Genomic DNA, 71,467 nt, shown 5'->3' with positions numbered 1-71,467 from the left:
GACCATTAACATACTTCCTCCGTTTCAATGCTAGTTGACACATTTCATTTAGGCATGTTTGCAAATGCATAATTTTAGATGTAAATATCTTTAAATTAAATACGCATTAGCAAATTATAAAAACTTGATACTCTCTATGTTTATGAATAATTGAAACAATCAAATTTGGCACACATGTCAATGCACTAGTTTGATATATATATATATATATATATATATATATATATATATATATATATATATATATATATACATATAATGAAACTTTATATTAATACCTACTTCTTTCGATTTTTTTTAGTTATCATGTTTCTTTAGTCATGTTTGCCAATGAAATTCAACCATTAATATATTTAAACCATTAATAAGCAAAAATTTAAAAAGTTGATATTTTGAAAATATATATCATGACAAATCTAACAAGATCCTACATGACTATATTTTTTCATTGCACATAAATCACAGAACACGGACAAATGGAAGTGTGTGAATAGTGCTAATGTCAAAACGTTTAAACTAAAAAAGAAAACGAAGGTAGTATTTAACAATATATTTTTTGATAAAATTTGTTTTTTATATGTTACCTAAAAATGATGGCCAAATTTAAGGTTATGTTTCATTCACCTTATTTTTACTTATTTAAAAAAAAAAAAAGTTTAGATCAGGAAAAATAAGTTCTGACACACTTTATTTTTTTATGTGCGGTTTTTTATTACCTAAATATCTATACTTTCGTAATGAAATAAATTATACTCCCTCCGTTCCATAATACATGAGACGTTGAAATTTTTTCACTAATCATGCATTAGCTTTGACCATAAATTTTTACTAACATAATAAAAACATATTTTATCATAAAATATGTTGTTAGATAGGTATTAATATAAAGTTTCATAATATAATTTTTAAAATAATTTTCATTAATATTTAATTATATAAAAATAAAGTCAAACTAGTGCATTGGCATGTGTGCAATGTTGACTGTGTCATGTATTATGGGACAGAAGGAGTAAAAATTACATATTAATAACATACACATTAATTCGAATCTAACAAGACGCCACTGGATTTTTCCTTATAGATTATCGCAATATCGCCCACAAAAAGTCAAAGTTTGGTCAAATCAGATAAGATCATACTAGATCAGATCAGACAAGACAAAATCAGATCGAATCAGACTAGACCACTCCATATCAGAACAAATAAGCAAAAATAAAGTGAATTAAACAATCATATCCCTAAGTATATGAATAGCGAAAAGGTGTCAAACGTGTCAATTATTTAGGAACGGTGGGAGTAATTGGAATATAGGCGTTGAGATGAATATATTGGTTGACTATTATCTAAACACTAAATCCCTACTGTTTCGGGGTTTTTTGATGTCCTGCGGGAGAGTTACAATTCCAAGGCTGACTTCTGGACGCCTGTACCTGCAAAACAACAGAGACTCCAATGGGTGGGAGTTCCGCCTCCGACGATCAAGTTAGAACATGTATGAGGAGTAATGTGATGAAAGTAAAGGGTCTCTCTCGGTTTCCAAGAGAGAATCTATAATGTATAATTGATCAGTTCGAGGTGTCAGATGTCTGACTTTCTCTGATTGTGAGTTAATGTGTATTGAATAATTCTGAATGAATGTTCCTCAGAGGGAAACAACTCCCTTTTATAGGGTGTTGGAAAATGTGCCCAGTACTAGGTTTTAGCAAACCTAGGGCTGACTAGGCCTTGTCTCGGAATTTGGGCCGTAGGAGGCCACTTTCCTAATTGGCAATCCTGCCTGCCACGTGTCGTGACCTGATTGGTCCACGTTGGACCTCTCACGAGGTGACATGTGGCAGGCTCTATGTTGAGTCCCTTAGGTTTTGATTGATAGTTTTGAATGATGACAAACAGCTAAGGGAAACAGGTCTTTGAAAGTGTTCAATACAGTTGGGGGAACCAACTAAAATAGAACACTGTTTTCCTAGATAAGTTATTGATTATATGAGTTATCTATTGAACTAACTTATCTATATACAGGAAACAGTTAGATGATAAATGTGCTATGTACTGGTGGGGAACCAGTATGAACCGTTTCCTTGACTGCTATGCGGAAAAGCAGTCACATACTCTTTATTGTGCATTAACCATGTTACATGTGCAGTAGTTGAGTTGATTCCAAGACTTGGAGCATAGAAGCCTTTCGAAGATATTTCGAAGAAAGATTGTTTGCTCATAATAGAAGTATTCAAGGAAGATTCAAGTCTTGAAGATTACATGAAGAAAAGACGATTTATGCTTTAATATGTTATCTAGGTTTTCATGTAATATGCTCCGTAGTATGCTTGCATGTTTGGGTTATATAAGTGCTTAAAAGTATATTGAAGTATGATATGAAATCTGGTACAAAGTTGGAACAGGTTTCATAACATGTTTCAATTCAGGGAACCAGGTCGGGGAACCAGGTTCACTGTACGAAATATTCGAGCTGCCGTTTTGGAAAAAGATTTTACAAAAAGATTTTTTCGAAAAGATTATTTTGAAAATATTTTGTGCAGCTGGAAATAAGATGAAATATTCTTGGTTACCTAAAAACTAGGAGTATTTATCTTAATTGATTCTATCTTTGTGATTAAATCAAATAAGATAAATACTTTCCTAAAATTACAATATATCTTATTCTCTAAGATTGTGTGATTTAAGGAAACTAGGTTTTAGGAATCTAAGCTTATATAAACTCATCTTATTTCACATATTTCGTGTGCCTCTCCAGAAATTAAAAAGAGCAATTATTTGAGAGCATATACTTAAGCACTAATCCCATTCATCAAGTCATATACAAGAGCATTCTAGTACAAAAACATTTTCTCTTAATTAGCTTCGTAGAAGTGAGATCAAAGGAGAGTTCTTGATTCTTGTATTGAGTCTTTAACAAAGGGGTTAAAGGCTGGGTGAGTGTTTGTGAGTTCAAACACATTGGGCTTACGAGTGTAAGTCGAGAGCACACTCGGAGTAGAGTGTGGGGTAGACTGGTTCCCGGAGTAGGGAAACAGTAGAGTGTTCTTTGTCTTTGTTTTTCGGAGTAGATTAATAAAGGACTTAGGATAGGAGGACGTAGGCCTGAGTTGGCTGAACCTCGTTAAATTTGTTGTGTTCTTTATTGCTTTGTTTTATTCCGCTGCATAACGGAACCAGCACAACTGGTTCCTTACACATAATCCGAAAAGAAGCAAAAATCGCTAACGATTACTTAACACTCAATTCACCCCCCCCCCTCTTGAGTGCCCATTGAACCTTCACTCTAGTTGGTCCACGTGGATGACACGTGGTAGGGCTTCATTGGTCCACGCGGCGGAGAAAAATGCCACAAGGGTGACATGGCATGCCACGTGGCGCCTGTGATAGGTGTCATGCCATGATTGGATAACAGTTTTTACCTTTTTTTTTTTTTTTTTTTTTTACCCTTGAAATTCCCCCTCTATAAATAGGGGGTGTCCAAATCATTTGGACATTCTAGAAACTTTTTAAGGAAAAAACTTTGGACACTTGCTCTGACACTTTTGACGAATGCCGCTTGTTTTCGGACTGCCTGCTTCTTCAGCTGCTCAGTTTATCAAAAGTTCCAAGACTTCTCTACTCAAAGGTAACCGCCTGTTCCCTCTTGCACTTTCTCTTTGTTTTTTTCCTTTTTTTCAAAAATGGTAGCCCAAAAGCACCCGACACGGCCTTGGTTAGTGATCAGCCGGTCACCGGGGACGGTTGAATCTAAAACTAGGAGTGCCGCCTGCCCCATGCTGGACCACCCTTTGCGAACTGCCCAGAGTCCGACTGTCTATGTGTCTGTGCAAGACACCATGGCCAGAATAAAGAGAACGACCAGGATAACAAATTCAGACGGCTCCTCCTTCTACGCGCCCATTAGCGAGATCTCGGACATGCCAACAAGCGTCCCAAGCACCCCAAGTGATTCTATTTTGGTAGAATCAGAGTAAGAGGTTCAGAATGACCCTCATATCATTGACCTATCTGGGCAGGCAACTGCTTTGCCCGAGAGCTCAAGCGACGACTCTAAACCCAGCACCTCCAGTCTGTACGCTGGCGACTCAGAGGAGAAGCATTCTCGGCTCTATACAGCGAGAGAAAGCCATGAGGCTGAGAAAGGGGAGAGATGGGCAGAGCCGGCTGCAACCCAAAGGGAAATGTATACCCCCTACTACTTTTGCCATGTTCCCAAAGGCCGGCGCAAGGCTATGTTTGAAAAGATTGGGAGTTTTAGGGCTGACCATGTAATGGGTCATGGTTACATTCTATCAGTGCCGGATGACGAGGATACAGTAGTCTGGCCAGAGAAGTCCAGCTACAGGGACGAGTGTTTTGGCTGCTATGAGGCGGCCATTAAAGCTAGTTTAATATTTCCTCTACATCCGACTGTAAAAGAGTATTTTGGATGGGTACCAGCTGGGTCTCTAGCAACTGGCCCTAAACTCATGGTTCAACATCTTAGGCTATATTGCCGGCTGCGAGATGTATGGGGTAGAGCCAAGCTTTGAAGCTTTTGCTCATATGAACTACCTCAGTCGGACCCCCAAAACAAGCGGTACCGGCTGGTACCAGTTGTCTAGCCATAAAGGCTACATGATGACCATGGGAAAGGAGAACAAGTTGAAGGATTGGAGGAACACCTTCTACATAGTCTCCCACCCTAATAAGGTCCTGAACAAGAAGTTCAACAGGTGGAACAGGGATCCACCTTACCTTACAGGCGGATCTGACCTGCCGCCTGTTCCTCAACAAGCAAAAGAAGAGATCCTAGACAGAGGGCTCTTCAAAGTTTAGATACAAGCGAACCCCGAGACTAGGGTGAGGGAGTTCATCCCTCAAAACTAAGTCCCAAAGTATAATTGGTTATACGATGGAAAATACCTCGCCGTTTGTGGCCTTAGCGAGGAGATGCTGAGAGGTAGTGGACCGCCTGTTTAGGGTGTCTTGATAGACTTGACTAATTTTGTGTCTAACCATTTGATTCATATTTTGCAGATAAAGTTATGAACAAAATCTCGGCCTCCAAGAAAGTAGCCGCCCAACTCCGCGCAGCCATTCTTGGCAAGAGGTCCACTGAGCAGTTGCCTGCCAAATAGGCACCTAGGGTGAGCTACATTACCTTAGCACAATTTCCTCTCTTTTTTTATCTGTCGCCTGTTTTTGACTCAATGACTTGTTGCAGAGTGACACTGTCAGACCTTCCTCCTCTACCCAGCTTGACCCCAAGGTCAGGAAACAGACGAGTGGGGATGTGTCGACTCCTGGCAACGCTAGGAGACAGACGACCGAGAGGCAAGGAAGGACTCGCCAAAGCTGGGCAAGGACTCCGGCCACCCCTGGGAGCAGTCGGCCTCCATGAGAAAAGGAGGCGGCGAGAGGTATAACTTGCTCAAATCTTCGAAGTTTTATCAAGCAACCGACTCCTCTGATTTCAGGCGGTTGGTTTTCTGTTTTTATAATACGTATTAATCAGTCTACTTTACAGATGCCCCTCAAGAGCCGGACTTGGTTCAGATGGACAAGGCCATGCTGAAGGCCATCCCTGCTCAGGACAGGGAATCTGTTAAGGGAGTCGGCACCCTTAACCTTGAAGCCATCCTGGCTCTCCTTGCCGAGGTATACTTAGTAAAAAAAGTTCTCTCTCTTTTTATTTAAACGTTTGCCTGGTCGCCTGTAACTGATGATTGTTTTTGCCCGGCTGTAGTCTATGTTGTGAGTGTATGGTCTCCGCAAACCCATCACGGAGAAGAACAAAGAGGTAAAAGCTGCGAAGGCCATGGCCGCCTCTGATTCTGATAAAGCTATGTTCCAGATAACTCAAAACGAGATTCTGACCACTGACATACTGTATTACCAGGCGTCCGCCACTTTGCAGGTCAAGGAATTAGAGGCGGCCAGGAAGAAGATCTTGGAGCTGGAGAAGTTTGTAAAGGACCTCAAAGCTCAGATGGCGTCTCTAAAGGAGGCAGACAAGGAGGTCGAGGGACTCCGCGCCCGGGTGAACAAACACAAGGGCCGCCTGCAGAATTAAGAGGCTGACCTCACCCAGAAACTTAACGAGAAAGCTGGCGAGAAGAAGATGGCCCTTGTTTAGGACATGATGGACGACTGCAGCGCCATTATGAAGATGACCTAGGTCCTCTTCCCTGATACCGGCTATGAAAAATGGGAGGGCCAATTTGCCGCCTGTTCTGATCAATACAACAAGCAGATCATGGAGTAGGCAGGCGGCGAGGAGGAGACGGAGGATGAGGCGTCCGACTCCATTTACGGGGAGTCGGACCAGGATGAGGAGGACAAGCAGGAGGCGGATGCTGACGAGGAGTCGCCGCAGGAGGAGGAGGAGGATGTTGATAAAGAACAGCCGCTGATTGATGATCCAAATCAAGCGGCTGCCAACACTGTAGGTCCTCCTCCAGCTGCTTGAATTCCCATTTTTTATGTTATCTTTCTTCGGCCTGTGTGCCGCTTGTTCTGTATCATTACCCGACCAAGGGGTCGGAGATTACTTGACAATTTAAATTTTAATTTTCAATATTTCTGTCGATCTCCTGGCCGACTGTTTATATTAATCATCCGACCGTTTAGGCCGTTTTCTTTAGTTTTTGTCATTTTGAATTTTGCTAAGTGTATGTAGCTTGCTTCTTGTTTTCTTGAATGCTTTATATACCGGCTGTTCTTGCCCCTGGGCAACTGGCGCCTGGTTTTCAAAGGTGAGTTGATTGACTTGGAATTTTTGATACTTTTGAGTATTACTAATTCTAGGTCAATCAATCACTATGGTGATTGCCCCAAACCAGGCGGTCAGTCGGCCATTGCCTAGGCGAACACCTAGCATAATTCGGCTCTTGGCCTCAATATATAGTTCTTGACGAACCTTGGTTTTGTCACTAAGTTTCGTACTTAGTTTATTTTATTGGTCGTAAATAGTCCGTCTGCTTGGTGCTTGTACAGAATAGGTGTCAATCTGGATGTTTTTAATCAAAGTATAATAGGAATAGTGGCCGAATGTCGTCTGTTTGCCAATAAACAGGCGGTCTTATTCGTACCTTTCATATTCCAATTGTAGATTGTTGAGTGACTATGAGTTAACTTTTTTAGGTTAATCAATCTCCGTCACTTGTACTTGAGTAATCAAAAGAAATAGTCGGTTGTGGTCGTATGTTGTGCTTGTAACTTAGAGGAATAGTGGCCGAGTACCGTCTGTTTGCCAAAAAACAGGCGGCTTGGTTCGTACCATTTAGATTCCATATCAAGTTTGCCAGAGTGACTTTGAGTTAACCCTTGGGGTTAATCAATCTCTGTCACTTTTATTTGAGTGAGTAGAAGAAACAGGCGGCTTTGGCCGCATGGTACCCCTTTATTCGCCAAGTTTTGCTTAGCTAGTTACTCAAATTATGTCGACTGTATTGTCCCAAGCAATAACAGGCAGTTTTTAACTTAGATTTTAACTGTTGTCTACCGCGTGTTTACAGTATAACAGTACGTTTATCTTTGTATCAGGTCAAACAACTACGAGGGGTTGTCAAGGAGACACTCGTTAGGGCCCTTTTTTGGGTTTATAGAGAAATGTGCCACCCAAATGGGAGATGCTCTCTGCGATGAATTCACCCAAATGGATGTCGCCGGACGCTTGCTCTTTTATTGGGATAGACGTATTGATTTAATTTCATAAGGATCATCTGGCCACGAGCCTTAGGTTGATCATCCAGCCTGAGGCCTCATTAGGTTGTTCAGAAAGGAACAGATTTCTAAGTTGTCTAGACTTAACCTTTTTACTTAAGTAATTAAAAGAAATAAGGTCGTTTGTGTTTTGCACAGGTGGCTTGCCCCACTGAGGAAACTTGCACAATAGAAATAAATTGCAAACTTTATTGATACGTTTACAAATAATTTACAAATCTCAGAAGTAGTACTTTTTAAGTTGTCTACATTTCAAGTTCTGGCTAGCTGCATGTCGTCTAGTGTTTTCAGGCGGTAGGTGTCGCCTCTAACTTCTTCATAGATTCGGTAGGGACCATCCTAATTAGGAGTCAGCTTCCCCCGCTCGTTTGCCCTACCGACTGCTTCCATTTTTCGTAGCACAAAGTCCCCTACTTTTAGGGGTCGTTTGTGCACTCTTTTATTGTAAGCTCTCGTCATTCTCAGATGGTAGATCTCATGGCGCAAGGCTGAATTGCCCCTGCTTTCTGGCAGTGAATATAATGTTAGCCGCATGGCTTCCCAATTAGCCTCTTCGTCATAAAGCATGACTCGAAGAGTCAGCTCATAGTGCTCAATAGGCAGAACAACCTCTGCCCCATAAACCATGAGAAATGGAGTTTCACCAGTCGCTCCTTTTTCAGTCATCCCGATGGCCCACAGAACATGCAGTAGCTCGTCAGCCCATAGGCCGCCAGCTCTTTTAGTTTTCTTTTTGATGCCATCAGAGATTAACTTATTGAATGCTTCAACCTGGCCGTTTGCTTGAGGGCGGCCGACTGATGCAAAAACGGTGAGAGATCCCTTGGTCTCCTAACCAATTCTTGAGAGCGGGCGTCTCAAATTGAGGTCCATTTTCAAAGACCATAAACATGGGCACCCCATACCGAGTGATGACATTTCTCCAAATGAAGGAGATGACATCTTTGGTTTTAATGCCTTTGATCGCCTCCGCCTCTACCCACTTAGTGAAGTAGTCGACATCAACCAAAATGTATCTCCGCCCGCCTGTAGCAGGCGTATACGAACCCAGAATGTCCATGCCCCATTTGGCGAATGGTACTGGGCTATGGATAGCCATCATGCCAGTGGCCGGATGATGGATGAGTTTGCCAAACCTTTGACACTTGTCACATTTTTTCACCATGTCCATGGCGTCTGCTTCTAGGGGTAGGCCAGAAGTAGCCTTGCCGCCTGGCTCTCTTTGCTAGTGTCTTGCCGCCTATATGGGAGGCACATAATCCTAAATGCAAGTCTTCGAGGACCTCTAGGCCCTTTTCTAGGGTGACACACTTCAAGAGAGGTTGTAGATAGCCTTTCTTGAAAAGTTCCCTTTTGTGAATCTCAAAGTTAGACGCACGCTTTTTCATTATGATCATCTCTGGGTAAGTATCTGGCAGGGTGTCGTCTGTTAAGTATGCCCGGATGCCATCCATCCAGGTTGAGCTTCGATCAAGGACTCCAATAGGCTCGTCCTCAATTCTCCTTTTCTCCATTACTTCCCAAAAAACAGACCTTGGTGTGTCATAGGAGGCGGATGACGCCAATTTGGAGAGGGCATCTGCCTGGTTATTCTCGGACTTGGGCACTTGACTTAGGTGGAATTCTTCAAATGTCCCGACCTCTTCTTTTACCGCCTGTGGATACTTGATCATAGCCGTATGTGTGGCTTCATAGTCACCATGGTATTGGCTAACAATCAGTTGTGAATCTGAACAGGCGTCTACTTTCTTTGCCCCAACCGCTTCACACATGCGTATGCCGGCTAGTAGGGCTTCATATTCTGCCTCATTGTTTGAGGCTTGGAACTTAAAACGCAATGCATATTCAAATTTTTCCCCTTCAGGAGACTGACATATGACGTCTGCACCATAGTCGTTCATTGTGGAGCTCCCATCGACATATACCTTCCAGACTTGGTCAGGATTTTCTAGATCAGCCAGCCTTGTCATTTCAACAATGAAGTCTGCAAGTGCCTGCCCCTTCACTGCTTTCCTTGGCTCAAAAGTAATTTCTAAACATTGCATTTCAATTGCCCATTTAATCATTCGGCCGGATAATTCCATGGTTGTAAATGGCCGCTTGATTGGTTGATCAGTGTAAACCATGACTGGGTGTGCCAAGAAGTAAGGTTCCAGCTTCTTAACTGCCATGAAGAGGGCCAAGCCGAATTTTTCAACCATGGGGTACCGTAACTCAACATTTTTCAAGACATGGCTGATGAAATAGACGGGGAGCTGGCAACCGTCTCTTTCAGCAAGGAGAACGATACTGAGAGCATGATCAGAGACGGCCAAGTACATGTATAACACTTCCTTTGACAGAGGGCTGACTTGCCTTGGCAAAGAGTGCAAGTGTTCTTTCAACTTTTGGAAGGCCGCCTCTGCATCCATCCCCCATTCAAACATAGTCCTCTTTTTTATTGCTTGGAAGAAATAGAGGCACTTGTCGCCTGACCAACTGAGGAATCTTCCCAATGCCACTAGACAACCTGTTAATTTTTTAACTTCCTTTACAGTACGGGGCGACTGCATGTCTATGACCGCTTGTATTTTTTCTGGATTGGCCTCTATCCCCTTTGATCAATCAGAAATCCAAGGAACTTCCCAGACTCAACACCAAAAACACATTTCTTGGGATTCAGCATGACCTAGTGCCGCCTGAGTGTGGCGAACTTTTCTCGGAGATCTGTAAGATGGTCCGTCTGGAGTTTGGATTTAACTATCATATCATCAATGTACGCCTCCATATTCCTTCCAATTTGATTAACGAAGACTGTATTAATCATTCTCTGGAAGGTAGCAAGCGCATTCTTCAAACCAAACGACATCACGGTATAGCAGAATAACCCCTGATCAGTGACGAATGCCGTATTTTCTTGATCTTTCTTCCACAAGATATCTGGTGAAAACCTGAATAGGCGTCCATGAAGCTCATCAAGTCATGGCCGATTGTGGAGTCGACCAGACTGTCGATCTTTAGGAGAGGATAACTATCCTTTGGACATGCCTTGTTCAAGTCTGTGTAATCTATACACATGCGCCAGGTTCCATTCGACTTCTTTACAAGGACAACATTGGCAACCCAATCAAGGAAGTAGCATTGCCGAATGAACTTAGAATCTATCAATTTTTTCACCTCGGCGACTGCTGCCTGGCTTCTTTCTTCACTGTGGTTCCTCTTCTTTTGCCTTACCGGCTTCTTTTTAGGATCCACAGCAAGCTTGTGGACGGCTAGATCCGGGCTGATGCATGGCATTTCGTCCACTTCAAAGGCAAAGATGTCTTTGAATTCTTTTAACAAGTGGTGCAAGTCTGCACCAAGTTCAGCAAAAGCAGTCGTCTAAACCTAAACAGTCCGGTCAGGATGAGAGTCATCTAGGACAATGTCCATGTGCTCACCAGGCGGCTGGGGACGGAGTTCATCCGGCCTTTGACCGGTCAATGATTGCTATTGCCTGTCTTTTTTCTCGGCCACCATTTGGTTGGCCTTTCTCTTCTTGCCGGCTGCTGTTGCAGTAGGCGCAGCTTCCTTGACTTGGTCAAGGTCAGTTGTTTCTCTATTGGGGCCGGCTGCAACCACAGTGGGCTTGACATCAGAGAGGTAACACTCCCTGGCCATCTTCTTGTCTCCCCGTAGGGAGCCGACCGTTCCATCATCCCTTTCAAACTTGAGAAGCATAAGAGACGGAATGATAACAGCCTTGGATTCATTCAGGGTGGGACGCCCCAAAATCATGTTGTAGGCCGTCAGCTCTTCAACAACTAAAAACTGAACCACCATGTGGCGTCCCTTCCCTTTCTCGCCCAGACGAATAAGTAAGTCTATTTGAAATACCGGATGTACCACACCACCCCTAAATCCCACTAAGGGATGAGAGACCTGGTGCGTACTCTCGGGCTTGTACTCGAGTTGGTCAGGCATTTGTAACTGATGAGATCAGACGAACTCCTAGTGTCTATGAGGATCCGTCCGACCTTTTGGTTGGCCACTTTGCATTCGATGACAACATGGTCATCATGCGGCCTGCTGATTTTGCCCTTGTCATCTTCAGTAATAACGATTTCAGGGAAGTAATTCTTGGACGCCTATCCCTCGTCGACTGAGTTAACATCGAGGCGCCTGACATAATCTTTATTGCCCCGGATGGTAGGGTCGCCTCCAGTGAAGCCGCCTACTATTGTATATATCAGTGTTTCATCAGTATCCGAACTATTAGCAGAGTGGGACAGCCGTCCGTTTGTCAATAAGATCCTTTATCTCCCCTTTGAAACTTGTCATGAGAGTCATGAGCTCGTTTATAGTGATGGGGGTGGATCCTTCAGTCACCTGGAGCCGACGAGTCGGCTGGCCGACTGTTTCACAGGGCCGTGCCTGGTCGGTGTTCCGTTCCTTCCTCTCGGTGGGAAGGATACGCCGTGTTCTAAGAGATCCGTCAGGGGCCATGTGGGTGGCGACTTCATAGTCGTCATCGGTATCCTAGTCTGAGTAAACCTGGACATCAACCATAGGCCGTTTCTCATTTAGAGGTGGTACATGTTCTTGTGAAGTTATCTTTGTAGTACTCTCCCCACAGACGGCGCCAAATGTTTCGGGGTTTTTTGATGTCCTGCGGGAGAGTTACAATTCCAAGGCTGACTTCTGGACGCCTGTACCTGCAAAAAAACGGAGACTCCAATGGGTGGGAGTTTCGCCTCCGACGATCAAGTTAGAACATGTATGAGGAGTAATGTGATGAAAGTAAAGGGTCTCTCTCGGTTTCCAAGAGAGAATATGTAATGTATAATTGATCAGTTTGAGGTGTCAAATGTCTGACTTTCTCTGATTGTGAGTTAGTGTGTATTGAATATTTCTGAATGAATGTTCCTCATAGGGAAACAACTCCCTTTTATAGGGTGTTAGAAAACGTGCCTAGTACTAGGTTTTAGCAAACCTAGGGTTGACTGGGCCTTGTCTTAGAATTTGGGCCGTAGGAGGCCACTTTCCTAGTTGGCAATCCTGCCTGCCACGTGTCGTGACTTGATTCGTCCACGTTAGACCTCTCACAAGGTGACACGTGGGGGGCTCTGGTTGGTCCACGTGGATGACACATGGCAGGGCTTCATTGGTCCACGCGGCGGAGAAAAATCCCCTAATCACCTACATTTTAAAGTATGAGAAAACATTTACTTATGAATAGTGTGGGGACAATTATATCTTTAAGATGTTTGTTTACCTACCCTTATTGATATGATGTTAATTGCCTCTAAGATTTTCCTTGTGTGATTTAATGATTTAACTCTTATGAATAGTATTTGAACAATAAATGCATAACATAGCATTTACGTAAATATTTTGAAAGATAGCATTTGTATCATCGAGTTGTGAAGTATAAATGGTTGTAATGGTACTAAAATAACTAAAATGACACACTAATAAATTTTGATATATTAAGGTGACGTAATGTGGTCTCATCACCTTTTTACAATCACATATAGACAAAATCAGATAAATCCTCATTATTTCACCCAATGGCCCCATCCATATGTTGACTTCCTCCTCATTCTCTCTCCATTTACTTTTCTCTCTCCCTTAATTGGTCGTAGCGCAGTTGTCCTAAATTCCTCCTTTATATCCCTCCTTTCTTTCTCCGTTTTTCCCCTTATTTAGCTTAATCGGTTATGTTTTGAAACAACAATAAACACATCATCAGTAATTGGGTTTCTGTAAAAGAAAGAGAGGCAACATTGGTCAGCAACAATCCACCCATATCTCGTAGAAGTTCTTCAAATTCGTCATCTTTTACCCAATTAAGTTTTCTACTTACTTATTTTTAGTTAATTAATGCTTAATCATTGTTGAATTGGTTTGATTGCGTGTTATCTGATTTTTAGGGTTTTTTGGAATCAAATTTGCAGATTTGGGGGTAAATTCATTTTGATTATTAGTATTGTGATCTTATGGATATATTTTCTCACAGATTTTGTTTATTTTTATGATTTGAATTTGTTGATACCTTGATTTTAATATTTGTTATCACGAAACTTGGTATTAAATGCTGTTTGATTTTAATACTATAGTTGAAATTGAAGCATAGACCAATATGGATTGAAAGTTTTGAATAATGGAATTATTCTAGACAATTGAAGAATTAAACCTACCTTTATTATTATTGGAATTTTAATTTTTAAGTTTTCATGTACAATTCATAGAAGCATTTAAGAAAAATAACAATACTAGAGATTAGCTTTCATGTCCAAGAGAATTGAGATAAAGATGGAGAGAGACTGGGACGGGATGAAGTGTGATTTTTTATAGACCATCTAATAGCTTTGTCATGGATAAAATCAAAACTGTAAGGCCATGTTCACTTCACCTTAAAAAAATATTATCTATAAAAAATAGTTTCAATTCATTAAAAATAATTTCTATTCAGTTTTAAAAAATTAAGTCTAGTAAAAAATTAATTTCAATTTAGTAAAAATAAGTTGTAGGCTCGTAAAAATTGAATGAATGTTGTTTTTTCCAATATGTTTTACCAAACACGGTTTGTTCCACTTTTTAAAATATAAATGAAAAACATGTAATAAAAATAGTTTGACACAACCCCTTAATAAATTTGACTTTTTGCTCTAAGTAGCAATTATTTAAATCTAATATGTTGCATATTAATTTGTTTCACTTTTAATTCCAATAATTTAACATTTTTACCAGTTGTTATGAAGAATTATTGTCAAAAATTAAGTTGTCATTTATTTGCTTCCATATCAATAAGTATAATTGTATTAATGATTTTTTTCCATTATTAATTATGTCTATTGTTTGGAATTTTTTTTTTCAAAAATTCTTCTTATTTTTTTGTAAAGAATTGAGATATTGTGAGAACCTAGCTGTATAATGAGAACTAAGAATTTGTACTTTTAAAATTCTTCATCTAATGGCTCATGTTTCACCTGCTTGCATTAATGGCATTTTCGTAATTTTGCAGCTTTTCAAACTTTTTTCTAGTTTATTCACTTTTAAACCATTTTCATTTACTTTTTGACTAATTTCATTTACTTTTACTAATTTTTCATTTACTTTAATATTAAATTAACGAAAATTTATCAAAAATAATTCTATAATCATTGAGATTGAAAATTTTGTTATCAAAGCTGCTACTTGATGATAATAAATATATTTTCTTCATTAAAAGTTAAAATAAGTTATGTAAGGTGGGGGGGGGGGATAATTAGGTATTTACTTGTAAAGTAAAATGATTTACTTTAATAATATATTTTGCTGTATTTTTAACCTCATGCAATGTTTTACAAAAATTAAGTATAGTGTTGAGAATCAAGCAAGGTGTGGATTAGTCATTAAAGTTCTTATCTCTTATCCTATAGATTTGGTGTTCAAATCTTATCAATTGACGATGCTTGGATGTGAATCTTTTCATCTTTTCCTCCATTCACAAGCTTCTAGCTAGCAAACAATGCACCAAGAAACCATGAAGGATGAGGTATGTCAATTTCCTTTTCCTTACTACTAAAAAAATTACGTACAACATTGAGAGAAAATTTCCGTGTCCACATGCTTTTTATGTTGTGTTAATAAATCAAGATGACATAAGTATATAATCTTGCATAAATATATAATTTATATAGATAAATACATATATCAACTAGTTGATTTTGAATCAGGTATCGCCTTACATAGTTGCTAAACTCTCGAATGATGGTATTTGAGATTATATCTATTTATGTTTCATTATAGTTTATTCTAGATTTAAGAAGAAATTAAATAAATTATGGTTCAGATAAATTTTGTTGAGTGCTTTTTTAGCTAATAATAAATAGTGAAAACTACCCCTTGTCTGTGACACAAGATCTAACCAAGTCCTATCTATATAAGAGTACAAGTTGAAAACATGCCATCTAAGTAGTATTACTTTTAACTATTTAGTGAGATCAGGATGATATATTTGTGCATGAACAAATATTCACACAAGCAATAAAATAATGAATATAACCAAATCTATTAACTATTACTAAAATAAGCCTCATTGACATCAAAATTGTACACGTGACAACTTCACACTAAAAACATTTCCCGCGCTCATCTAAATATGATGTCATTAATTTATGTTTTTAATTTTGTAATTCATCTTGGCAAATATTTTTTTTATTTAATAACATTTGTTTTGAATTAGGCTGGAAAAAAAATAAACGAATTTTATTGTTTTTTGTCCCGTAAAAAATCGCTTTGACTACCAAGCAAAATTCTCCCCCCTCCATTATTCATCTCTTATTATCTCATCCCCTACCTTCATTTGTTTATCTTTTCCACTTCTTACCATGGGTTTAAGATGTATCAATTAATTATTGTGGTATGTTGTGTGTTGATAATTCGGTTTCAAAACTGTTAGGAGTATTATAATACTTTCTCCGTTTTGTATTAATAGCAACACTTTCTTTTTACACGCATTTCATATTAATTACAACACTTCTGTATTTGGAAAAGACCCACAATTATTTTATAATTTCTCTCTTCCACTAACCCCACTTTCACAAATATTTTATTATTTCTTTTCCTATCAACCCTACTTATACTATTTTTTTGAAACTTTTTTTATTTTCTTTATTTCTCTCTCATATCAACAATACTTTATATTTTTTTTAAAAAAAAATCTTCTTTTAGGCCCCACCCTATAAATTTTCTTAAACTTTGTAAACCTATTGTTGCGACTAATACGAAACGGAGGGAGTATACAACTTTCGCCAATTTATTTATTATCCGTGAATCGACAAATCTCATATACATCATTGTATGTCTTAATGGATGAAGGTGTCAAATACAGGCTCGATCCAACCCGACCCACCTGAAACAATCCAACTTAGCTCAAAGTGACTCAATCTAGGATTTAACCTACACGAACACAGTAATTTAGCAAGATTTAAATTTGAAATGGCTCCAACTCAGACCTAACCGATGACCCGAATTAACCTTTTAATTCAAGTAAGCTATACAGGAATTGCAGCCATACACAAATTTGTGAGTTTGTCTCACCTTGAAACCAATGCAAGAGGCCAATCCATGAATTGAATGGGCTTTTTTTGGTCAAAGGCCAAGAAAGGAAGAACACCGACCTCTTTCCTTTCACTTCAGAAAAATCTGTCAACTTACACTCCCCCAATTTTTTGCTGACTTTCCTCTCCTATTTCTCTCTCCTCCCTTCTCTCTCTTCTCTTTCTGCTCCAAAAGGGTGTTCAATTACTTCTCCCATGGCTCTTCTTGGCTCCTCTCGATCGCCCATTTGAAGTCAAAAGAGAGAGAATTTGATGCTGCAATTTCTGGATTTCCTCACTTCAAATTAACTCCAACTTTCTGCTCCCTTCAAATTAATGCAAAAAATTCAATCTTTTTCTCTTACCAAGCTCTGGTAAAATCAATTCGTTACTTTTCAGGTTTCGTTATATCTCTTCTTTCAAGATTTCGTGAAAAGAATTTCACTTTTAATTTGTTGAATTAGGTTGTGGGATTATAATTGGTTGTCGAATTTTTTTCTTGAGTTTTGTTGTTTTGAAACTCAATTAATTGGGATTTTTTTTATTTTTTTTATTTTTTATGTTTAGTTGTTTTAATTGTGTTTATCTATCTGGGGTTTTCTTGATTGGTCGTAATTTGGTCTTTATGGGTCATTCTTGATTGATGGGAAAAAATTAGGGTTTGTATCGAATTGTGGTTATCACCTGAATTGGTAGGAGATATGAGATGCTATGTTGTTGAAATTGAGATTTTTGATTGAATTTTGGGTACAATTAGGGAGTTAGAGTAGGGTTTATAATTTTTCCCAATCGGTGTTTGTTTGAGAAGTGATGGCTGATCGAACGGAAGATTTGATGAATTTGGACTTAAATTTAGGGCCTGGGTCTCCCCCTTCACCCGTGATAGGCCGGGAACGGGGCCGTCATCAGGCGAATCGGTGAACGTTGTTGGGTGGGAATCACCTTATGTTAGGGAGGCTCTTAGGCAGAGAAGTAGGCATCGGTGGCGTTGGAGGCAAGGCCAGCTACCGTTGGGGCCGCATTCTCTGCGATTGATGGTCGAGCCGGATGTTAATGGTGGTGATCCTGGTGTTGGCTCAGGTGTTGATGGAGAGGATAATGGTGGGACGATACTAGCTGGTGAAGGGAGTGTTACTGCTGAGCTAAGAAGCCATGAAGTGGTCAAGACTTGTGAGAACAATGTAATTCCTGTAGAGAACGATTCGGTTGCTGAGAAGGAAGATGTTGAAAAGCCTAACTCAGAGGAGGGCAGTTTTTTCGATTGTAATATATGTTTTGATTTGGCCAAAGAACCGGTTGTTACTTGTTGTGGCCATTTGTTTTGTTGGCCCTGTATCTATCGGTGGTTGCAAATTCATTCAGATGCCAAGGAATGCCCTGTCTGTAAAGGAGAAGTCTCAGTTAAGAATGTTACTCCAATTTATGGACGTGGAAACCACATTCATGAGCCAGAGGATGATTTAGGTATTAAAATCCCGGGGAGGCCCTCAGCACGACGAGTTGAGAGCTTGAGGCAAACTATTCAAAGAACAGCCTCATCTTTCCCAATGGAGGAGATGATTCGGCGTCTTGGAGCTCGTTTTGAATTAACCAGGGATTATTTTCAGCTCCCAAATGCTGACGGTGATGCAGAAATGCCTACAAGGGCTTCTATCCTGAATAGGTTTATGACTAGCCGTGCATTGCGTAGGGAGCAAAATCCTCCCATAGCTCCTGATGAAGTGGTTGACTTGACGCAGGACAGACCTGAGATCCTCCCTCGCAGGCTTCCACCTTTAACCTATCGAAGAGGACAGTTGCATAGAAGTGGTGCTGCTCTCTCACCTGCTGCCGCCGCTGCTGCTGCAGATAGGTACGTTGATGCATATCTACATCGATCTCCACCAAGAAGGAGCCAAGATCTGCAGCCACCACCAGTAGATGATCACGACTCTTTCTCAAGCATAGCTGCTGCAATTCATGGAGAGAGCCAAACAATGGATACAGCTGTTGAGATAGATTCCTTGGTGTCCCTCTCTACATCAACTTCAAGACGGAGGCATGACCCTTCTAGAACCTCAGATATGGATAGTGGGGATTCTCGTGCTCCAAGGAGAAGAAGGCTGAACTAGATGAAGAGAAAGATGGGTTCGCATCATTGAATGATTTGAAACCACAATCGCATTTCAATGAACTCACAGTTGCGTTTCGAAATCAACAATACAGTTGACATATAAGTAGTCACTTGTAATTGTATGGTCTTTGTTGTGTTAAACTAGTATGTAATGGACTTCTTATTTCAATAATTAAATCTAGTGATCTGAACTTGAGTTATACAACTTGTTTGGAGAATTCTCTTGCCATTGATTCTTTGACTTTTCAACATGCAAGGCAGTGTAACTGATGTTACCATTAGGCCAACATACCAGCTCCAAAATTGATCTTATTTAATCTTTGAAGCTTGTAACATTTACTGTGTATAATGCATTTTTTATTATAAGGTCCATTTATGGTGACCCACTTTGGTTACTGCAGTCCTTTTTATTGCACTTTAGACTAGTATTTCTGAGCGCTTTCCCTAAATAATGTTGGGAAATTCTCTAATTTCCAAATTACAACTAAACTTTTTTTAATTTACACCGTACTGTCCATGTCAGCGTAGGGAAAAAAACCGGTTTTTTTTTTATCGATCCAGCAACAAACCGCTACTTTATATAAACCGCTACTTCAAGTAGCGGTTTCTATTATATAAACCGCCACTTGAAGTAGCGGTTATTGTTGTAAATTTTTTTTTTTATTTTTATTTTTTTTATAATATACAAGTAAATCAGCCAAAACCTGCAAGTGTACCAGTAAAACCTTAAACCTACTATTTTCAGCCAGCAAAGTCCATATACCATATCTTCAACACAACCACCACAAATAACAAGTTTATGAACTTAAATGATACCAAAATATATAAAGTCTAATACTAATCAAATAATAAAAATATAAACAAAGTCTAATACTAATCATTTGCAAAATAAACATATGATAATGGTACCAAAATATACACCTAGCTCGTACATTGCTTCTTCCCATGAAGTGATGATGAAGGTGATGTAGCTGTCCCCTCCTCTGGAATGTCATACAGGCCAACTCCAACTCCAAGCCAAGGCTCACTATTGCCACGCCGTCGAACTCTATGATACTGGCGTTGCACTAGTGGTGGAAATGTGACGATAGTATGTTGTGGAGGAAGAGGAGGGGGTGAGGGAGGTGGAACTACTGGAGCAAAAGTAATAGCTGGATGTCGAACTGTAAGAGAGGGAGAAGGAGCATGTAAGGGAGAGGGGGAAGGAGCATGCAAGGGAGAGCGAGTGGAACCATGTAATGGAGAGCGAACGGGAGTCGGGGGACGAAAGGCACGTGATGAATGACCACCATGATGAGGTGGTGGTCTGATCGGGCGAGTGCGCACAATAGGAGCAGAAGAAGATAGCGAAGTGGACACTCGAGGCTGCTCAATAAGGTGCGAATGCCCCACCTTAGACAAGGTCTGCCCACAAAATGATGTAAGACTCTGTATCGTCTGTATGGCAAATGGTAGAGCCTTGTCCGATGGCAAATCAGAGATGGTCTCACTAGCTCCCAATAGCTTCGCATGCAAATCAGCAACTGCATGTGCCTACATTGAAGTGTAGTTTTAATGTTAGTACAATGAATTCAAAAACGAAACAACTACATTATAATTGAAATGAAATGAAGTTCATACAAGTACTAGGCCAGAGCTAGATGGCTGGTAATGACTCGGGGGGCGTTGCTGCGAAGGTGTAGTAATGATCAACCTCGTGATGCGATGGTACCAAGCCATGTACTCTATCATGACTAGTGAAGAAGTCCCAGTGAACGGGTTACCCTGGATTACTAATGCCTCTCGCCGACTCCACTCATGTACATGCTCTGAATGTCGAATCTCCCAATTACGTTGTCCCCTTCGATCCTTCTTGTGTAGAGCAACGCCCGTGTCAACTACCTGTAGGATCGACTGCTCTAACCCGAACTGACGCATGACTCGATCTGGGAGGTGGAACTCAACGACGTCAAAGAAAATCAGAGGGGCTCGTGTACGCTAAATGTGAATGTCAGAGCGACAAATCTCTGGAAGTCGCTCCATCACCGCCTCAGTATATGGCTGCCAAATCATCTAATTCCCAAAACAGGTATGTTATTTGTTTAATTTAATATAACTATTATAATGAACGAATACAAATGCATCTCCAAAAAAAACACCGATTATACCTGGTCCTCACGCTGATGGTCAAACGTATCTCACTACTATGAGAGTCCAGAAACAGTATGCGCACACGAAAGATGGACACGTAGCCAACTGTAAAAATTAGTTAATAATAATTCTTAATTCTCGAGGGACAGTAATGTAAGAACTAAAACTTTAAGCAATAGTTTACCTGCACGCCAAAGAGTCAACACCTCGCTCATATTGAGTCCCCAAAATGTCATCCTCCTCCTGAAGGTCCTCCTGCGGCGGATCTCAAGGCTTCCTTACATAGGGTCGACCAATACTAATGTGCTCCCACGACCACAACTGCAGTAGGATGAGTGAGCATCCAATCTTACACGCTCCTCTCTGACATGCTTGACATAGCTGATGGTACAAAAAACCAAGAGTCGCACTCCCCCAACTATAGGTCGAAGCTGTCTCCCAGTTTCTAAGTAACGAGAAGTAGTAGAGTGACACAGCATCACCACTCTCAGCGAAGAGAATATATCCCATGAGAGTAAGAATGTAAGCGCGACTATGTCGCTGAACGATAACGTCATCAGCTCCCTCTGGAATCTGTGAGAAGTGTCGTCTGAGCCACATCAACTTCAAAGAAGATCCCTCTAAAAAAGGCTTGCCCCTATCATCAACGGTAGGTCGAACTCCAAGAAAATCCTCAACAAGGTTAGGCCACCCCTCAAGCGGAGGACCAATGATAGGTGGGCCGTGAACTCTCAAACCTAATAGAACGACAACATCCTGTAAAGTAATGGTGGCCTCTCCCACCACAAGATGGAAAGTATGTGTCTTCTGCCTCCACCTCTCAACCAACGCAGTGAGAAGAGAACGGTCAAGCAAACACCCTCTACCCGCTATGCTATGCACACCGTAAAACCCAACACGCATAGTCTAGTACTTCACCCTCTACCCTCCCCTCACGTCCCAAGCTGACCACATGCTCCCTAACTGACAAAACTCTATCAACTATGCCACTCCAAACATCATGACTCCTATGGGAAGTTTGTAACCGTAGAACAGATGAATTAATTGGGCTTGGTCGAATCACCGGATCCATGGGACCTACGTGATAAGAGAAAATTGAATTAATTTTAAGCATGCGTAAAGAAAAAATAAAAATAAATAAGAATTAATAATTAGTCATTTTAGCAATATCTAATGGTCATTACCCAGATGATCCAACACCACCACTAATTGTAGGACATGTACTCTTGTTATACCCAGGTCGCCGACAAACACTGCATGCCTTCTTGACACGATAGGGACGCTCATCCATTTCATTCCGGATTCTAGTAGACAGTCGGCCTAGGCCTCTTTTCAGATCCGGGTTGGCTACAATATTAGGCCCATTGTAAGTGGACCAATGGCAAGGATCGAGAACTGGTGTGAAACGCTTCGAGTATGAAAGTCCATATTCGGCGGTCTTAAAAAAAAATCTACAAAGTTTGAGTGTGATAGGCTTTAATGCCGACAAACTGCTAGGACATGAGAGCATGGAAACTTGTATATTTTCAACTTCTCACAAGTACATGTCTTTGTCATCAAATTCACAGTGTGGGAGTTACCACCTTTACTAGCTTTTCTCCTTCCACGACCTGTCCTAACCTGATACAACCCTATGGCATCATAGTCAAAAGCAACAACCTCATGGTGCATGGCTTTCTCTATGTTGGCCTCTATTGTCTTTATAGCCTTTTTTGATAACTCATGGCCCTCTTTAAGTCTTCTTTTACTTCAACTTCGTCTAGTTACAAAATAGGAGTTAACTCGGAAAAAGGTCATTTGCACTAAGGCAGTTATCGGGAGACAACATGCCTTTTTTAAGACTCCATTGAAAACTTCCGACATGTTTGTAGTCTTCACACCAAACCTCAAACCACCATCATGGTGGATGGACCACTTATTGTATGGAATTTCCATCAAGTACCGACGAGCCTCTACATTCAAGTCACCGATTTTGTTGATGTAGTAATCAAACTTCTTCTTCTGCCTTGCAGTAGCTGCTTTGCTAAAAAGGTTCTTTAAGACGACACTTTTAAATTTTAAGTTCACATTAGAAGCCAAGTGACGTGTGCAATACTTGTGGTAGGCATTAGGCTCCTCCCAACCACTTCCAACCTCATCCATTGCTGCTAAAATGCCAGCATATCTATCAGATATCACACATAGCCCTATTCTATCTGTTACTCGAGCTCTAATACAAGCCATGAACCAAGACCAACTATCATTGTTTTCTCCTTCAACAACCGCAAATGCGAGGGGGAAAAGTTGAAAATTAGCATCGGTTCCCATAGCAATAAGTAGAGTTCCTTTGTATTTTCCATATAAATGAGTTCCATCAATGGTGATAAGGGGTCTACAATGACGGAATCCATCAACACATGGCTTGAATGCCCAAAAACTCGTTGGAAAACATAAGTTCCAGGAACCGTACTCTCCAACAGCCTCCACTCAACAACAGTTCTAGCATTTGATTCCCTGAGAGCTTGCATGTACTTAGGTAACTGTTGAAATGAACCCTCCCAATCCCCATAAATGAGTTTTATTGCCTTTTGTTTCGCTAGCCATGCTCTCTTGTGGGTTATTGAGAACTCAAACTTCTCTTTCACAAGTTGCATCATTGTCTTGATTTTCAATGAAGGGTCAACGCGAAGGACATCTAAAAGAGCATTGCAAACAAACTCGGAAGTGAGTAGCTTATGATCCACCGAGTCGATGTCACCAACACAGTAACTTGCATGAGGGCCGTTGTACCGAACAATTTTAAAAGTAGAAAGTGTTGGATCTTTCACTCCTTTAAGCCTCCACGAACAACTACATTGTTCTTTTCTCTTGCACTCAACAACATATTTCTCTAGCTCTGCCTCCACAACTCGAATTGTTTTATTTCTAGCTATGGAGTAAAACTTCACAGCATCTTTCAATTGTTGCAATGAGTCAAATTGCTGTCCAACCTCAAATTCCTGCCATTGTTATATGTCTCATTTCCTAACCAAGTCATCCATGAGTTATTCAAACGTGGATCAACTAGCGGCACTTCATTGAAGTCTGTAGTGGGAGCACTTTCTTTAATTTCCTTATCACGAGATTCAATTACATCTTCATCATCATCATCATCTTCATCAGTATCATTCATCTCGACATCCCCAAAAACATCAACATTGTTTGGGTCAAGAGAATCGAGAATGGCTTGTGGTTGTGTGCTTGTTGAGGTTCCAACATTAGGCGATGAGGTCGGAGACCTAATTTGTGAAAGATGTTCATTGACATATTGAGGATCAACAGGCATTCTTGTGAATGAGCCTACGCCCACACTTTGATTAGTAAGGGGAAATGGTTGCTCCATACTACAAAAAAAAATCCATCCCCGGGAAGGAACTAGTATTAGTTTGCACAACTGGCTCATTTCGAACCTGTTCAATGTACAATTGCATTGCAATAGAAGAACTCTGAGTCACAGAAATCCACATAGCCCTAAGAGCATTGTCGTCATTCAACGGAACTGCGACATATGCCCCAGCCATAGGATACCGCATAACCACCTTCAACTCCACAAATCTAGGATCAATACTCAATTCTTCATATAGCTTGTTCCGAACGTGTGAATATGTCATCCCAGGATTTACAAAAACAAATATTTGAGTTCCACCTCTATACGTTACATCACTATCTTTGTGGATAATTTCCCCACCCCAATAGCAATATAGAGGGTAGTTTGGTACCTCCATATTTCATTCTAGAAAACACCATGATTAATCAAAGATATTAGTTTTGCTTTCATTTATTTAGACGAGCATGAATATACTATGCTATAATTAAGCAAAATATATGATGACATTCACATACAATTAACAGAGTCTAAACTCTAAAACATACTTAAACCCTTAACAACCACGACGTGAGTATATAGTATACAAAAGACATGTACACAACACATAGGACCACAAGGACAAAAACCTAACATGCTTATTAGAAACTATGCTGCTGAACTTTTTGTATGACTTTCTGTAATGCAATGAATGGAAAATGAAGATTCTAGAGTATATTCTTTAAGCTAGATAATATGCTATGTGTGATTTGAACCTCAAATTGGCTAAAACAAGAACTTTTTGCTAGTGATGTAAAGCGAACCTCTGCATCTGAGGTAAAGATGGAGGCAATTTGGTTTCACAAGTCGACAAAATCAGCAAACTCAGTAATAAATTAAAGGTTATCTAATAAAATTTCACAAATACAGTAAAATTCAGCAATTTTACAAGTCGACAAAATTTCACAAATACAGTAAATTAATTGTACAGTAAAATTCAGCAATTTCACAAATCGCTCAAACAAAAACTCAGCAAACAACAGCAAATTCACCAAACAACAACAAACAAACCGACTAATTCGGCAATTGAATAAAAAAAAATTAGGGCACAATTAACTTACCACTAAATCAACAAACAACAACAAAACCCACTACTTTGACATCGGCGTCGGCAACCAAAGGCGTGAGGAACTTGGTGACGTCGACGGAAAATGCGGCGGCTTCCGGTGGGGATTGATGTGTTGGGGGGTGATGGGAGGAGTACTGCATATGGTCGAATTTTATTTTTTTGGGGATGTTTGAGCTACACTGAATTTACCAAGGAACGAAAAGGGGAAAGTGATTTTGCAAAAAAATACTTAGTAAATACAAACCGCTACATCAAGTAGCGGTTTCTAATAAGAAAACCTCTACTTGAAGTAGCGGTTTTAGTCTGTACACCGCTACTTCAAGTAGCGGTTTTTTAAAAAAAGCGGTTTAAAAATTATTCCCTCTGAACCGGTGACGTGGACGGTATAATGGGAATTAAAAAAAAAGTGGCTATACTTTGGGAATTAGAGAATTTCCCAACATTATTTATGTGCTCAGTATTTCTACTGCTACTTTCACTAGTAGAAAAAATGAATTAGGCACCGCACATTTCGCACCGGTTCTTGAAAACTGGTGGCAAAAGAAATGGGCGGGATTGGGGAAATGACTTTTCGCACCGGTTCCTATTAAACCGGTGCAAAATCATCTTTTTCGCACCGGTTTGAACCGGTGCGAATTACAAACGAAAAAAAAAACGGAAGAAAGGGATTTCGCACCGGTTCTAACCAAACCGGTGCGAAATGTTTAAAAAAAACCGGTTTATGGATTTCTTTCTCCTTCTTTCTTTTTTCCCCCCTACTTTCCCTCTTCGTTCTGCTCTTCTCTTTCTCTCTCGTTTTCGCATTTCCTTCTATTCCCGAACTCCACTCCATTGAAGCAGCTCGCTCTCTCTCTATTGAAGTGGTTTACGAGCTTTCTCACTCCACTGAAGCAGCACCTCCTTCTCTCTCCATAACTCTGGCCTCCATTGAACTCACGCATGCTCTATATTCTTCATTGAAGCCGATTCTGAGCTTTCTCACCTCCATTGAAGCAGCTTCGAGGTAAGATTTTTCTTATGGTCTACTTAATCCCTCGAATTCATTCGCAATCTAGGGTTTGTTGTTGATTTTCTTTTCAATTTAGTAATTTTAGGGTTGTGGTAATATAGGGTTTGTCATTGAAGCGCGCACGGCTACACCTCCACCACAACGGCCTCCTTGTCACGGCGGCACGACCTCGAACAGTGGACCTGTTGTCTGGTGAGCTTGCCTTTTCGGTTTGTGTTACTTGTTGTGCATTGAGTTATGCTCGAGTGGTTATGTCTTTCAACTTTGTTGATAATTATGCTGTGTACTGAGTTGTTCATTGAGCTATGCTGTGCAACCCCTCACCGTCAACTCCAAAAACAAACACCATTGCCACCAATGTCACTTTTAGTAGAACAAATGCTCTGCATCAGTTTTGCATTCTTGCCGCCCTTGAAGTCCTGAGTTCTATTAGTTTTTGTATACTGTTTGATATTTTTTTTGTTTGGTTTGGTTTCCTGTTCTCTAGGACATGATTGGTTTGTGTGAGTCGTTGTCTAATAGGTTTATGAAATTCATGTCGTCAATTTAGATATTCTTCTCTTTTCAACACCCAATTGTGTTAAACCATTGCACAACTTCGTTTTATTAGTTTCATTATTTTAAATGTTGTCTATGATCATAAGAATGTGGAAATATGTGTTGTTTTTTTTTGCTCAAATAAGGAAGTGCTCAAATATGTAGTCTTTTTGTAAATTGTTCAACGATTCTATATCTAAGGTTATTATATCAGTCAGAATTTTTTATAAGTCTCTCTTGCCTAGCATTACAAAGATCAGGGAGTATAGGTGGTAAAAACGATTTGTTTTACATTTGAGGTTACTCTCTATGGATTGATAATTGGTTTTTGTTGAGGGATTCCTTTGTCATAACCATTCGTCTTCGTTTTTCATGCGTGGTGTGTAGTGTGATAAGTGATGTGCAGAGTTGAGTAGTGTTTCTTAGATTTCAATGTTCTGTTTGCTATTGAATTTGTGTATTAATGTTATTGGTTGTTATGAATTTAAATGTATGCTAAGTGTTATTGATTTCTCATTCTTATTGATGTTCCTTGTATATCGTATGCTGATTATAAAATACTTTTGATAGTAAGCTTGTGTGAGACAGAAGCATTTCTTATTGGAGTTTCAAACTACAGGTCCAAGCAGTGCTCTTGCTCCTTGGAGAACGTGAGACTCATGCTGGAGTTCCAACAACTGAGGTTGCTTTTGGACAAGACAATAGGGTAATACTTTTTAACAAAAAAAAAAAAAATACATACAGTAGGTGATTCTGGTGAAGCTTGTGAGAACGATATAATTAATAACCTGTTTCCTATATACATGTTTTGAGCTGATTTTGTAATAAATTTGTAGGCCACTGGAAGTCCTGCGAGGAAATCCATTATATCTCACCGGATAGCTTCCTTGGTTAGGTTTCGGGAGAAAAGAAAAGAAAGGTGTTTTGATAACAAAATCAGGTATACTATATGAAAGGAGGTTGCTCAAAGGTGAGATTTTTCTCTAAGTTTTTTTTTTTTTTTTTTTTTCAGTTTCATATTTCTCAGTCAGTTTACCAAATTGTTATGGCTATGCTGCTGTATTCACTGTTGGTCTGTCGGGAGTTCTATTATTATCTATGCTAAGGAGGTCGTAGATATGTTGTAGAACTTGTGAACTCATTAGTTGTCACACCAAATGTTCACACTTATAAAGATGTATCAGCTTGTTCTGTTGGCTCTATGATCCAAGAATTTGAATTGCAGCAAATGTTTAGTACGTGTGCCTAAGTCCAACCCGTGAGGTTTGTAGCTATCTTCACTCATATATAACACCACACATCACAAAGTACGTGTAAACACATTCTTTACTTGAACCAACAAGGCAGACAGAGACTGTAAAAGCTGAGGTGATTACTTTTGTCAACTCAAGGGATTGCTTCTTCACACCAGTGTGCTTTATTTCTCTTTTCTATTTCTAGGATGCACCGCAAGAATGGCCAATTTGCATCTTTGAGAGAAGGTTCGACATCTTTCAATTTGGAAGCTAAAAAGAACTTAGTGGTTGGTAGAAGCCTGGGACCAGAAACTGTGTGAGTCCTTGTTAATTTAATCCCCGCTCCTCCCATATGCACAATGTGCTGAAGGATAGTAATTAATTTATCTCCGAATTTCTGCTTATTCCCTTTCTAATTTTCTCTATAATTTCCAGTTCAAACAAGTGTCAACATTGTGGTATTAGTGAAAATGATACACCAGCAATGCGACGCGGACCAGCTGGTCCAAGAACCTTGTGCAATGCTTGCGGACTGATGTGGGCCAACAAGGTATGAATTCATAATATAGTATTTAAAATGTTTTAGAGTTGAGATTCTTGAGAGAGATAAAATGTTATAATATCAACATATATGCATTGAGCTTTGCGTAATTAAAATAATGTGCTATAGGATAAAGGAAACCATTTGTGTAGGATTATGTCTGTGTAAAATGGTTTATGTAGTCGAAGTTTCTAATACTAAGGAGCGATTATGTTGCTAGAGAAGAAATTATGAGCCTGATTTGATAATTGAAACAAATTTGGTTGATAATTGAACTATGAAATTGGACCTATTCTCCCATTACTACTACTGTTTAATTGGAAATATGAATTTGGACCTCTTCTCCCAACAATGAACAATGATACAGTTAGAATTAAATTCATCTCAATAAATTAATCCAAAAGAAAAATCATTTTATGGTTTATATGCTGTATTTATAGGTAGTGTGATAAATAATAATGATCAAAGTTAGCAAGGTTTGATCTTTGATGACTGAATATTATTTTGAGATGGGATGAGTGATACTTGAAAACAATCATCAGTTTGGTAAGAGGCGATTTGCAATATAATTCATGGTTGTTTGCATATATCTATCTTTTCTGATGTATGCTTGACAAACAGACATTGGATTTTATCAAAGTCTTTATTTTTATCAATTAAGAGATGTCTTCAGGATTCAGGACAGGGTAATCAAAATTTTATGATCTATTCTTGACTTGTGCTGACCATATATGTCAACTTAGGCCATTCGAAAAAGATAGGAGGAAGTACTTCGCATTACGTATTTTGTTATAAGGTAATCAACTTTGTAATGCACATAATGGCCAAAGTCTGAGAAGTGAGAACCACTAATGTTACAAATGCTCTTGAGTGATCTTTGCTGACTTCGTAGTAAATTGTTATTCTAGTCTGTTGGTGCCTTGCATTTGATGGATTATTCTTTCTAGCATTGAGTTTTTTTTTTCCCATAAGTGATCTCTAGAAATAGCAGAACGCCACCAGCACAGCACCACAACAGCCGCAACAGAACCCAGCAAAAACAGCAGCCTGACCCGGAGCAGCCAAACCAGCAAGCAACACAGCACTATAGCAGAGCAGCAAACACCCAGCACAGCCTGACCAGAGCAGAACAGAAACACAGCAGCTCAAGAACTCGAACCAGTCACCTAGCCAGCCTGAACATAACAGAGACACAGCCATAGAAGCAAACAGATGCCCAGCCAGCCTGAACAGGACAGAGGCACAGCAGTGCAGCAGAACAGAAACAGTTGCACAGCAAATAGCACAACAGCCTCAACACACAACAACACAGCAGCCACCAGAGCAGCCACCAGCACAAGACCAGGACAGCTCCTGCAGGAACTCAGACAGTATGCTGTTTTTGAAGAAAATATATATGTTAGTGTTTATATGTCCATTTTTTTATATATATATGTTAGTGTTTATATGTCCATTTTCTTTTAGTTTTTTAAAGTGTAATATTACAACTTCTTGAAGAAAATATATGTGTTTTATGTATATTATGATTATATATAAGTATTTGGTACAATTTAAGTGAAAAAAGTGCAAAAAAAAAAATTATTTATTTATTTTTTTGGGGCACTTTTGGCACCGATTTTGGAAAAGAACCGGTGCTAAAAGTTTTTTTAAAAATATTTTTGGAGACTTTTGGCACCGGTTCTAAGTAAAAACCGGAGCGAAAAGTTCGGTTTTTGGCACCTGTTTTCCCCAAGAACCGGTGCGAAATGTCATTTTTCCCACTGATTTTGAACCGGTGCGAAATCTATGGGGTTTTAGCACCCCCCAAATCAAGCCCGGTTCAAAATCGGTGCGAATTGGGGGGTTTGAACCGGTGGGGAATTCGTATTTTCGCCTAGTGTATTTTTATTTTATTATATATATATACATACATATACATATACATACATATACATATACATATACATACATATACATATACATACATATACATATATATATATATATACATATATATATATATATATATATACATATATATATATATATATATATATATATATATATATATATATATATATATATATATATAAGATCAGGATGAGAAGGAATCTTGATCGTCCAAAAAAATCCAACGGTTCACATTTTTTACCTGCACATAATGCACGTGTACAAAAGTTATGCATATTTAATTCAAAACTTATGCACATACATTTTTTGCTTTCATTTTTTGACTTTTTTTGCAATAAATCTCTCTCTCTCTCTCTTCCATTAAAGATTATTCAATGTTCTAATGAGAACGTGATTGTGGTTATGAGCAAATTGCAAGCCCAAAAATAAGTATTTTCGAGTTTCGTTAACAAGGTGAATTCCTATTGTTGTATTGCAAGCTCATCTACTAAATACTCAATATTATGCACATTTAACTCAAAAATTAAGCATCTATAGTACAAAAGATTTGCACATTCTGCTAGTAAATATGCACATATCATTTTTAAAATATGTACATTTTTTACAAGAATAATGCACATTTAATTTAAAAATTATGCATATTTGAGTTTTACTCTTTGCTCTAATCTCTTGTGTTATTCAATACTTCTTATTGTGATAATTTCCATGACACACAAACCTTAAATTAGTCATGAAAAGGGTGGGGAAAAGAGATTAACATGGAGGACAAAGAAGGATGGGGAGTGGGGAGGAGAGAGAGAGAGAATTAGGAAAACAAAATAGGGAAGTGATGAATAGGGTGGGGAAAATTCTTTTGAACTCTAAGAAAATATCTGGGGAAGTGATGAAAATGGAGGAAAATAGATAAAAAGGAACACAAGAGGAAAAAACAGAAAATTTTACATTATTTACATTTTTGCCATTAATGAACCATATAATTAGAGCCATTAGATCATCTTATTTGAATGTATGAGATTGCTTTTCATCCTTCTCATTTTAAGGTCCTTCTCATTTGACCCTAAATTGTAAGAGAGAGAGAGAGATTTAGGGTCAAAGAAGAAGTTTCTTAAAATGAGAAGGATTTAATGTGCATAATTTTTCCACTAAACGTGCATATTTTTTGAATAAAATGTGAAAAAACTTTTGACCGAAATTCAATGTGCATAATGGTCATAAATTTTAGTTTTCCTAGAAAATTGAAAAAAAGTAGCAGGTCAAAATAAATTATGCACATTTAGTATAAAATTTATGCATATTTAGTTCAAGGATTAATACTGTTTTTTAATCCCAACTTTTACCAATTTAGTTTCATTAATCCCAACTTTGGATTATTCCTCAATAATCCTAACTTTAAGGTGGCCTATCATTCTTCAATCCCAAAAATCGGTTACCGGTTGAATGGGTTAATTTTTTTTTTGGTTAAAGTGATACGTGTCACAAATTAATTGGTTAAAAAAATATTTTAAAAAAAAAACCAAAATTCGTTTTGCAGGTTACATTTGCCACGAGTTGCGTTGTCATTTGTTAAGATTTTATTTTTTTTTAACATTTTTTTAAATAATAATGATGATTTAATTCAAACAAAAATCTTAAAATAAAATAAAAAATCCCTTTACCTAGCCCCCTTTCACCGAAAACCACCAGCCCCCTCCACCAGACCACCCCCATTAGAAACCCCCTCCCCAGCCCTTATCCTTGTTTCTGACCCTATTCCTCTTCCTGTCCATGTTTTTGGTGCCCCCTCCCCTTCCGGTTCGTGTTTCCAACCCCACCCCCTCTTCCCTTCCGCTTCCCGTTTCAAGCCACCCTCCCTTTCCTGTCCCCGATTTCTACCCCTTCCGTCCTCGTCCCTATGTAATTTCGACCCTCCTCCCCAACACCTAAACCTTCTCCGAAACCTCCGTTTTCGTGGCTGGTGGCTGCAATTTTGGAGATTTGTGGCTGTGATTGTGGGTTTCGAGGCTACAATTTTGGGTTTCGATGGCTGCGTGGGGGAATGGGGGGGGGTTTCGGGGAGGGGGGAAAACGGCGACGCAAGGGGTGGGGGAGACGCGGCATTCCGGCAAGGGGAGGGGCGGCAGACTGGGCAGTGGTAGTGGAGGTTAGGGTGGGATGGTTGGGGAGGGGAGGTTAGCTTGGTTTTTTTTTTAAAAAAATTTTTTAGACCAATCAGGACTTGACACGTGTAAAGTGACCTGATATAACAGGTTTAGTTACCGGTTGGGTATGAAGAATGATAGGCCACCTTAAACTTGGGATTATTGACGAATAATCCAAAGTTGGGATTAGTGAAACTAAATTGGTGAAAGTTGGGATTAAAACGGTATTAATCCTTAGTTCAAAATATATGCACATTTAACCCTTCTCATTCTTCTCATTTTAAGAAATTTCTCATTGGATCCCAACCCTATATATATGTATGTGTGTGTATATATATATATATATACATATATATATCATATATATATATCTATATCTATGTATATGTATATGTACATATATATATATATATATGTTTCGGGGTTTTCTGATGTCCTGCGGGAGAGTTACAATTCCGAGACTGGAACCGGACGCCTGTACCTGCAAAATAACGGAGACTTTTGAGAGCTCCGCCTCCAACGGTCAAGTTAGTACCTGATTAAGGAGTAATTAATACGGAAATTAAAGTAATAAGATCTCTCTAGGTGAGAGTGTTTAATGTTGGTAATCTGCTTTGTTAGCGAGATCAGCCGGTTATTAGTGTGTTCCGTAACGTTTCTGTTCTGTTCTTCAGGTGAGATTAATTGCTTGATCCTCTTTAATGAGGATTAATTAAGTATTTATAGTCTTGAGAAGCGTGCCACTCTCTAGGTTTAGGGTAAACCTAGGGCTGACCGGGCCTCTAAACAGGATTGGGCCTTGTTGGCCGGTTTTCCCATTTGGCATGGGTGGACACATGGCGTGTCTCAATTGGTCCGTAGAGGACGTATCTGTGATTGACACGTGGCAGGCTCCTATTGGCCTATGTGAAGGACACGTGGCGGAACCTGGTTGGTCCACTTGTCAGACGGTGATTGGTGGATAAAAATCCCCTAATCATTTGCCCCTCACAGGTGGCACGTGACTGGTCACGTGTCACCTGTGACAGGTGCCGCACGGTGACAGGCGACGGCCTGCTACAGGTGTCACCTTGCAAATGGCCGAGAGATTTTCCTGCCCAAATTTTGAATTTGGAAGCGACCCTTCGCCTTCTCACTTTGCCTATATAAGGAAGTGCTGACTTCGGTCATTTTCACATTTGAGAACTTTGCGAGAACATTCGGACCCCTGAACTTGCTCTGACATTTCGGACCTTTTCTGCCTACCGCCTGTTCTGACAAGCCGACTGCACCGGATTTCCAGAACTTCATCAACCGTCACTCGTTCAGGTAACTCAGTTCTCTTACTCTTAATTTTCTTTTTATTTTTTGAAATGGCACCACGGAAGCACACGACACGACCTAAGTTAGTGATCAGCCGGTCACCGGGGACGGCTGAATCTAGGACTAGGAGTGCCGCCTGCCCTTTTCTGGACCCATATTTGCCCTTTATACAAAGTCCGACTGTATCTGTGTCTATGCAGAACGTGATGGCCAGAACGAAAAAGACTGCTATGATCTCAAACTCGGACGGCTCCTCCCAAAGGGTGCTCATTAGTGAAACATCTGACCAGGCGCCAGATGTAGAAGTGAAGCAAAGCGGCTTGACAGCCGGCAGTTCTGAGGGAGGGGTCAAGGTGGTCCCTTCCCATTTTACCGTTGATATGTCTAATTTTCCTCCTGCTCCTTCTAAGGGAGAGGAGGCGGGCCCCTCTGGGAGAGGGGAGGAGTCGTCCTCTTCGGACTCGTCAGAGGACGAGTCCGAGTCCAGCTCTTCTGGCCACGCTTCTCCAGGCTCAGAAGAAAGAAACAGCCGCCTGCAAGAGGCGAGGCTTTCTCATGCAGTTGAGAAGGGGGACAATTGGGCGGAGCCGTCTGCCTCTTACAGAGAGGAAAACACCCCCTACTACTGCACGGTACCCCGGGGCCGGATCGCAGCCATGCAAGACAAAGTGGAGAGCTTTATAGCTAACCACAGAATGGGCCCCGAATTTTTACTGTTCGTGCCGGATCCAGAAGACACTGTCGTCTGGCCGGCTGGTACCAGCTATGATGACGGCTGCTTTGGCTGCTATGTGGCGGCCATCAAAGCTGGACTGCGCTTCCCATTACATCCGGCTGTTCAGCGGATTTTAGATGGGTATGATTTGGGGTTATGGCAGTTAGCCCCCAACTCTTGGGTAAACGTACTCGGCTATGTGGCCGGGTGCGAAATGTACGGGGTGGAGCCAAGCTTTGAGGCTTTCGCCCACATGAACTATCTCAGCCGGACCCCTAAGTCGGGAGGTACCGGCTGGTACCAATTAACAAGTCATAGGGGCTACCTCATGACGAGAGGTAAGGCGAACAAATGGAAGGATTGGCGGAACACCTTCCTTATCATCGAGGGTTCAGACACGGAGCTAAACAAACGCTTTAACAAGTGGAATAGGGATCCGCCTCTTCTCGCAGGCGGCCGCAGCATGCCGCCTGTTCCCCCAAAGGCTAAAAAAGAGATCCTAGACAAAGGACTCTTCAAAGTAGAAACTAGGGTGAACTCTACTTCAGGGGTACGAGAGCAAGTACCCCTAAACTGCGTCCCGAGCTTCAAGTGGCTCTATGACGAGTACTTTTTGGCCGCCTGTGGCCTCAGCAGTCGGTGCTCTAGAGGTAGCCGGCCTGACAAATACTCTGTTTTTTTCACGCTTTGTTTACTTGGGATCTTTACTAATTTTGCTGTTTATTTTTTGCAGCTGACGCCATGAGTAAAATAACAGCATCCAAGACTGCGGCGGCCATGTTGCGGGCCTCTCTCATGCAACAGTCTTGTACCGACTCCCCCAACAAGGGGGCACCCTTGGTAGGCTTCGAAACTCTTCCTCTTTTAGGAGTTGTCTTATGCATATACTAACTTTTTTTTTTTTTTTTTTTTTCCAGTCGGGCACTCCAAGAGCTTCTTCCACGCAACAGCCGGACCCCAAGGCCCGGAGGACGACTGTTGCAAGCTCTCCTGGGTCTTCCAGGAAAACAGTGGCGGCTGAGAAGCAGCCGACCACTTCTTCTAAAACCCCGGCGGGGCCGCCTAGAAGTATGGACAATTACTTCTAAAAACTTTTACACTTACTTCCTTCTTGACTAGGTCTAACTTGCTTTTTTACGCTTGATGCAGCCGGCCCTCAGGGGCTTGACTTGGTAGAGGTAGCCAAGTCCATGATCAAAGTAGTTCCTCCATCTGAAAGGGAGGCGGTCAGGGGTGCCGGCACCCTTGACCTTGATGGGATTGCAGGGGTCCTTGCTGAGGTATACTTTTTTGAGTATTTGAATTCCAGGACGCCTGTTATCTTTTTTGTTTGGAAACTGACGCCTGTTTTTTCTTTTTTTTTTTTTTTTTTTTTTTACTTAGGCCCTGCTCCGAGTTAACGGCCTTCGCAAGCCGCTTGATCGGAAAAATAAAGAGGTAAAGGCTGCAAAAGCTATGGCCGCCTCTAACTGTGATAAGGCAATGTTTCAAATTGCCCAAAATGAAGTACTGACCATTGATATTCTTTATTATCAGGCGCAGGCTACCGCCGCTGTTCGGGCTCAGTTAGAGGCGGCCCAGAAGAAGAATGACGAGCTGGAGGCGACCATCACAAATCTTAAGGCCGAGCTGAAACCTCTTCGCCAAAAAATGTACTCTTACGAAGCCATGGAGAAATCCTTGGCCAGCGTAAAAGAACGCCTGGTGAGCCAAGAGAAAAGTCTTACCCAAGAGCTCTCGGAAAAGGCCGAGCAAGAGAAGAAAGAGCTCGTTCGGGAGATGATGGAAGACTCCGCTCAAATCCAGCGCATGACCTGGGGCCGCCTGTTCCCCAATGCCGACTTTGCCTCTTGGGAAAGAACGTACCGCCAGTGTTCGGAAACATATAATCAAGAGATCCTGGCGGCTGCTGAAGAAGAGGCGTTGGGAGATGCGTTGGAGGAGGAGGAGGAGCCGGTTGTGGCGCTTGTGCCACTTGGGGGTGAGGCATCAAAAAAGGATGCAGCTGATGCCGAGTCCAGCAAGAAGAGTGCTGACCAGGCGGCAGCTGCTAATACTGAACTGCCCCCTTCTTAAGCTTAATGTATTTTTTCCACGGCCTGCGTGCCGTTTTCTTTGTATTTACCCGGCCAGGGAGCCGGGGCTTTGAATATTTTGCTGGTCTTTAATGACCGGCTTATTTTTAATGAATTTTTGTTTTGCTTCAAATTTGTCTAAGTATTCCATATCTAATATCCCATTGTTCACTAGACCGACTGTTGTACATGGCCGAACGTTGCAGACAGGTACAAATAGTTAGTACGCCGCCTATGCCCCTGGACGACTGGTTGTCTGTTTCCAGGATAGACGATCAGTCGGCCATTTATTCAATCGGTATTCGAACTATTTTGTCTGGATCCTTTTTAGGCAGGCGTGCCTGTCTTTTTGTAATTTTAACCAAGTAGGAAAGTGGTCTGACCAAGTAAATAGAGTATTACCTAGTCGCCAAGGAATTAAGTGGTAGAGATAACAAGCAGCGGGTACCGGTTGTTTCCCTTTATTGCCAATGTTGGCTTTTAACTCATAATTTGTTAACCTAGCAAGAGTAGTGGTTGAGAGTCCTTGTTTGTTTAAAAACAGGCGGACGACTCATACCTTTTAGGCTCAATACTAAGTTTGAGTGACTGTTAAGTTAACATAGGAGTTACTTAGTCTTCGTCACAATCTAGATTTAGTAGAAGTACCAGGCGGCGGAGGCCGGCTGATCCTCTTGATTTGCCAATGTTGGCTATTAACTCAATAGGTTACCTAGTAGGAATAGGGGTTTGAGTGCCCTTGTTTGTTAAAAACAGGCGGACGACTCAAACCTTTTAGGTTCCATACCAAATTTGAGGGAGTGACTATGAGTTAACGTTGGAGTTACTCAGTCGCCGTCACTTTTGTTTGAGAAGTAGAGGTACCAGGCGGCGTAGGCCGGCTAGACCCCTTGATTCGCCAATGTTTGTTGGCTATTAACTCAATAGGTACCCCCTGCATTTATCCCAAGTAATACAGGCGGTCATCTGACTCAGATGTCAACTGCTACCACTGGTTTGGTTAGTGATAGAGTTATCCTTGTCTCAAAAACGGCTACGTGGTTGCCCTTGGGGACAGTCGTATAGGTGCCGTGTAATTAGTTTATAGAACAATGTTCCACCCAAAAGGGAGCTGCTCTCTGCGACGAATTTCATCCGGAGGGATGCCGTCGGACGCCTGCTATGATGTTGGGACAGGTCGTATTAGTTTTGTAGATTTGATCAGTTGGCTTGGCGCCTGGTCTGATCATTCGGCCGGTGGCCTTGGTAAGTTCTTGGTGAACGTAGGTGCTTAGTAAAAGAAGGGTAGCCGCCTGTTAGGCACAGGATCGGCCAGGCCCTAATCGTTTTAGCTAAGTATTGTGAGTAAAATACTCAATGGAGAGTAGCCGACTGTAAAGGTACAGACGGCATGCCCCTCTGAAGATAGAGTGAAAAACTCAATGGAGAGTAGCCGACTGTAAAGGTACAGACGGCATGCCCCTCGTAATACAAAATTGAATAGTAAGTGCAAACTTTATTAGGTAGCTCTTTACTTTACATCATTCAGAAGAAATATTTTTTAAGATTATCTACATTCCAAGTTCGAGGCAACGGTTGTTCGTCTGGTGTCTCCAGACGGTAGGTACCGTCCCTGACTTCCTCATAGATTCGGTAGGGTCCTTCCCAGTTGGGAGTTAGTTTTCCAGACTCATTAGCCCTACCAACTGCTTCCATTTTTCTAAGTACAAAGTCCCCTACTTTGAGTGGACGCCTGTGTACTTTTTTGTTGTATGATTTAGTCATTCTCAGGCGATAGATCTCATGGCGCAAAACAGCATTGCCCCTCTTTTCAGGAAGTGAGTCTAATGCCAGGCGCATGGCTTCCCAGTTTGCCTCTTCGTCATATAGCATTACTCGAAGAGTCGGCTCGTAGTGTTCTATTGGAAGAACAGCTTCCGCACCATAAGTTAGGAGGAATGGAGTTTCTCCAGTCGCCCCTTTTTCAGTCGTCCTAATGGCCCAGAGAACATGTGGTAGTTCATCCGCCCATAGGCCGCCTGCTCGTTCAATATTTTTCTTGAGACCGTCTGAGATGATTTTATTAAAGGCTTCTACCTGGCCGTTTGCTTGTGGACGGCCGACAGATGCAAAGTAGTTTGCAATTCCTTGGTCACCCAACCAGCTTTTGAGAACAGGCGTCTCAAATTGGGGACCATTATCAAAAACCATAGACATGGGAACCCCGAACCGAGTGATGACATTTTTCCAAATGAATGAAATTACATCTTTCGTCTTGATTCCCTTTACCGCCTCCGCCTCTACCCATTTAGTGAAGTAGTCGACGACAACAAGTATGTACCTCCTTCCGCCTGTAGCAGGCGTATATGGACCCAGAATGTCCATGCCCCACTTAGCAAACGGTAGTGGGCTGTGAATGGTAGTGAGGTCAGTAGCCGGACGGTGAATTAGTTTGCCAAACCTTTGGCACTTGTCACATTTTTTCACCATCTCCATTGCATCTGCTTCCATAGTAGGCCAAAAGTAGCCCTGCCGCCTTGCCCTTTGAGCAAGCATCCTACCACCTATATGAGAAGCACAGTAACCAGAGTGAAGACCATCTAGTATCTCTCGTCCCTTTTCTGGAGTAACACACTTTAAGAAGGGTTGAAGGTACCCCTTCTTGTGAAGTTCTCCCTTAATCATTTCAAAACAGGTGGCTCGTTTTTTCAGTGCTGCCGCCTGTTGAGGATCATCCGGCAGTGTACCGTTTGTCAGATATGCCCTGATTGAATCCATCCAGGTTGAGCTTCTGTCTAGGATTCCAATAGGGTTTTCTTCGATGCTTCTCTTCTCCATTACTTCCCAAAAAACAGTTCGAGGAGTATCAGAGGAGGCGGATGATGCTAATTTTGACAGTGCATCCGCCTGGTTGTTTTCTGATCTCGGCACTTGGATCAGATGGAAATCCTCAAGGGAGCCGACTGCTTGTCGGACCGCCTATAAATACTTGATCATGGCCGGATGGGTTGCTTCGTATTTGCCATTGTACTGACTCACTATCAATTGTGAATCGGAACAGGCGTCTATTTTTCTTGCCCTTGCCACCTTGGACATGCGGATCCCGGCTAGTAAAGCTTCATATTCTGCCTCATTGTTTGAAGCCTGAAAACTGAAGCGTAGAGCATACTCGAACCTGTCGCCCTCTGGCGACTGACATATGATGCCTGCTCCACAACCATTTGAAGTAGAGCTTCCGTCCACATATACCTTCCAGACTTGGTCTGTAACACGAGAGTCCGGAGGACGAGTCATCTCAACAATAAAGTCAGCAAAGACTTGCCCCTTTACTGCTTTTCTAGGCTCGAAAGTAACTTCGAGGCTCTGTATTTCTATGGCCCATTTAATCATTCGGCCTGACGACTCCATGATGGTCAGCGGCCGCTTGATAGGTTGGTCTGTATACACGACGATTGTATGTGCCAAAAAGTAGGGCTTCAATTTTTTAACAGCCATGAAGAGTGCAAGACCAAATTTCTCCACTAGGGGATACCTCAACTCGGCATTTTTCAGTACGTGACTGACAAAGTAGACCGGGAGCTGACAGCCGTCCCTTTCAGCAAGGAGAACAGCGCTTAACGCATGATCAGAGAGGGCCAGGTACATGTAGAGAACCTCTTTGGGCAAAGGGCTGACCAGCCTCGGCAAGGAATGCAAGTGAACTTTTAATTTCTGGAAGGCGGCCTCAGCATCCGGCCCCCATTCAAACCTTGCCTTTTTCTTAATTGCCTGGAAAAAGTATAGGCATTTGTCGCCTGATCGGCTTAGAAATCTTCCTAAGGCCGCCAGACAACCTGTTAACTTCTGAACCTCTCGGATGGTACGAGGCGACTGCATGTCAATGACCGCCTGCACCTTCTCAGGGTTCGCTTCTATTCCTCTCTGATTGATAAGAAATCCGAGAAATTTCCCAGACTCAACTCCAAATACACATTTCTTGGGATTGAGCATGACATGGTGCCGCCTGAGTGTGGCGAAAGTTTCTCGGAGGTCCGTCAGATGATCTTTCTGAAGTTTAGTCTTGACAATCATATCATCAATATATGCCTCGACGTTTCTCCCAATCTGATCAAAGAACACAGTGTTTATCATTCGTTGGAAGGTAGCCGGGGCATTCTTAAGACCAAACGGCATGACCGTGTAACAGTATAACCCCTGATCAGTGACGAAGGCCGTCTTCTCCTGATCTTTCTTCCATAAGGGAATTTGATGGAAACCAGAATAGGCGTCCATGAAACTCATCAAGGCATGGCTGGCTGTTGAGTCGACCAGGTTATCAATTTTAGGCAGAGGGTAACTGTCTTTGGGGCACGCCTTGTTTAAGTCTGTGTAGTCTACACACATTCGCCAGGTGCCATTCGGCTTTTTAACAAGCACCACATTTGCAACCCAGTCTGGGAAGTAACATTGCCGAATGAACCCTGCATCAAGTAATTTTTTAACTTCGGCGGCTGCCGCCTGACTTCTTTCTTCGCCATGGTTCCGCTTCTTTTGCCGTACCGGCTTCTTTTTCGGATCCACAGCGAGTTTATGTACCGCCAGATCAGGACTAATGCCTGGCATTTCATGGACTTCAAATGCAAAGATGTCCTTGTATTCTTTCAATAGGTTGTGAAAGTCGTCACCAAGGTTTCTCAGAGCAGTCGTCCCAACTTTGACTGTTCGGTCAGGACGTGAGTCGTCTAAGATCAGGTCCGAATGCTCTCTAGCCGGCTGAGGGCGGAACTCATCCGGCCGCTCCTCTGCCAATGATTGCTATTTTCTCGCTTTTCTTGCGGACTCTGTCTGGGACGCCTTTCTCTTTTTGCCGCCTGCTTCTTGACCAGGCGCACTCTCCTTGACATTGTCAAGGTCTGTTTTTTCACCACTTGACCCAGTGGCCATAACAGTGGGCTTGACATCCGAGAGATAGCACTCTCGGGCCATCCTCTGATCTCCCCTTAGGGAGCCGACTGTTCCATTATCCCTCTCAAACTTGAGCAACATAAGAGACGGGATTATAACAGCCTTGGAATTATTCAGGGTTGGTCGACCCAGAATCATGTTGTAGGCCGAGAGTTCCTCTACTACTAGGAACCGGACTACCATGTGTCGTCCTTCCCCTTTTTCGCCCAGGAGAATGGGTAAATCTACTCGTCCCAGTGGGTGGACGACTCCTCCTCCAAACCCTATTAAAGGGTGGGAGGCCGGATGTATGCAGTCAGTCTGATATTTCAGTTTCGACAGACATTTGCTGCTGATGAGATCTGAGGAGCTCCCGGTATCTATGAGGATTCGGCCAACTCTCTGGTTGGCCACTTTACATTCAATAACGAGAGGGTCGTCATGCGGCCCCCTTACCCCTCCTAGATCCTCTTCAGTGATGACAATCTCAGGAAATGTATATTTGGACGGCCGTCCTTGGTGAACGGAATTTACATCTAACCGCCTTATATTATCTTTGTTACCCCTAATAGTGGGGCCGCCTCCTGAGAAGACGCCTGCAATGGTGTAGACGACTGCATCATCTGTATCGGAGCTGTCGGCCTGTTGATTCTTTTTGGCCGACAGCTTTTTTGAGGAAGTGTTCCCCGTAGATTTCTTGACATAAGTGTCAAGATCACCTTGCTCAGCCAGGCGGTCTAGGTACCGCATGAGACTGATGCAGTCATTGGTGTGATGACCAACGTCATCATGATAAGCACAGATTTTATCTTGGTTCCGGTTGTTTGCAGAACCCTTCATGGGGACCGGCTTCTCAATTGAGATCCGTCCCTTTATTTCTTTTAGGATAAACTGGTTATCCTTGTTAAACACATACTTTGGGGAGTATGGTTTGAATTCTTTTTTCTTTTTCTGGGCCGGCTGTTTAGAGGAATCAGCCGCCCAGACCTCTTTTCTTTTCTCATCTTTGTTTGACGACTGTTTCTGTCGTCCTTCTCTTTTGTCGAACCTTTTCCCGTCCGACTGTTTTATCGTACACAGATCAGTCGCCTGTATATAGGCTTCTGCTTCAATCAAGGCCTCTTGAAGAGTCGCCACCCTTTTTCGAACCAAATCAAATTTGAAGGTAGACCCATCTTTGAGACCTCTAAAAAAGTCGGTATAAGCTACCTCATCCGGTAACCCTTAAATCTGTATTCTCATCAGGTTGAACCGCCTGATGTAAGAGCGAAGCCCCTCCTTCTCGCCCTGCTGAATTGTTCCCAAATCAAGGGTCGTTTTCTTCGCAGGGATGTTCATGGCGAAGTTGGAGGCAAATAAGTAAGCAAGCGTCCTGAAGCTATTTACACAACCAGTCGGTAGGTTGCCGAACCATTGCTGTGCGATTCCTTTGAGAGTCGCTGGGAAACACTTGCACCAAGTGGGATCATCCAACCCTTGAAGGTACATCAGGTTGGTGAATGCCATCAGATGGTCTTCTGGGTTAGTAGTGCCGTCATAGGCGCCTACTAGTACATTTTTCACTTTGGCCGGCTGAGCGGCTTCAGTAATTTCCTTGGAGAAGGCCGACGGCTGTTCACCAAGTCTAAGCAACCGTAGCTGCCAGTCCATAGGTTGGATGTTTTTTGCTGTAGGTCCACCAAAGGGAGGTGGCTGCATAAAATACTGTTGTTGCGGCACAAATGGTAAGTTTGGTACCGCCTGAGCACTATGAAAGCCGGACTGACGGGAGGTGCCGCCTGACTGACTCTCATGGTACGACTGAGTATGCCTCATCGAGGCATTTCGCAAACTGTCTTGAAAGTCTGAAGTAGAAGCCGACTCTGACAATCGGTCACTCTTCTTCTGCTCTAGCAGTAGCCGAGCATCTGTGAACGTTTGCTTTGACCCGTCCGCCTGAATATGACGAACCGGTTTCCTATTTCCTATAGGATAACGAAATTTTGTGAAATCAAGGGCAGGTGGCTCCCGCTTCCTAGATTTAGGATGAGGAGTCGCCTCTCGCCCTTGAACTGGCTTCCTCTTCAGTGAAGTGGAAGGTTTCTTGGCCGACTGCTCCTTGACTGAAGCAGGCGGCTTCTTGTTGATCAACTCTTGAATCTCTCCCTTGAAGTCCCTCATGAAGGTCATGAGTTCGTTTCTTGTGATGGGAGCAGACCCATCAGTCGGCTGTTGCCGAGCAGGCGGTGCGCCTGCTGGCCCGCTTCCTGTTTGAAGATGCTCCCGTTCCCTCCTTTCGGTATGACGGGTACGTCGGGCCCTTAGGGTCCCGTCTGGAGCTGTATGAGTTTCAACTTCAAATTCACTTTCGGTGTCATGGTCCGACTGAACTTGAGGGTCGTTTAGGGGACGCCTCTCTTCAGGAGTCGGTACAGACTTGGATGCCATCTCTGAAGTACTCTCCCCACAGACGGCGCCAAATGTTTCGGGGTTTTCTGATGTCCTGCGGGAGAGTTACAATTCCGAGACTGGAACCGGACGCCTGTACCTGCAAAATAACGGAGACTCCTGAGAGCTCCGCCTCCAACGGTCAAGTTAGTACCTGATTAAGGAGTAATTAATACGGAAATTAAAGTAATAAGATCTCTCTAGGTGAGAGTGTTTAATGTTGGTAATCTGCTTTGTTAGCGAGATCAGCCGGTTATTAGTGTGTTCCGTAACGTTTCTGTTCTGTTCTTCAGGTGAGATTAATTGCTTGATCCTCTTTAATGAGGATTAATTAAGTATTTATAGTCTTGAGAAGCGTGCCACTCTCTAGGTTTAGGGTAAACCTAGGGCTGACCGGGCCTCTAAACAGGATTGGGCCTTGTTGGCCGGTTTTCCCATTTGGCATGGGTGGACACATGGCGTGTCTCAATTGGTCCGTAGAGGACGTATCTGTGATTGACACGTGGCAGGCTCCTATTGGCCTACGTGAAGGACACGTGGCGGAACCTGGTTGGTCCACTTGTCAGACGGTGATTGGTGGATAAAAATCCCCTAATCAATATATATATGTATATATATATATATATATATATATATATATACATATATATATATACATATATACATATAAACATATGTACATATATATATATATGTACATATATATATACTACCTCCGTTTTTTTTATGTGCAACTTGGGGGCAAGTTGCGGTTCACGAGGCAAAAGATTGAAGAGCAAAGATTAAGATAGTATAATGGTGATTAATATATTATAGGAGTATGTAATTAAGGTGGAGAGAGAATGTTTGGTTAATTAATCAAACCACCCACTGCCACCACCATACCCAGCCACCACCACAGCCGCCTTCACCAAAACCACCGCCGACTTCTCCACCACCACTACCACCCCCCCGAAACCACCACAACCAACTCCCTGAAACCACCACCACCCTCACGTCTTTCCCTCCTTTTTCCGGCAGCCCCCTCCCTAACCAAAAAACCCAGAATTCTAACATACCCCTCCACCACCACCCCTAACCACCTCCAACCCAGACCACCCCACCCCTCAAACCCACCTCTATCAGAGGAAAGACCTTTTGCTGGAACATGACACACCTTCTTCATCAGATTCTTCCTGTATTACAAAAATCAAAAGAAAACCCATTAAAATTGACACCAATCTACAAATTCATATGAAAAATTAATCCAAACAAAACCAACCTTTTCTTAGTTCTCGGAGTTTGTGAAGCATTATTTCCAGCAATAGAAGGAGAAGAAGTTCCAAAAATGACATGAGAAGGCTTAATTAATCCTCGAAGCTGCGTTTGTTGTTGATGATGTTGTTGTTCAAAAATTCCAAAAGATCTTCCAGTGATGACTGAAGAAGGCGAAGATACCGGAGACGCTAAATAAGCCAAGGAGGTTGTTGTTGTTGCTTAGGCGGTTGTTGTTGTTGATGTTGAGGTAGTTTAGGAGGAAGGGTAAATTGCGAAGACGACGACGACGGAGGAGGCGGCGGAATAGATGGAGAAGGTTCTAGATCTGCCGTGGTGAATAAACAAGGAATGAGAGAATGGAGACAAGAGAAGGCGGTGGTCGTGACTTTTGAGGGAGGAGGGTGAAAGAGATGAAGGGTGAGGGTGAAAGAGATGAAGAGGATGAGGGTGAAGGTGAAAGAGATGAAGAGGGTGAATGGGTGGTGGCTGGTGGGTAGAGAGATGAGTAAATGGGTGGGTAAAATTAGGTTAATTATTTTAGATTAGACAAAAAAGTTATTGTGTTTAAATAAAAAAGGGTAACATTAAGAAAATCTGAATTTTTAAGTAAAGGAAAATTTGTAATTTTTAGGGTTTTTGTTTACCCAAAATAGAATGAAAAAAGAAAGTTTCACATAATAGTGAACGGACTAAAATGACAAAAGTTGCACATAAAAAAAACGGAGGTAGTATATTTATATATATATACATACATACATACATATATATATATATGTATATATATATTTATATATATATATATGTAATATATATATATATATGTATATATATATGTATATATATATATGTATACATATATATATGTGTATATATATATATGTATATATATATATATACACACACACACACACACACATATATATATATATATATATATATATATATATATATACATATATGTATATATATATGATATATATACATATATGTATATATATGTATATATATATATGGGGAATGGATCATGTGAAAACAAGTTTAAAGCTGAAAATTAAAAACAGATAATCTAGACCATTGAATTTTAATCAACGGATGAGATTATATCCGCGTGATATTTTAATCTTAAGCTGGGTTTTATTTCTTGATATATGATAATCCTTTCTCTCTCCTCTATTTTTTACTCTATTGTTCTCTCTCTTCCTTCTCACGTTCTCCATGTCACTTCTTACTCTCTCCTTCTCCCAAAAAAGTGAATCACTAAACACAGAAGAATTTGCTTCAATTTCCATCAAAATCGCCATTAGAATTTGCTTCAATCTTCATCAATATCGTCGTTAGCTTCAAAAAAGTGAGTTTTTTGTTTAAGATTTTTGTTTAATTTGGTATATTCTATGGTTTTTTTGGAAATCAAACTGATTATTCGATTAGATTTTTTTGAGTTTTGATTTGAATCAGTTTTGTGGAGTAGTTCTGAGCTGCATTTGTGTGATTTTGCTTGATTTTAGTAGATTAGGTTTTTTTGTGTAATTTTGGGTCGATTTTCTTTTGTCACAAATTCAATTATGAGTTGTATGTAGCAGTAATTACGCTTTAATTGAGCTTTTTCATGCTTATTTGGGCTTCATATGAGTGTAATTATGTCAAAATTTGACTTAATTTCTTTGTATGGCATTCTTTGATCTACATTTGTGTATATTTTTGTTGATTTGAGTAAATTAGGTTTTTTTTTTTTTTTGTGATTTTAGCTTGATTTTGCATCTTTGATAATAAAACTTGGATAGTTGTTGGATTTTTTACAGTCGAATAATGATAATTTAGGTTTTAGTTTTTAATCGGACTGGGAAAGTGATTGTTGATGTTGCTGAAGGAGATGTCGAAGATGTGAACAGAGCAGTATCTGCTGCTTGGAAAGCATTCGATGAAGGACCATGGCCAAAGATGATTGCTTATGTAACTAAATTTCCGAAAATTCATGAAATTATACTTCGATTTACGTTGTAAATATGCCTTAAGCCAACTTTACCGTTGATCTACTGCAGGAAAGATCAAAAATCCTTTTGAAGTTTGCAGATCTTATTGAAAAGCATAATGATGCGATTGCTGCTTTAGAAACATGAGATAGTAGAAAGCCTTATGAGCAAGTTGCCAATATTGAAATACCTATGGTTGCACGCCTTTTCCGGTACTATGCTGGTAAGTAAATACTCCATAACCAAGATTACCCTAAGCTATGGCATTTTTCTTGTAAATAAGTAACTAATATAGTGAGGTTACATTTCTTATATTTTGTGGCCCTAGAACAAGTTATTGTCAGAGAACTTATTTTGATTTCTGATCCTCAGGTTGGGCAGATAAGATACACGGTCTCACCTTTCCTGTTGATGGACCGTATCATGTACAGACTCTGCATGAACCAATTGGTGTAGCAGGGTAGATTATTCCATGGAACTTTCTACAGTATTAATCTCTACAAGTCTTGTCTTATCATTTATTTCCTGGCTTTTAATTGCAATAAACCATTCGGTTGTTGTACAACATATGGCAGGAAGGTGGAATATGGAGGATGCGGAAGCCGCGCAGCAAGGTATGGAATCCAAGTGGCTCGTCCATTAGGTACGGTGTTGCTTGTCTATGGTTGGAGGTTACCATCAAAATTAATATAGTTATCTTATTTTTATATATAGTGACCTTTATGTATATGTGGTCAAAATTGATATAGTTACCCTACTTTTGTATATAGTGACTTCTATGAGAATATGATCAAAATTGACGTAGTTATCCTATTTTTGTATATAGTGACCTTTATGTAAATGTTGTAAAATTGATATAATGACTTTTGTGTAAATGTCGTCAAAATTGATATAATTACGTTATTTTTATATATAGTGACTCTATGTAAATGTCGTCAATATATATAAAGTTACATTATTTTAGCATGTAGTGACCTTTAAAACGGTTGAATTGATTATATGTAAAATTGGAATGATCTTAGGGCTTTAATGAATGGTTGAGATTTGTTGTTTTCAGCATAAGCCTTGTTTTCAGCGGAATCATCCCATATATATATATATATATATATATATAATATATATATATATATATATATATATATATATACTCTTATGTACAGTGTGATTTCTGTTCCACGTTTCAGGATCTTTTCAGGGTCAGTTTCTTCCCCGGCCTGATTACATATGAGCTACTGTCAGCTGCTCCCAAATATACTACTTATTAGACCTTGGGCTCTTTGTAGACACAAAAACCTGATGAGAGGTGCAAATTCTAGTAATCCTTGAACAATCATCAAGGATTGTGAGAAAGTAATGAGCACCAGTTATGGTAGCTTGCCAATAAGGGCCCTAGAGGTCAACATGTATTAACTCAAAAGGAAAAGTAGCATGAGATTTTGACAAAGGAAAAGGAGATTTGTGAGCTTTAGCAAAAACACATGATTCACAACAAAAATCAATTGTCTTAATAGAATCAAAAGGAACAGTCAATTTAGACATAATTTGTACAGAAATATGACCAAGCCTAGCATGCAATAAACTAAGCTTGGGACAGAAGCACTAGCTTGTAAGGAAAGTACAGAAGAAGAACTATTGAAACAGGAAAAGAAGAAGAACAACTGAACTTGTATAATCCAGCTTGTTTAGATCTAAGAGCTCTAATTTGCTTAGTTGTAGAGTCCTGAAAAACATATGAATCATGCTTTAAAATGGCAAACAGATTATTTTCCTCAACAAGTCTGCCAACAAAAAGAAGGTTGTGTTTAAAATCCGGAATAAGTAAGACATTTTTGAGAGAAATTTCAGGAGATAAAACCACAGTTCCTACATGAGTAACATGTTAAGTACGACCATCTGGTAACCCTACCGTAATAGGCTTAGGCAAAATATGACATGAAGCAAACAAAGATTTATCACATGCCATATGATCTGTAGCACCAGTATCAACTATATCCAATCTGATGTTTGAAAAACATGTCAAAGCAGAATTAGCACTTGAAACAGATATGATACGTGCAAAATTCACATAAGTACTACAAGGATCAGCTATATCTTGCTGTTGTCCCTGCCTTCCTTTCATCATCTTCACCATTTCTTTGGCAACATCAGTAGCTAATTTAGGGACATATTGTTACATAGATTAAAGTATGTTAAGGGAACATTTGAAAGAGGTGACTAATCGGTAGAGGTATCAAAAATCCAGCAAATAAATTCATCAACGGGTAGGTAGATGCTCCTATAATTGTAGCCATTTGGTAGTTCAGTTAATGATGCGAGCAACATATTGAAGTAATTGAAATACACCAGAGTACAGGACATTGCATAGAAGTACCAGAGCAACTTGTACGCTGATAAATAATACCCAATCATCGGATATGTAACAAGTGTGAATATTAGAGCTAGCGTAAGAAGATAAGGAAGCTCAACAGTGACCTGCAAATCAACAGCTAAATAAGCGAAATGAGAAAATGAAAATAAAATAAATTAAAGCAACAGATGAAGTTGTTTGACCAGAGTAGGAAGCAAGCCCCTCCCCCTTTCCCCTTCCCACCAAATTACCGCATAATAAAGATGGGAAAAAGAAAAAAGTTTTCAAAGAAAATGACTAAAAATATATGGAGTGGGAGAATTATGTAACTAAAATAGACCTAAATACTCATTTGTATGCATTGAAAAAGATTGAGACTACTTTACGATGAAGCAGAACAAGATTTTTGGGTTATACCAAAGTACTAGTGTGTTGAACCTGTTTTCTTGTAATTTTAAGAGCTATACAATTGTAGAAAGGTTCAAGTGGGAGTAATGGGATCATGAATAGATTCTATACCTGTGCACAACAATAAACCCACGAGGAGTACATTCCTGCAAATCTTTCCCGATAAACGACAATTCTTTCTGCTGTAATGTATGGAATAACAGTAGAATAGTTGTTTAGTCCCAAGAACAACACAATAGCATACATCGAACCAAAGATCGTGAACACACTTTGTTCATCTTTTCTGCCAATTCAATGAACAAAGGGCTAATGTAAATATATAAGGCACGCCTTTAAATATATCAAGACTGTATTAAAAGCTAAAATATAACATACTTTTGACTCTTTACACAGAGAATAGCTTCAATATTCAGAAAATCGCATAGGTGATGTTAAGATAGAAAATCCTTTTGCAATATTCTTAAATGTCTCTGCCCAATACATTTAACAAAGAAATTTCCCCTCAATCCCGAAACAAAGAAAATCAAAGCAAAATGCACAAAATTAACAACAGTACTTGAGATTTATGAACCTTAACTGAAGATTTAGGGTTTTGATCCATCAATTGAGCATCAAAAAACAGTGTAAATGACGAGGGTTAAAATGGTCGCTACAATCTAACTCTCAATCAAACAATACTTATACGAACACCTATAACCAAGTACAATGGCAAATAAAGGTTCGGTCCACGAGGAACGAGAGTAATTGCAAATCAATCTTAAACCTAAGCTAGTTCGAAATCAATGGAAAATGGTGTTCTAAAATACTACTAATAAGATGGAATAAATCAATAAACTAAGACACTAGGGAGAACGGGAATCCGCCTAACCATTGGTAACTAAGCAACAAGGAATCACAGAGACAAACGGGATATGCAAAGACTATAAGTCTAATCAATATCATGTGATAGGAAGACAACGAGCAATACTAAGCTTGGATTTCTCATGCACTTAACATTACTCGATACATAATCAAACCACATTCAATAATGAAATACTCAATTCACAATCTCTTGTTCAAATCAAGAATATCATGCAATCAAATTCAAGATTCTAGGTTAGCTACTCCTATTATAATGAATTAACATGCAATCGCATATAATCAATTTAATCACAATCCGTTTATCAAAATCAATCCTCAATTACATAGATTACCTAGGCCGGGTTTCATCCCGAAACCCTAGCTAGGAGACTACTCACACATATTCATAATCAAAGCAATAAGGAATTCCAAAAGCATAATAGATATAAACATGAATTCTGATTAAGGAATAATAAAGCTTGATTAATAAACAAGAACGAATAATACCGATTGTATTGATGCGAATCAATGGAAAAGTTCAGAACTTTGATATCCGTCGTCAATTAATAATACAAAGAATCTTCGCAAATCTTGCTTCAAATCAATCCAAGAAAACTAAAATCTCTAGAAATATCTCTAAGAAAACTAATGAATCTCTAATACTAAGAACATTCTCCAATAACTCTCTACAAAGGCTCTCAAAACTATCTCTAAAACTGTCTCTCGAATCCTCTTAAAGTCGGGCCTTATATACGTCTTCTAATTCGGAGAAGTCAAGCGCAGTTAACCCTGGATCAACACGGCCGTGCTGTATTTGGCACGGCCGTGCTAGCTTGTCAGTAAGTAAACCGGATTTCTTCTTCAATTTGGCACGGCCGTGCTATATATGGCACGACCGTGCAGCTTCCTGGCACGACCGTGCTAAAAATGACACGGTCGTGCTGAATATGCTCTAGCACGGGGCTCATACTGAAGCTGACACGGGCACGGGCAACATCTGGCACGACCGTGCTAATGGCCTGCACGGCCGTGCTGGTGCGTGGATACTGACACGGCCGTGCTATTGGCTTGCATGGCCGTGCTGCCTTGCCTGGGGTTGCTTGCTTATAGGCCAGCACGGGTGTGCCTATGGTAACACGGCCGTGCTGCCTGTGCTATGTAATCAATGCACGACACTTGAACTTCCTTAACTCCTCGGACTCCGGTCAAGGCTAGCTCGGTTACGCATCAAGGGCTCGGGATCCGATTAAACTCGGTTGATATTACCTGAAAACACATCAAAAACAAACCGAAAACCCGTGAAGCACGTAATATGGGGAACGTAAGCATAACAAGGTAATAATCGGCCAAAGCGGCCCCAAATACATCCAAAAATCATCCTAAAATATGCTCTAAAGCGCGCCCTAAAGTGCGCTTGTCAGTAAACCATCAAATTTTGAACTGGGTATTCCTCAAATCTTGAAAACCCAATTCATGAAACACAAAAAGTGAACATTCTCGAACAAATCGACCCAAAAAAATCTAAAATAATTCCAAAAAATTGAAAACCCCTAGTTAAGTTGAAATAGAGTTAGAACTTGATAAAGTTGACCTCATTGTGAATCCTAAGGAAGCAAATCTAACCTTAGAGACTGCTTCAATGGAGGAGAGAAAGCTTAGAAAGTCCGAAGCCACTTCAATGGAGAATTTCGAGTACGCTCCACAAACCAAACCCTGCAACACATTAGCAACCAAAATTGACTCGATTATCAAACTAGACTCCAAAAATTATGTTAAATTCTTCGAGTATCTATAACCAATAGTTCAATTATCCAACTTCGAAGAACCCTAAATTGAGTATGTAAACTTCATGTTCTTTATCATTTTATGTAATGTTTTTTTAAATAATTGTTATGTTCTTTAATTGTTAATAATAGAGGGATGCCTTTGCAATGTACTTGAACATGTACGAAATCAAGATAGGGGAGAAAATGCCAACCTATACTGTCAAATTGCTTGAAATGTCATGGAGAACTTTAAACAACAATGTTGATTGCGGCATATACACAATGCACCACATGGAGATGTATTTTGGAAAGCGAAGATGGAATTGTGGCCTTAGAGCTGATAATGTAAGATATATATTAATGTATCATGCAATTTTATTCTAATTACATTCACTAATAATATTCTTTTTTTTTGTTTAACAGTTTGATGCATTGAAGAGTCTTAGGATGGGGTACACATATGAGGTTATTGCAGACGATCTCAACAAATATAAGGCAGATGTTTAGCGTCAAGGCTACAAAATATTACAATGCAATAAGCAAAAATTAGTGACTATTGTGTTGCTTACATATGAACAAGTGAAAGTGGTTTTTTTGGGGGGTCGATTCTAACTTTTTTTGAACTTGAAATTGGGTTGTTGCAAAAACTAATCTGAAATTGCATTTTGAATTTGAAGAGATGATGCTTTGTATTTAACTATTATCTCTAAAATAAGTTAAACGTTCTTTTAAATATATGCAATGTTCTTTATTATTTTATGCGATGTTCTTTTGGTTAAGTTAAACGTTCTTTTTTTTTTTAATTTAAATGTTCTGTTAAATATATCATGTTATTTTAATTAATATAGTAGTTAAAACATAAATAATAACACTAGTTAATTTATTATACAATAGAAATTCTATCAAAACTAGTAGTAAATTTGAATTATTATAGCTTGAATTAAAATTTCATACAAATAAATCTAATATAGTAATTTCTACACAATATGTCTTGCAACAAAAATTCAACTGAAATAGAATGTTCTGTTAAAAATAATGCGTAGCATAAAAATTCAAATCTCAAGCAGTAAACAAATATCAATGAATTCTTAATTTGATGAGCGTATAACATTTACTCCAAAATACTCGTCAGGCTCAAAAACCTCCAAAGAACCTCCAAACTCTGTTGAATGTGCCAAAATATTTTCTTCAGGGACAGCCAAAAAATCCTTGCAAAAAAGAAAAAGCATTGTGTTTGGGGTAATAAACACCCAAGCCACGTGGCCCTATGGCTAAGCGACACGTGGCACCCAGCCATTGGTCAGCAGGGCTCCAATCCCCTGCTGACACGTGTCCCATGAACCCTAAATGGGGAACCAAGGCTCCCCACTATAAATAGTGGGGAGATCCTCATTAATGGGCATTCATTCAAGACCATTGAATTCAATACAAGCCATTCAATACACTCTTACACCAAAATCGAGCAATATTAATTGCGGAATTCTCCCATTACGTGAGAAGTAACTTCACTCTTTTACACTCTTTTCCTCCTGTACGTAACTGACTTGTTCGTCGGAGGCGGAGCTCCGACCAACCGGAGACTTCGTGGTTTTGCAGGTACAGGCGGTGAAGGGAATTCTCAAAATTGTAACTCTCCCGCAGGACACATCAGAAAACCCCGAAACATTTGGCGCCGTCTGTGGGGAGAGTACTTCTGAGATGACTTCTAATCATGTACCACCGGATCAGGACAAGCGGTCGTCGGCCGAGCATGAGGTCCAGACGGACCAGGAAAGTGGTGATGACTATGAATTCAACACCTATGTGGCTTCAGACGGGTCCTTCCGAACAAAGCACACCCGTTCCAGGGATAAAAAGGAACGGGATAACAACCAAGTTGCTCCAAGCAACCTAGCCGGCAACCCGGTTGGAGCTGCTCAGGCGGCAGAAGGCTCTGCTCCCGTCACCAGGAACGAACACATGACCTTCATGAATAGTTTCAAGGGCGAGATCCAGAACCTCATTCGGTCCGCTACTCCCAAGAAGAGTCAGCCGGCCAAGAAGCCTTCCTCCGGGAAGAATACGATCAAAGACCGGGTCCCTACCCCTCACCCAAAGCCGAAGGAGGGGGAGGGCCTTAGGTTCGATCAAAACAGGCTCCGCTTCCCTCAAGCGGAACTCAGAAAATCCATCCGGCATTTACAGCCGGATGGTACCAAGAAGACTTTCTCTGATGCCCGGACCTTCCTCCAGGAAAAGAGAAGTCAAGCGTCTGCGTCGGCTTCATCGTCGACCTTCCCAGACAGTTTCCGTGACACCTCTAACAGGTGTATGGGAACAAGCCTAGGGAGTCAGACGGGCGAACCTTCTGCCCGGTCTGGACCCCAAGTGATCCAAACTGGTCTATTTGGTTCGCTAAATGGGCTGGGTGGATCCCCTTTTACCCAAATGGGTCCCTTTGGATGGCATGTGCAGCAGCCGTACCAGCTCATGAACTGGCAGCAACGCCTGCTAAATTTGGGAGAACAGCCCACAGCGTTCTCCCCTGAGATAACCCAGGCGGCACACCTGGCTAAGGTTAAAAACGTGTTGGTAGGGGCCTATGATGGTACCTCTAACCCAGAAGACCACCTAATGGCCTACTCTAACCTCATGTACCTACAGGGGTTGGACGATGCCGTCTGGTGTCAATGCTTCCCGGCTACCCTGAAGGGCATTGCCCAACGGTGGTTTGGTAATCTACCAGCCGGTTGCATCAACAGCTTCAAGACTTTGACGTACTTATTTGTGTCAAATTTTTCAATGAATATCCCTACCAAAAAGACTAGCCTTGATCTAGGGGCAATACAGCAGGGTGACAGAGAAGGGCTCCGGTCCTACGTCAGATGGTTCAATTTGATGAGAATTCAGATCCAAGGACTGTCTGACGAAGTTGCTTACACAAACTTCTTTAAGGGTCTGAAGGACGGGTCGACCTTTAAGTTCGACCTCGTCCGGAAAAGGGTAGCCACCCTCCAAGAGGCGTTAATGGAAGCTGAAGCCTATATACAGGCGACGGAGCTTTGTGCTGTAAAACAGCAACAGTCGGCTAAAAAGGAAGAAAAGAAGAGAAAAGAGGTCTGGGCGGCAGACCGATCTGGTCAGCCGGCTCAGAAGCTCAGACGGAAATCAGAACCGTACGTTCCCAAGTACGAGTTCTTAAAGGATTGCTCCTCCATCCTCATGGAGATCAAGGACCGGATGTCTCTCGACAAACCGGCTGTGATGAAAAGTTCTGTAAGCAACCGGGACAAAAGCAAATACTGCCAGTACCATGAGGACGTTGGCCACAACACTAATGGTTGCTATAGCCTCAGGCGGCTATTAGACCGTTTGGCTGATGAAGGGGCTCTAAAGTCCTATCTGCCCAAAGCCAAGAGTAGCACCCTGGCCAAGAAGGGGCAGACGGAAAAAGCTGTGCTCGCCAACTCTGAGACGGATGAAGAGACAATCTTCACCATAGCAGGCGGCTTTGCCGGAGGGGGTCCCACCATTTGGGGCACCAAAGATAACATCAGGAAGCTGGTCAACTCAGTTGATGAGAGCCAGGCGTCGAAAGACACCTTTGCTGAGGTCCTTATTTCTGAAAAGGACCGAGGCAAGGTCAGGCGGCCTCATGACGACCCCATAGTCATTGAGTGTAAGGTTGCCAATCAGAGAGTTGACCGAATTTTAATTGATACCGGGAGCTCGCCTGCCCTGATCAGCTATCAGTGCTTGACCAAGCTCAAGTACAAACCCAGTAACATGCACCAGGCGCCTCACCCACTAGTTGGTTTTGGGGGAGGGGTAGTGCATCCGGTAGGGAGCATAGATCTCCCCATCCGGCTGGGTGAGAAGGGGGAAGGACGTCATATGGTTGTAAAATTTATAGTTGTAGAAGAACTTGTCGCCTACAACATGATCTTTGGCCGTCCAACCCTCAACGAATCGAAGGCTGTCATCGTCCCCTCGCTTATGCTCGTCAAGTTTGAAAGGGATGATGGGGCAGTCGGTTCCCCGAAAGGGGACCAGAGGACGGCTAGGGAGTGTTATCTCTCTAACGTCAAACCAACTATGGGGGCAGCCGGTGACGACAAGCCCATAGACATTGATAACTGCGATATAGCAGTCCCGACTCCCAAGGCAGCCGGTAAAAAAAGAAAGGCGGACCAAAACGAACCCGTCAAATAAGGAAAATAGCAATCACTAGCCGGGGAAAGGTCAGATGACCAACGACCTCAGCCGGCTAGTTACTGCCTTGATGTCGTCCTAGACGACAGCCGTCCTGACATAACCGTCCAGGTTGGGACGGTTGCTTTTGAACGGTTGGGGGCAAACCTGCTCCAACTCCTGAAGGAATTCAAAGACATCTTTGCCTTTGAAGTGGAAGAGATGCCAGACGTCAGCCCGGATCTAGCTGTCCACAAGCTCGCCGTGGACCCTAAAAAGAAGCCGGTCAGGCAGAAAAAGAGGGATCACGGTGAAGAAAGATCTCAGGCGGCAGCGGCTGAGGTCAAAAAACTATTAGATGCTGGGTTCATCCAGCAATGCTACTACCCGGATTGGGTAGCAAACTTTGTCCTCGTGAAGAAGCCGAATGGTACCTAGAGGATGTGTGTAGACTACACAGATCTGAACAGAGCATGTCCCAAGGATAGTTACCCGCTTCCAAAGATCGACAGTCTGGTCGACTCCACAGCCGGTCATGCTCTGATGAGTTTCATGGATGCCTATTCAGGTTTCCATCAAATACCCCTATGGAAAAAAGATCAAGAAAAGACGGCCTTCGTCACTGATCAGGGGTTATTTTGTTACAAGGTGATGCCGTTTGGGTTAAAGAATGCACCGGCTACATTCCGGCGCATGATAAACACAGTTTTCATCAAACAGATTGGTAGGAATGTAGAGGCGTAAATTGATGACATGATAGTCAAATCCAAGCTACAGACGGATCACCTACTGGACCTCCGAAAAACATTCACCACACTCAGGCGGCACCGGGTCATGCTGAACCCAAAGAAGTGTGTATTTGGTGTTGATTCTGGGAAGTTCCTCGGATTTTTGATCGACCAAAGGGGCATAGAGGCTAATCCGGAGAAAGTGTAGACGGTCATTGACATGCGGTCTCCTCGCACTATAAAGGAAGTTCAGAAGCTGACCGGTTGCCTGGCGGCGTTGGGAAGATTTCTCAGCCGGTCAGGCGACAAGTGTCTCTATTTCTTCCAAGCCATTCGGAAGAGGTCCAGATTTGAGTGGGGTGAAGATGCGGAAATGGCATTCTAGAAGCTAAAGCAACACTTGCATTCCTTGCCAAGGCTAGTGAACCCCCTAACCCGGGAGGTTCTCTATATCTATCTAGTCGTCTCTGATCATGCCCTTAGTGTCGTTCTCCTTGCTGAGAGAGACGGTAACCAGCTCCTGGTGTATTTCATCAGCCACGTACTTAAAAATGCTGAGCTCTGGTACCCTATGATCGAAAAATTTGGGTTGGCCCTGTTCGTAGCAGTCAAGCGGTTGAAGCCCTACTTTTTGGCTCACCCGGTGATTGTATATACAGACCAGCCACTCAAGCGCCCAATGACCACCATCGAGTCATCCGGCAGAATGATCAAGTGGGCTGTTGAAATACAGAGCCTCGAGATAACTTTTGAACCTAGGCTGGCAGTGAAAGGTCAGGCGTTTGCCAACTTCATTGTTGAGATCACTAGACCGGTGCAATCGGAAAATCTTGATCAGGTTTGGAAGTTATTTGTAGACGGTAGTTTTACAGTGAACGGCTGTGGTGCAGGCCGTGTCACTTGATGAATTTTATTTAAGTCAGGTGCCCCAGTCCGAGAATAATCAGGCGGATTCCCTTTCCAAATTGGCGTCATCCGCCTCCTGTGATGCTCCTAGGACAGTCTTTTGGGAACTCATTGAGAAAAGAAGCATTGATCATGATCCCATTGGAATCCTAGACCGAAGTGCCACCTGGATGGACCTCATCCGGGCTTACTTAGCAGACGATATTCTACCGGATGACCCTTCTGAAGCATTAGCACTCAAGAAGCGTGCTCTAAGCTTTGTTATGCATCATGGGGAGCTCCTCCGGAAGGAGTACCTACAGCCGTTTCTGAAATGTGTAACCCCGGAAAGGGGAAGAGAAGTCCTAAAGGACCTACAAGCGGGGTTTTGTGCCTCACACATAGGCGGCAGGTCCCTGGCTAGAAGAACCAGACGACAGGGGTACTTTTGGCCCACTCTTGAGGCAGATGCCATCGATTTGGTGAAACGGTGTGACAAATGCCAATAGTTTGCCCGGTTGATACATCGACCGGCAACTGACCTGACAGCCATCCATAGTCCGGTTCCGTTCGCAAAATGGGGCATGGAAATTTTGGGCCCTTATGCGCCTGCATCAGGCGGTCGCCGCTATATTTTGGTGGCAGTGGATTACTTCACCAAATGGGTTGAAGCAGAGGCGGTCAAAGGCATAAAGACAAAGGACGTTATCTCCTTCATTTGGAGAAACGTCGTCACCCGGTTTGGGGTTCCAGTGTCTATGGTTTTTGACAACGGACCACAATTTGAAAAGCCTGTCCTCAAGAGCTGGTTGGGGGACCAAGGAATCTCCCATTGTTTTGCATCCGTTGGCCGTCCTCAGGCAAACGGGCAAGTTGAGGCTTTCAATAAGCTGATCTCAGACGGTATAAAGAAGAAGGTGGAAAGAGCCGGTGGACTATGGGCAGAGGAATTACCTCATGTCCTTTGGGCCATCAGGACCACTGAAAAAGGGGCAACCCATTTCTTATGACATACGGCACTGAGGCGGTACTCCCCATTGAACATTATGAGCCAACCCTTCGCATCATGCTATATGATGAGGCGGCCAACTGGGAAGCCATGCGGCTTGCACTGGATACTCTCCCAGAGCGAGAGGCAACACAGCCTTGCGTCATGAGATCTACCGTTTGCGAATGACAAGAGCCTACAACAAGCGGGTTCACAAACGACCCTTGAAAGAAGGAGATTTTGTGCTTCGCAAAATGGAAGCAACCGGTAGGGCCAATGAACAAAGTAAATTAATCCCAAATTGGGAGGGACCCTACCGGATCTTTGAAGAAGTACGAGACGACACATACCGTCTGGAAACCCCAGACGGTAGAAAGCTGCCTAGAACCTGGAATGTAGACAATCTTAAAAAGTACTACTTCTAGAAATTGTATAGCTTTTGTAAACTCCTACATAATTAATGAGAGATTTACTACATATTATGCTTACATGCGCCATGTCTTGTTCTTATCACAAGCGGCTCTTCTTACAGAATTTCCATGCGCCATGTCTTGTGCTTAACACAAGCGGCCCTGCGAAATAACGAATCATCCGGTGACACCCATACGGGTGAATTCATCGAAGAGAACATCTCCCATTTGGGTGGAAAATTGTTCTAGTGATCAAACGTCAGGTGGCCCTACCCGCCTGAATGATCCATTGCACCAAAGAAACGCGGGCTAGCATTCCCAAACATGCAGCCGGCCCACTCTTTGGGTTAAGTACCACCAAGGGCTGGTCTCAAAACAGACAGCCGGTACCCAATATCGCCGCCTGATCCAATAAGAGAAGGCAGGCCTCAAATATTTGGTTTAGGCCATGACCTATGCAAGGGTGTCCTCCCGCAAAAGCCCAACCGGAAAATGGACACCCTAAGCCTACGAAAAAGCCTTTGCAAAAAACACCAGCCGGCAAATCAGTAAAAACCGGCTGGTTTTCGTTTTAACGATTAGCACCTAGCTAAATTGTTGACTTTCGTACTATGGCATATGGATAGCCGCCTGGCACCATCTCACTTCTGCCAGCCTCCTATCCAGGGGAAATTACCCTAACCCCAACCAGTCATGCAGAAACACACTTGCAAAAAAGTAAGCAGCAAAGAAAATTCAAAATTCATTCAAAGCCGGCTCAGCCGGTGGAAATGTTAAACAGAATAAATCGGCACAGCCGGCGAAAATGTATATTAATACTCAAAATAAAAAATAACAGCTGAATAAGCCGACCCTTCCGGCGCTATTAAAAAATAATGCACGGCACGCAGGCCGGGAGGTCATTGCTACTCTAGCTGCACTGTCACCCGGTCAGCCTCAGCCTGGTTCCCTTCCGGATGAGCTGGGTCGGTGGTGGGAACGGAGCAGGGAGCAACCTCATCCTCGACTACCTCCTCATTGCCATCCGCCTCCGCCTGCATTCGCTGGAACTTGGCATCAACCCATTGCTCATAGGGTCCAGGCCCCGGCTTGCCCTCCTCCTCAGCCAGAATGGCAAGATCTGCGTATTTGTAGGCGAGCTCCCAGACGTTGTAGTATGTACCCGGGTGGATAATGGAGAACGCCTTCTTCATCCGGTTTTCGTAGTCCTGCTCATTCTCCTCAATGAGCCGGCTCTGATCAGCTTCAAGAGTGGCCTGGAAGTTGCTCTGTGCAGAAGCTGCCTCCTTGACCAGGCGGTCATTTTCCTTTTTCAGGCGCACATTGTTCTTCTTCGCCTGATCAAGCCGCTTGAGGGGCTCCTCGTGTTTCTTAAGCTCATCCTCAACATTGTCCAGGGTCGCCTGGAGATTGTCCACTGTGAGCTTGGACTCTTTGAGGGCCTGTTGGAGGGTCTTGACCTGATTCGCCTGTTGCATGATTATAGATTTAGTTTCTAAGTCATGCACAATCATTGAATAGTGGGCAACGCTATGTGCGTCATCCGCAGAACGTTTGGCTCTTCTTACCTCCTCTTGCTTGCGGATATAGGCCTTCTTGAGCCCCTCCACGCGGAGCAGTGCCTGCAACAACACAGCCGATATTAGTAGAAAAACCGGATGAGCATACTACAAATAAAATGCCAGGTGGGTACTCATCAACTTACATCGGCCAGGTCGACCATTACACGGTCGGCATTGAAGGTATTGATTCCAGGAATCGCCTCCTTCTCGTCTCGGGGGACGGCTTTCAGCATGGCCCGGGCGTACTGAGCAGCATCCGGCCAGCGTGGAGAACTATCTGCACCAGAAACAGACGGTGAGAAAGCTGCATATGCTCCGCCTACGGACAGCTTGCTGATCGGTGAATCTCCCGGCTGAGACTGAGAATATGACTTAACCCGCATGGGTAGGTCAAGCAGCGTGAGGTTGAAGGGGTTTGTACCTTGTTGGGAAGCCCTCTGGCCCCCGGCAGAAGATGGACCGGTTGTGGTCCTTATTAGAGAGACCTCTTTCGAGGCCGTTTCAGCATTAGACCCGCCTAGGGTCTTTATTGATTTACCGCCGGTAGTAGCCCGGGCGGTGGAAGCGGTTTTCTGCATCTTATGTGCAGGTTCCTCAACAGACGACCGTTGCCGGATTTGGTTTTTTGCAGAGAGCGAGGGATATTGCCCCCTTCCTGAAACGAAGTCACAAACGGTCAGGTGAAGAAATAGCCAAAATAGCACCGTGACAAGCAAATAAAAAAGGGTCAGGCGGTCTTACCTTTTTAGCCGCCTGAGCGGCAAGCTGATTCTCCAGATTCTCCTTTCGGATATCTGAAGCTTTCTTGGCGGGTGTCTTGGCGGTGGGCAACATGATCTTTGCTTCTTCTGCAAAACGCAAATACATCCGGTCAGGATCATAATAATATCGCACATTGCAATCAAAAGAAAAGTGTTAGCCGGCACAAAATTAATCGGCTGAGACTCGTAACCTACGTCTTTCAAACATGCTGCTAAGCCCGCATGCGGACAAGAAGCACTCGTCCTTAAAGAATTCATGTTTGGGCACCCAGTTTTTGGGCACCCTTATTATCTCTCCGGTTGAGAGAGTGGAAGAGGTTAGTTCAAAAAATCCGGAGTCCAATATGGCCTCCCTGTCATTATCCGGCACTAGGGGCAGCCGACACTTCTGCCCCAAAAGCTCTGGCTTCCGGTTGTAGGTCCGGAACTCCCTGTTCTCCTCTTCAGTAGGAGCTTTGACCAGATAAAACCGGGTCTTCCAGTCCGACCATTTAGACGGCTTATCCAGCGTCATCATGTATTGGGGATAAGTCGTCAAGGTGTACCAGGCTCTCCAGCCGCCTGGACTTCTACTTAAATAATGCATTTGGGCAAACGCCTCCCAGCCGGGGTTGAGATCCTGTATCTCACAGGTGGCGATATACCCTAGAATGTTCACCCAAGAATTAGGGGTGATTTTCCAGACGCCTAGGCCATATCCCCTAAGTATGGCCTTTATCGTTGGGTTGGTCGTCCTCCCATACAACTGTCCCGTACTCTCCCGGTACTGACAGCTTGTAACCTTCTCCAAGCGGCCGCTTGGTGATGAAGTCTGTTAGGGAAGACTGCATGAGGGCCCTGTCTTTAAGAGACACGACAATCATGAGAGGGTCGTGTCTACTTTTCCATGTAGGCCTCTCCGCCTCCTCGCTATCTTCTGACTCGGTCAAGTAGCTAGAGCTGCTACTTTCGGTGCGACCGGCATCTGAGCCGGATGGGGAGTTGGGATCCTCGTTGACGGATCCTGGCAGCTCAGCCTCCTGAGCAGGGGAAGACTCCTCGTTGTAGGAGCCTAGGATGTTATCGCTTGGGGTGGCGGAAATGCCACCGGATGGTTCTCTAGCCACCTCGTCCGGGGCTTGTCTCTCAGGCGATAACTCGTTTGAGTTCCCAGCTCTGTAATTGGGGTCCATAGTTGTTCCCCTAATTCTGGCCATCGTGTCCTGCACAGACACGGAGTCGGTCGATATAGGCGTTGAAAAGGGGAAATTCCAAAGATCAGAGGCGGCAAATCCAGTTCTAGACTCAGCCGTACTAATTGACCGGCTGAGTTCACAACTATGTTCCGAGTATGGGTATAAAGGGTTGATCTACCTATGGGAATAATAAATAAAAATAAAAGCAAAAGACGGAAACGAAAATACATGGAAAAGCGAGAAGGAATAGAGACGGTACCTAGAGGAACGGAGAATTTGCTGAAACCTCAAGAAATTTCTTGGGGATGCTTGCAAAGACACAGACGGTCTGAAAACCGGCTGGGTTCTCTTGGGTACCCTCACAAAAAACCTTTACTTGCTCGTTACCTTACAGGCGGTCTGAAAACTGGCTGCTCTCAACTACCAGATTTCCGTCTGCTCTTAACTCTCAAATACCGGATGCTATCAAAATTCAAGAAAATTCGCGAAGTTTGTAAATGAGCTCTCGAGGGTGTCTCCTCCTACTTATAAGGGTTGCCTCAGAAGGCGAAGGGTCGCGACCTTTCCCCTTCTGCTTTTCCCTCCTCTTCTTTCAGTTAGAACCTGAAGAGGTTTCAAAAAAAAAAAATGTTTGCGTCAGCGCTCTTCTCAGGCGCCACGTGGCACCCTGCCACGTCAGCACCTGAGAGGGGCAAATGTTTGGGGTAAAAAAACCCAAGCCACGTGGCCCTATGGCTAAGCGACACGTGGCACCCAGCCATTGGTCAGCAGGGCTCCAATCCCCTGCTGACACGTGTCCCATGAACCCTAAATGGGGAACCAAGGCTCCCCACTATAAATATTGGGGAGATCCTCATTAATGGGCATTCATTCAAGACCATTAAATTCAATACAAGCCATTCAATACACTCTTACACCAAAATCGAGCAATATTAATTGCGGAATTCTCCCATTACGTGAGAAGTAACTTCACTATTTTACATTATTTTCCTCCTGTACGTAACTGACTTGTTCGTCGGAGGCGGAGCTCCGACCAACTGGAGACTTCGTGGTTTTGCAGGTACAGGCGGTGAAAGGCATTCTCGGAATTGTAACTCTCCCGTAGGACACATCAGAAAACCCCAAAACACATTGTATTAGTAAAAAGAACAATGTAACTTAACAAAAAGAACATTTAACCTCAACAAAAAAAAACATGTCAAATATTATAAAGAACATAAGGCATAAATTACCATAGTCGTAGTCTGAGCCTTTGTCTCATTTTTTAAACCCCTTTCGTATTTTTCTTATTCCATGACTTAATCTTTTGACCCTTGAGCTTGTTGCAAATCTTTTCTCGGGTGCTCTTCAATCTGGTGTTTTTTTTGTCCCTTTTTCCTCTTTTGGATAGGATCTTTGACTTCAATATCAACTGTAGGTTCTGCTTCCACAACATCCTCTTTTTTAGGAACTTGTTCTTCAAAATTTTGTGGTTCTAAAAGGTTGTCTTCACCTTTATCTAGAGCAACATCATGTTGATCAGTTATCAAGGATTCTTGAAGTTCATCTTTATCTTTTATCAGTAAAAGATTGATCCTATTAGAACACTCATCAATTGCTTCCTCAATGACTATTCGAGCACCTAAGTCATTTTGTGCCCGATCGACAAGTCCAATAAAAGTTCGAATAAAATGCAATCTCCATACACTTGAAGGTGTGACACCCTTTTCAGCAACAACATTATCATTAACCCTTGTGCACATAGCACCTTTTGTCCATCTCTTAAAATGTACCTCTTAGGTATATAAGTAACATTGTTTAAGTGTAGGACATGAAGTGAGTGCTTGCATAGTAAACCGACCTCACCAAAATACTTACAAGTACAGTTAACTGTGACAGTTGATTCATCAAACGCAACTGTATGCATAAGCAAATATTTTTTGGGATGCCCCACGTGATATTCATAAAGAGGAGGTTTCATTCCTATGACCTTAGCTGTGCAAGGAACACCACTCACAAAATTATCTTCAAAATGTAAATAAATTTGGATTGTATAAATCCTCCTTGCATGCTCCAAAATCCCAATATCTACCCATACTAGATGTCGGTTACTAGTTAAACTATCATAATCATTACTACCTTCTTTGCTCCTCCACTCATCCACAACCTCAATAAAAGTAGTGTAGAAATCACAAAGAACATGAGTAGCATGAAGTCTACGAGAAACTGACTTGTTAGTGGTTACACTTCTCTGAGATGACATAACACCACCACTGAAATAATCTTTGGAATATACAGGACACCACATCTCTGATCTCTTATATGATACAGATTTTGAAGCCATTTGTTATCTGTGCATTTGTACTTATTCAGTATGCTGCAAAAGAACATTAAAGATTACACAAAGAACATTATTGTTAAATAAAAGAACATATATAAATAAATTAAGAAAAAATCCAAATATAAGTATAATGTATTAAGAACAACATGTATTATCTAAAAAAAGATCATTGTTGTTATAAAAAAGAACATATTAAACATTCTTGTCATGCCAAAAAATGTTATGTTAAAATAACACAAAGAACTTTATTTTTTTATAAAAAGAATATTGTTGTTATAAAAAAGAATATGTTGAGGTATAAAAAAAAGAACATAGTTAAATATAAAAAACACATAATATTACCTTGACCAATAATGCTCAAATTCTTGAATAGTATGTGTGTATTTCAAAACAATATCAGAGAAATCGTTAAAACCTTCCTTGGCCTTTAGTCCTTTGATATTTTTTCTTTGCATTATCCCTAATATGTCAAGTACATAAACGATGTCGGGAATTTAGAAAAACAATCCTTATTGCTTTGGCCATTGCTTGAGCTTGGTCAGTCATTATTGTCACTGGTTGTTTTCCCCCTATAGATTTCAGAAAAGTGGTAAACAACCACATAAAAGACTCCCATTTTTCATTGGTAAAAAATCCAATACCAAACATAACATTATTATTATGATGGTTTAGGCCAACAAAAGGATCACATATCATACCATATTTGTTTATATGAAATGTCGTATCGTGAACCAACAAGTCTCCAAAGGTATCATAATCTACCTTCATTCTATTATCACGAAAGAAGAAAGATTGCAAATGACCTTTCTCATCAACATCAAAATCATAATAGAAGTCATATTCATTGCATTTCCTCTCCTTAGAGTAGCTAAGAAGTCGCTTTGCATCACATCCATCAAACTGCATTTTCTTATGGGGAAATATAGCACCATATGCATCCCTACAAAGAAAACTAAGATTTACCTCACCATCAGCTTATGTTTTAAAACGCGCACTACATCAGCAATAGGTATACTACTCTCAATCAAACTGCTAAGCATGACAATTTGTTCCTTACTGACCTGTATCAAAAAGAACATATTACTTACAAAAGAAAACATAATGTTATTAGCAAAGAACATATGAAGTTATTTGCATTGAAAAAGAACAAAGATAAAATGTTCCTTTACCTTCCTATGAGACCTAATCAAATGTCTCTTTGAAACAAGAACCCTACTGTGATTATGATCCATAATGTGATTGACCACGATAAACAAACTAGAATTCTTATCAACATCAAATTGAATATAAGCCTTGCAACCTGTGCAAAAATTCCTCTTTTGGTAAACTTTTGGTTTTTCACCAGGTTTCTTCTCTTGTTTAAAGCCAGCAAAAGAACATACAAAAAAGCGTTTTCGAATTGTAACTTTGTCTTCTCTACGATTCAACTTATCCTTACGTATACCAAAATCGTGTTTAAAGGCATAACTATTATACAACTCATAAGCCTCTTCATTAGACTTAACATTTTCGTCAAACAATTTTGATTCACTTGCCTCAGTAAAACCTGAAATAGTAGATCAATATATGTATTTGTTAAGATCAAAATATGGTTTTTTTTTATTTTTTATTTTTTTTTACAAAAGCATGTTCTTTAATACATCAATAATGTTCTTTAATATATACACATTGATTTCAGCACATTGATTTTAGCAAAGTATATAAAGAGTACAACAAAGTACATATATATTTAGCAAATGTATAGGTGTAATATCAACATTGATTTCAACAACTTGATTTCAGCAAAGTACATAAAGAGTAAAACAAAGTACATATATATTTAGCAAATGTACATGCATTTTTCATATAATATCAACATTAATTTCAGCACTAATAAATATAATAGTTAAATAAAAGAACATAACTAAATAATAATATAACTTCATCTCCAACCTTAAACATATTGCTGTAAAAATAAATATATATTTATAAATCCAATAATAATATTTAAATCATCAATAATACCTAAATTTAATAATAAAAAAATAAGAATTAACAAATGAAAAGATAATCGATTAAACAATTTACCTTCATTTTCGTTTACGATATCCTCGAATTCACCTTCATTGTTGATATCATCATCATCATCATCATGGTGAAATTCGGATTGATAAACCATTATTAACTTGTGCCTACGTGATATACACGTTTTATACATATGTTTTTCCCAACTTTTCACTACATTATTGTATAGTTTTAGGCTCTTTAGAGCCACTTTCTGCTAACATTATTTTCTCTAGTGTGTTCGATGCATTTTCATAAGTTTTACAAGAACTTGGAGTTTCCCGGATGATTCGGACACGTTTTGAGCAATATTGGAGATGTTGGTGAACAAGGATGTAAAACCGAACTGAACAAGAATCGATCCTTGAAGAACAAGAAGCGAAAAGCAGATTTTATAAGTGTGCCCGATCGGGCTTCGCATGCCCGGTCTGATCGGGCATACAAGGGAGTGTTGGCTGACGCCAATGTTGAAGCAAAGAAGCTATTCTAAGCTCTTATGCCATGCGCCCGATCAGGCAGGCCTCGCCCAGTTGGACCGGGCGTGTGGAGGTTGGAGGAGTTCAAGATTATGAAGATCAGCAAGGCAGCCAAGGTATACGTTGTGCCTCGCACCCGATCGGGCGCTACCTGCCCGGTTGGATCGGGCGTAGAGGAAGTTCAGAGAAGAAAGCAGCGCTGTTGTTTATACCATGTGCCCGATCGGGCATGTCAATCCCGGTCAAATCGGGCACAGTTGTGCGCAACTCTGAATTCCAATTTTATTATTTTTAGGTCATTAAGGGTATAAATACCCAGTGTAATTTTCATGAGGGGATTATTCAGATTTTTCTTAAGTCCTCTTTCTCTCTCTAGAACTTTAGTTTTATTCCTTTTAGAAATTTAACTCTTAGGTTAGATTTGGGTATTGTTGATTAACAATTTGAGTAATTTCAATTAAAGCATCATTGATATTCATCTCTATTCCTTTCTCTTTCAATTATTAATGCTTTTCAATCATGTTTTCTATAATTATGATTATTATTGCTTTCTTCAATATGTGTGAGTAGATTTCTTATTCCAAGATCTAGGGTAGCCCAATTATGATTGATGCATGAATTAATTCTTTAAATTCTCTAATAACCATTGTAATTGTCTATGCTAAATTGATTGTGATTATGCCAATGCTATATTAGAGATAATTAGTATTGTTATTATTCCATTGTTTCTATCACAACGAGAGTTGGATTGTAACGGAATTGAGTAAATTGATTTAGGATTTGAAATTCAACATGAGAATAGTTGAACGGATAATTGGGAATTGAAGTAAAGTGTTTAATATCTCTAATTTGCATGATACCATGAGAATAGGCTTGATTGTGGGTTAGGGAAGCCATTGATACTCAAGAGAGGTCCTTGGTATTGGTTAGGGTTTGCTTTTCCCCGTGTTAATTGGAGTTGTATGTTAGGGGTAGATATATAATTGCATCGATCGTAATTGTGGTGATACTTGATCTTGGATGTTTAGCTTATTGATTTATTATATTCTTTGATTTATTCTAAGTTTTTCCATACTTTAGCTCTTAGTTTATTCCATCATTGATTGATTTTTGCTTAGTGATTACTTGAGTCTAGATAGTTTAGGTGAACCTTAGTCTCTTGGGATTCGACCCTAACTTGCCCGACTACATATTTAGGAGGAATAGTTAGGTTATTTTTGTTAGGTACGCGACATGCCTATCAAATTTTGGCGCCGTTGCCGGGGACTAACGGTTTCATTTGATTATTTGTGATTCGTTTTTGCTAAGCTTTATTCGTTGCTTTGGCTATTTTCTCTTGTGTTTTTGATATTCTTTCTCTAGTTTTCTTGTTGCATGCCCACACGACGCTCAAGGTCAAAAGATCTTGAACCATTTGACTCTGAGATCGAGGCAACTATAAGGAGAAGGAGAACAAGGAATCGACGTAGGAGAAACATGGAAGATGCTACGAAATCCCTTTGGGAGTACGGTATTCCTGATACGACTACCGGACTCCTATCTAGCACTGTCAGGCCACCTGTGACGGCTCAACACTTCGAGATTAAGCCCCAATTCATTCAATTTATCTCCAATGATTCATTCACAAGCCTACCGCATGATTGTCCGGTAAGTCATATTGATAGTTTTCTAGAGAAATGTGACACAATGAAAATGAATGGTGTAACAAATGATGCTATTAGACTTCGCCTTTTCCCCTTCTCATTGTGGGATAGGGCAAAGGAGTGGTTGAGGGATATGATAAGTGGCTTTTATGCCACTATTCGGGATCCTTTTTCCTATCAATTCCCTCCATTTATCGCTTTTTTAGCCCTATTTTGCCGTGCTTCTCCATATATTGCACAACAATGCTATTTCCCTTGTACTTCCCCTCTACTTTACCTTTTTGTGCTGTTTTTGGGTGTTTTCCTGTGTTTTGCAGGTAAACCAATCGATACGTGAAGTAGAAGAAAGTTCGGGATAGTTTCGAGAGCCGGTTTCAATAGCAAATCAAGCAAGGAGCTTTAATCAGGCTGTGCGCCCAGGAGAGCCCTCTCTCCCGCTTTGTGCGGGCGCGCAACCCAAGGGAGAGGGTGCGCACTCAAGGCCAAATCAGGATGTAAACCTCGTAGATGCCTCGCGCCCTAGAGAGGGCGCGCTATTCATCCTGGGCGGGCACGATAATTCTTGGAGAGGGCGCGCTACTCATCTTGCGCGGGCGTGATGATTCTTGAAGAGGGCGCGCAGATTAGCTTGAACTCTTGAAGAAAGAAGGCAACTTTTTGTAGATGCTAAGCGCGCTCAGTAGAGGGCGCGCAGTATACTTCGCGGGCGCGCAGATATTAGTAGAGGGCACGCACACAGAAGTTCGCGGGCGCGCAGCCTTAAGTAGAGGGCGCGCACATCATCCTGCGCGGGCGCGCAAAGAACTGTAGTGGGCGCGCACGCCGTCAGCCCAGCCCGTTTTTATTTTCCTACTTAAAAGCTGAATTTAAAAGGGAATGAAGGCGGCTATTCCATTTAGGGTAATATGCTTAGAACATTTCTAGAGAGAGAATAGCCTCCATTGATGCTTGTATAAGTTTTTAGAGAGAGAAAATTCAGATTCTTAGTCTTTTATCACCTAAACTTTAATCTTTAATCTAGATTAGTGCTTTATTCATACTTGTAATCAATATTGGAGCAATCTATTGGATTTTTGATGGTTCACCATTAAAGGTTCAAAGACCCATTTTCTTATTTCAATACAAGATTGAAGCTTTGTGAGCTCTTTCTATCTTAATCCCTTTTATTTTGGTTTATTTACATATTTCAAGTATTTTTGATTGTTATGTTGATGGTTTTGATTATGGCCAATTTTTTGGGTATTGTTGATATGAGTAGTTTCTCTCTCATAGGCTAGACTTTTAGCTAGGGGAAGGGGAATGGATGACTTGGTTGCTATTTGATTAAATACTTGATTTTTGGGGATTTAAACCCTTGTTGTATGAACTTGTGCTTATTGTTATATGGTTGATGATGTGCACCATTGACTATATTATTACATGTCCTAATTGATGCGCGGGAGTGATCATGTTAGGATAGAACGTGGTTTATACATCGCTTAATCAATTGCATGGGAATGAATTGT

General features: G+C 41.4%; 4 protein-coding genes and 2 pseudogenes across 12 annotated transcripts; 4 read left to right on the top strand and 2 right to left on the bottom strand.

Annotated features, from left to right (window-relative positions):
- The first annotated feature begins 3,546 nt into the window (after window positions 1-3,546).
- LOC110734161 (prothymosin alpha-like) lies at window positions 3,547-6,448 on the top strand. Its single transcript, XM_021914206.1, has 4 exons — window positions 3,547-3,622; window positions 5,507-5,637; window positions 5,879-6,019; window positions 6,245-6,448. Exons 1-4 carry the CDS (start codon window positions 3,547-3,549, stop codon window positions 6,446-6,448), a joined length of 552 nt encoding a protein of 183 aa, XP_021769898.1.
- A 9,957-nt stretch (window positions 6,449-16,405) lies between these two features.
- LOC110734500 lies at window positions 16,406-19,256 on the top strand (annotated as a pseudogene).
- A 3,933-nt stretch (window positions 19,257-23,189) lies between these two features.
- On the bottom strand, window positions 23,190-24,734 carry LOC110734160. The gene is made up of 3 exons (XM_021914205.1): window positions 24,433-24,734; window positions 24,104-24,248; window positions 23,190-23,969 (listed from the first exon to the last, which is right to left on the bottom strand). Exons 1-3 carry the CDS (start codon window positions 24,732-24,734, stop codon window positions 23,190-23,192), a joined length of 1,227 nt encoding a protein of 408 aa, XP_021769897.1.
- Window positions 24,735-27,420: 2,686 nt separating this feature from the next.
- LOC110734159 lies at window positions 27,421-29,009 on the top strand (annotated as a pseudogene).
- Window positions 29,010-46,628: 17,619 nt separating this feature from the next.
- LOC110734499 (aldehyde dehydrogenase family 2 member B7, mitochondrial-like) lies at window positions 46,629-49,179 on the top strand. Of its 9 annotated transcripts, none has more exons than XM_021914665.1 (5): window positions 46,825-47,420; window positions 47,510-47,663; window positions 47,813-47,900; window positions 48,016-48,083; window positions 48,625-49,179. In XM_021914665.1, exons 2-5 carry the CDS (start codon window positions 47,633-47,635, stop codon window positions 48,666-48,668), a joined length of 231 nt encoding a protein of 76 aa, XP_021770357.1. In that variant the 5' UTR covers window positions 46,825-47,420; window positions 47,510-47,632; the 3' UTR covers window positions 48,669-49,179. The 9 variants fall into 9 exon arrangements, 3 of the variants coding, with proteins under 3 accessions (XP_021770356.1, XP_021770357.1, XP_021770355.1); XR_002513826.1 differs by having other exon boundaries at window positions 46,827-47,420; window positions 47,813-47,927; window positions 48,625-49,164; XR_002513823.1 differs by lacking the exon at window positions 48,625-49,179 and adding an exon at window positions 46,629-46,818 and having other exon boundaries at window positions 47,252-47,420; window positions 47,813-48,309.
- Window positions 49,180-65,824: 16,645 nt separating this feature from the next.
- Window positions 65,825-67,958, bottom strand: LOC110734158 (protein FAR1-RELATED SEQUENCE 5-like). The gene is made up of 5 exons (XM_021914204.1): window positions 67,868-67,958; window positions 66,970-67,346; window positions 66,799-66,861; window positions 66,563-66,700; window positions 65,825-65,836 (listed from the first exon to the last, which is right to left on the bottom strand). The coding sequence occupies exons 1-5, from the start codon at window positions 67,956-67,958 to the stop codon at window positions 65,825-65,827; spliced, it is 681 nt and encodes a 226-aa protein (XP_021769896.1).
- Between the last annotated feature and the right edge of the window lie 3,509 nt (window positions 67,959-71,467).

This window comes from Chenopodium quinoa, unplaced genomic scaffold (assembly GCF_001683475.1).
Source record: "Chenopodium quinoa cultivar QQ74 unplaced genomic scaffold, ASM168347v1, whole genome shotgun sequence".
Lineage (NCBI taxonomy): Eukaryota > Viridiplantae > Streptophyta > Magnoliopsida > Caryophyllales > Amaranthaceae > Chenopodium > Chenopodium quinoa.
This window is presented reverse-complemented; position numbering and strand designations above follow the sequence as displayed.

Excerpts from the sequence above, each read along its gene's own strand:
- LOC110734160 (XM_021914205.1), bottom strand. The coding sequence starts at position 24,734 with ATGGAGGTACCAAACTACCCTCTATATTGCTATTGGGGTGGGGAAATT. Across the intron at positions 24,249-24,432 it reads TCTTCTATTGCAATGCAATT|GTCTCCGACCTCATCGCCTA; the intron begins GTACATTGAACA and ends TTCACAAATTAG. Across the intron at positions 23,970-24,103 it reads ATGATGATGATGATGAAGAT|GAATTTGAGGTTGGACAGCA; the intron begins GTAATTGAATCT and ends TAACAATGGCAG.
- LOC110734161 (XM_021914206.1), top strand. The coding sequence starts at position 3,547 with ATGCCGCTTGTTTTCGGACTGCCTGCTTCTTCAGCTGCTCAGTTTATC. Across the intron at positions 3,623-5,506 it reads CAAGACTTCTCTACTCAAAG|ATGCCCCTCAAGAGCCGGAC; the intron begins GTAACCGCCTGT and ends TCTACTTTACAG. Across the intron at positions 5,638-5,878 it reads TCCTGGCTCTCCTTGCCGAG|GCGTCCGCCACTTTGCAGGT; the intron begins GTATACTTAGTA and ends CTGTATTACCAG.
- LOC110734158 (XM_021914204.1), bottom strand. The coding sequence starts at position 67,958 with ATGGTTTATCAATCCGAATTTCACCATGATGATGATGATGATGATATC. Across the intron at positions 66,862-66,969 it reads TGATTAGGTCTCATAGGAAG|GTCAGTAAGGAACAAATTGT; the intron begins GTAAAGGAACAT and ends TTTTTGATACAG. Across the intron at positions 66,701-66,798 it reads GTAGTATACCTATTGCTGAT|TTTGATGGATGTGATGCAAA; the intron begins GTAGTGCGCGTT and ends AAGAAAATGCAG.
- LOC110734499 (XM_021914664.1), top strand. The coding sequence starts at position 47,633 with ATGGTTGCACGCCTTTTCCGGTACTATGCTG. Across the intron at positions 47,664-47,812 it reads CCTTTTCCGGTACTATGCTG|GTTGGGCAGATAAGATACAC; the intron begins GTAAGTAAATAC and ends TCTGATCCTCAG. Across the intron at positions 47,901-48,015 it reads GAACCAATTGGTGTAGCAGG|GAAGGTGGAATATGGAGGAT; the intron begins GTAGATTATTCC and ends AACATATGGCAG.